General features: G+C 39.7%; 2 protein-coding genes and 1 long non-coding RNA gene across 5 annotated transcripts; 1 reads left to right on the top strand and 2 right to left on the bottom strand.

The window, feature by feature from the left end:
- Nucleotides 1–16728: 16728 nt before the first annotated feature.
- On the top strand, nucleotides 16729–18803 carry LOC119787998 (tripartite motif-containing protein 16-like). Its single transcript, XM_038292106.1, has one exon. It carries the CDS (start codon nucleotides 17232–17234, stop codon nucleotides 18399–18401), a length of 1170 nt encoding a protein of 389 aa, XP_038148034.1. The 5' UTR covers nucleotides 16729–17231; the 3' UTR covers nucleotides 18402–18803.
- Nucleotides 18804–24711: 5908 nt separating this feature from the next.
- On the bottom strand, nucleotides 24712–29926 carry LOC119787999 (gastrula zinc finger protein XlCGF8.2DB-like). Its single transcript, XM_038292107.1, has 2 exons — nucleotides 29643–29926; nucleotides 24712–26118 (listed from the first exon to the last, which is right to left on the bottom strand). The coding sequence occupies exons 1-2, from the start codon at nucleotides 29788–29790 to the stop codon at nucleotides 25136–25138; spliced, it is 1131 nt and encodes a 376-aa protein (XP_038148035.1). The 5' UTR covers nucleotides 29791–29926; the 3' UTR covers nucleotides 24712–25135.
- A 26451-nt stretch (nucleotides 29927–56377) lies between these two features.
- On the bottom strand, nucleotides 56378–58579 carry LOC119788003. 3 transcript variants are annotated; one of them, XR_005281408.1, is made up of 2 exons: nucleotides 58307–58579; nucleotides 56378–57297 (listed from the first exon to the last, which is right to left on the bottom strand). It is a non-coding gene; the product is annotated as an uncharacterized LOC119788003 (long non-coding RNA). The 3 variants fall into 3 exon arrangements; XR_005281406.1 differs by having other exon boundaries at nucleotides 58311–58579; XR_005281407.1 differs by having other exon boundaries at nucleotides 56378–57288; nucleotides 58311–58579.
- Nucleotides 58580–60151: the final 1572 nt, after the last annotated feature.

Genomic DNA, 60151 nt, shown 5'->3' with positions numbered 1-60151 from the left:
GCAGAGACAGCATCTCTTCAACGACTTCATCCCCAGATTCGGATATGCATCCTAACTCCACCCCGATCAAGATCGTGAGTTTGAGAACGAGCTGTTAAAATCCCTCAGAGAGCTTGCTGGAATTGGTCATTCAAGAACTTCCCCCTATCACCCTCAATCCAACCCTGCTGAGAGATTAAATCGCACTTTATTACAGATGCTTCGTAAAGAAGCATATCGGATTGCAAGTGCGAACAGTGAAAAGTCAAGGTCCAAGGGCAAAGAAAACTGTGACAAAACATGTAAAAGACCAACCCTACAGATCGGGGACAGAGTACTGGTGCGAAATCTAAGTGAAAGAGATGGCCCTTGCAAATTATGACCCTATTGAGAACAAACTGTCTACATTGTGAGAGAGCAGCTTGGAGAAAATCCAGTGTACAAGGTGAGCCCAGAGACGGGGAACCGTCCTAGTCGTACTCTGCACAGAAACTTGCTGCTACAAGTGAATGATCTCCCGGTAGATGTTATCCAAAGTCCAGCTGCCAGGCCACGAAGGAGGAATAACAAAACCACAGTAAGACCAAAGGCACCAGGAAAATCCCAAAGTTCTGAAACCAGTGACTAAGAGGAAGATGAAGCTCCCTACTGGCTTCGGTTACCCAGATACCTGCAGGAGAGTGAAGGATCAACCAAAGAGCATAGACTTAAACCAAGCCAGACAGGACAAGTGGAAAGAGTTCACATTCGACCTGATGAGGGACGAGACAGGTTCCCTGAAGAGGAACAAAATAAGCAAGACACAGACACGCAACAAGGTACAGACTTGCAAGTGCCTCAGCTTCACCAAGACGAGCACACCCAATGGCCTGGACCTGAATTGGATCCCGAGAGAGCACCAAGCCCTGAGTCAGACCAGGACCATCACTCAGAGCCACCACCCTGCCTGAGGCAGTCCATCAGGCAGAGATGACCCAACACAGTCTTCACTTACCCATCTCTGGGTCAGCCAGACTACCAGCATCATCCGTCAGTAATCGCTGCCAGTGTACTGGCACTATATCCTTTTTTGCATTACCCTCCCCCTTATTATCAAACCCCTTATCTCCCCCTTCTCACCTCTAGCCAGTGTTAATTTTGTTGACGAAGACTGACGAAAAATACTCGTCAACGAACCTTTTTCACTGACTTAAACTAAATATAAACTATTAGGGAGGGACGAATGGTGATCCTATCAGAATTACTTTTTTTGTGGGACAAGTTGGGAAGAAATCAAATCAAAGGTTAGTTGCCAACCGCCATAGAAAGAAATGCAGGTGGCGGTAATGCACCATAAAGCTGTGCGAAGAAGGAGAAGAAGACGAGAGTGCGTATGGTTGAAGCATAGAAGCAGCATTTTCGTAGCAGTAGTAGCCTTTCAAAAATCAAATGAATAATAGACATGTTACAACAGTTAGGGCGAAAAAGAAGAGTTGATATCTGGGCACACTTCACATATGACACTAAGGACAACAAGACAGCCTGCAAACCGTGTGGAGCCAAAATATCTGGAAAAATCACCACCAACTTGAAACGGCATTTGCAGACGACTCATCCAGAGATACATGCGAAGGTAAACATACACTGCATACAAGGTTATTTTTTATTTGATTAACCGCCATGTTTGCGCTGAACTTTCAGGGAGCAAAGCCACAGTTAATCTTTTTGAAATTCAAAATAAAATACATGTTTTGTATCTGTAACTGTTTAATCTGTGTATAAATCTAGATAGATACTTTATTGATCCCCAAGGGGAAATTCAAGTCTAATTCAAATCTAGACTGAGACTAAACTAATACTAAAAGAATTAAGACTAGACTAAGACTAAAAGATTTCAGATGACTAAAATATGACTAAAACTAAATGGTGTGTAAAGACTAAGACTAAGACTAAATGAGAATTTGCTGTCAAAATTAACACTGCCTCTAGCCCTTACCTACCGGTCTCATGTGCTGTTTATAACTACTGAATGGACCAGAGACTTAAAAAAAAGAGACAGTTGTAAAGAGACTTTATTAATGTTAAAGGGATTCAGAAATACTTGAGTCAAGTGTCAGGAGCCACTTCTTCTGTTGGGGAGCGTGTGGTGCACCCAAATATGTGCAACCACATTTGGAATTATTACTATATGGATCATCCTATAGATGTTTAGTATGATAAAAAAAACATACAGCAGTAGTCGATTGAAACTTTATCTCACATTTAGGAGATGTTTTCCTGGGTGAATATTGGTGGGTAAAGGAGAGAAAAGGGTAGGCGGAACCTTTGATGCTACGGTCGTTCATTCCGGTTGCTAATTATGGAGGCCCCCCTGTGTCCCCCTTATATCTAACCTGGATGAAGACTTGAGTGTTCCTGTATTACTTGCTCTAAGACTCAACCTCTATTTTAACATAAACATATGGTTCAGTCCCAGTGTTCCCAGTTAGCTGCTTTCTGATCTGTCCTGTAGAGCAGGAAGCTGATTCTATTCTCAGTAAATCTGACTGTTTTTATTCAGTCTTCTGTAGTGATGAGATAAACAGGAGACACTGTGGATGCAGAGCAGGACTGAAGTGGAAAGAGAGAAGGAGGAAGTTCAACCATCTCCTCCATCAATCATACTGGGGAACATGAGATCTCTGATAAACTAAATGGTTGAACTTGAGGAGCTGATAAAGACTCAGCCACAGTATCAGGAATGCAGCCAGTGAACATTTGGTGCTGAAAATACATGTTAGGTTATAAAATGCTGTAGTGAAGAACCCAAATGCAGAAGCTGGAAGGAGGGAGGCAGGAAATAGGATAATAGAAACTACAGAAGCTGGGAAGACGATGGAAAATAGAAAAACATAGAAACAGGATTTAATGGAGTTAGGATCTGACTGAGAACACAGAGAACGATCTAAGCTGCAGATCTAATGCAGCCCAAGAACACAGAGACTCCTGATAGTACAGATGGTGACATTACCATAATGAAGAGGAAACAGGAAGGAGGGAACCAAGAAACGGGAACACAGCAGGAGCAATCTAGAAATATTATCAAGACAGGGGGGTCTTCCTGTTATCCTGCCACTGTCAGCCAGGTGATCATCACATCCTGACCTTTACTGCAGTCTGATCCTGTTTTTAGAGAAACATTCAGTGACGGCATGAGGAGGAACCGTTTCTGCAGGTTCTGGTCAGACGAAGCAAAACAAGTTTATCTATACGTCACATTTCAGAAGAACAATGATTCAAAGTGCGGTTTATGGTAAGAAAACACAGGGAAAAACACATTGTGGGGAAATTACAAGAGAAGAATAAAAGGATTGATGAAATATGAAAGGAGACTAAAACTAATAATGTTTAGATGGTTCAGTCAAAGGCCGCTCTAAATCTAAAGATTTAAAGCAACTGAGGGTTTCAGCTCTTTTCCAGTTTTCTGGGTGTTTATTCCAGATTAGTGGAAAATAAGAACTAAAAGCTGATTCTCCATGTTTGGTTCTGCAGAGTAGATTAGATCCAGCAGACCTGAGAGCTCTGGCTGTTGATCACCTGACAACCAGTCTGTATTTAGGAGCTAATCCATTCAGGTATTTCTAGACTAACAGAAGAATTTTTAAGTCTATTCTCTGAGATACGAGGAGCCAGAGGAAGGACTTTAGAACTGGGCTGATGTTCTCCACTTTCTTAGTTCTAGTGAGGATGCAGGCAGCAGCATTCTGGATCAGCTGGATATACCAGCTAATAGGCAAGAAAATATCAATCAAGATACTAAAGCCTTGATTAGTCTCTGAGGATGAACATCAGTCAAGCTTCTGAACGTTGATGATAACTTCAGGAAGCAAAGAAGCTAAGAGGCTGTGCAGGGGTTCCTGCTTTCCTTCCCAGCAGGTTAGTTAAATGCTGCATTGTCAGACCTGGAAACCAGCTGGAAACCAGTACAGTTGAAGGTTGGAACGAGCGCAGGCGAGTGGGATAGAACAACTAACTGGGCTGGAGGAGTTAAACATGTGGCTGTCTGCTTTAAGTTGGGAATCTAATAAAAATCTGAATCAAACTTTTGGTAAAATCCTGCCTGAAAATGTAAATCTTTAAATAAATGGTTTGACTTTCTGTGCTGAAGCACAAATGAAAGAGCTTTAGAGATCTGCAGTTTAAGCCCAAGCTTCATGACTGCTACCTTCTGAGTTATAGAGGAGGATGAAGGACCTAAAAGTTGTTCTCAATCAGAGCAGCGTCACTCAGACATAGTTTCACCCAAATCACAGGAAAAAGTAATCATCTAAAAAATTAATAAAGAGGAAAAAAGTGTTTGGTCAGACGTAACGAAGTGATCAGATCATCTGATTTCGTATTTGCTAAATGAATTTGATAAAATTCAATATTTAAATGTTCCTGTTTGAAAGAGTGGAATTTATGCAGCTGACAGATAGATAGACAGATAAGTGTTGCTTATATTCCTGCCTGTTCTGGTCACACAGGATTTCATTGACTAGTTAAAGCCTGAGAAAAGATGGGAAGGTTTTTAACTTACAGATAACAAAAAAATAAGTTACAGACAGTGGAAGAAAACACAATAATTTTTAAATAACCATGAGGCTAAATGAGTCTGGCCTTTTTTCAAAATGACAAACTACAACTCCTCTCACCCAGACGCTCTGTAGCCTTGTAGGTGTGGGAAGGCTGAGTGAAAACTTTTAGAAGTAATTTATTGAAGATTAGCTCCCATGGGAAAATATCTTGAAGGAATTTTATAGAAAAAAGATTTTTCTGAACCAAACTACTTATAAATGAGAAAGCAAGAAAAACATTTGTCATTCTAGGTCAAGCCTGGCTTTATCTCTAATCCTGATATTATATAACCTCTGATATTATTAAGACTGATTTAGTTTTGGGTTTTGAAAATGATTTCTAAATGAATAATTTCTTTACAGAGTTGTTGTTGTTTTTTGTTTAGCACATAGAAGTGGCTTATCTCTCTGTCTGTATAATAAAGGCTACATCCTGTGTTTTCTTACATGTATAACAGCTGCAGAGACATGAATAACAATAACATGAGGTTAATGATCCAGTATTAAACTACTGTCAGAGTGAGGCCAACACGGGCCTGGTATCTGATGGCCTTTATAACAGTCTGTTAAGTCAGTCTGTTGGGTGAATTAACAGAGATAATCCTAGAGAAGTTTCCTGTGCAGCTTTGTTCTAACTGGTAGGTCTAATGAAGGGATCTGCTCCTTGCTCTGCCATCGCACACAGAGAAAAGCTTAAAACATGACTGAAACAGTTTTATAGAAAGTCTACCACACCCTGAGAGTCTATAGGACCTCTCAGGGTGTGGTGTGATCTGAGCACGCCTTGGTCAAAGTTTAAATATGCTGAACTTTGACAGCAGAGCAGAATTGTTATCACGCAGAGTCATGTAATTTAATATTATAGCTTTTGAAGACAGCGAGGTGGAGCAGCATATACTCCTTAGAAGTAAACAAATACAGAGATGCGTTTGGAGCGCTGAGTGCTGCTAAGCTTCCTGTTAAGGAATAAATATTGGAGGATTTATTTAAAAGTTAATCTTTTGAACAGATTTACAGCCAGTTCATTTTTAAGCATCTATGGACTCAATCAATAATTATCAACAGAGTTCCACTTTAATACTCAAGTTCTAAAATCACAATTATTCATACACATTTAAAAACATAGGTGGGCCAGGAGCTGAGGCCAACAGTGGAGCATTGGAAATAACTGGAGGGAAATAAAACAAGACACAACACCATAAAACAAAAAAATGCACCTCAAACCAAGAAGAACCAACCACCAAGGGATCGACCACCACAGACATGACAATCAGCTCCTAGAAACACAATACATGTTAAAAACATGGAGTGAACAATGCAAAAAAACAGAAAATAAAAATATAAATTTGGCCATTTTAATATGGTCTTGTTTAGCTCCAAATAATTAGCCTCTGTGAAACACAGCACAGAGCAAGGCAGATGTTTGCCCACAACAGCTAAAGTGGCCGATAACAGCAGCAATGCAAACAAGCAGGACAGAACAGTAGAATCACTGCAAGCACACTGAAACAAAGCAAAGCAGCTATTAAGTGTAAAAACCTTAGAGCTAATAATGCACAACAAACACTACTCACCACTTTGAGCTGGACTACAGCTCTTTGGAGGGAGAGCCTCTGGATGTTGCCCAAGTTGTCTATTACAATGCAGGAAGCTATGTTAGCACTAGGCTAAGCTAATTAGGCTCCAAGGGCCACATTACCGTCACCATCATGGGTCATGCCGATCTGTGATGCAGTATGCAACTATTAATGCTAGAAAAATAAAATGACTGTATTAATGAAAAAAAACTGGATGTGGAGAGTTAGGGACAACCAATGCCTGAAGTCAGAGGGTTGGCATGTCAGCAGGATCAAGGCTTTATATAGAAAGCCAGCTGATGTAGGGAACCAATCAAAGCAAGTCCTCAATTGGAGTCCGCCAACCACTCTATACTGCCACATTCTGATAGACAAAAATAATCCATGCATGGTAAGTCTTTGGATCCTAGGGAAGAATGTTACAATATTCCCCCCTCTCCGTGCAGCCTGGAACGTGGTTCTGGCTGATTTTCAACGGAGAAACTGCCTGCTTTGTAATTCTTGTAGAAGTAAACCCAACTGTAGTCTAAACAGCTAAACTGGTGTCTTACATCTATCTCTATTCATGTTATTGGGCCAGTGAACCAGTGGGCTGGTCTGTATGTGAAGTTCGGGGCGTGACAAAAGTACAGGCCAGAAACAAATAAGGCAACATCCCCCATTGACGTCAACTCTGTGCTTTGTTTGAATTCATTTCTTGGTGGAAGTTTAGAATTGTGAGATATGCAGGGAAAGGAGGTGTTGATGGGATTTGAACTTCTCTGTACGTCCATTTCCCCTACTGAACTATCATTATTCATCAATGACAAGGTAAACTCGGTTTTGCATTCTATCACCCTGGGACTATTCCAGGATCCAAAGTTTAGTTCTGTTTCCAGTCAAAGCTTCATTTAGGGGTTTTACCTCCAATGTGCTTCCAGTGCCATATCAAGGCTGCTGCTGGAGCTGGTTCTGTTCTGGTTCTGTTCTGATTTTTTCCATCTCTTCTAGGAAATGTTTGATCATGGCTCTTAATCTCAGCATCAGTAGAGGTTTGAACATTTCCATCTAATCTTTTCTGTCCTGTTTATTGTTTGTTTCTCTAAAGCAGTTCTTCTTTCTCTGATCTGAACAGTTTTGTTCATTAGTCCCTGATAAACAGGCTGCCTCCTCAGGTTCTGTGGGCTGTGAAGTTCAGGATTTCTGGAAATGATTAGTGATGAAAAATTATTATGTGAGTGGAGGTGCTGTTTGAACTGCCCAGCTGGCTGTCCAGTACCTCACTGTTGGTATCTGCTATGTTTAAATCAACCATATCAGTTTCCAATATAACTTCTGATTAGACTTTTCCTAAAAGAAAAATCATTCCAGTTGATCTGTGGCTGAACTGCAGATGATGGAAATATTTAAGAAACAAGACAGGATTTACTGCTAGTTTTCTAAGTCTTATTTTGAAAATAAATGTCATTTTATTAAAGTAATTTTTGTCTGTTTCATCCAATTTTTATTTTATAATTAGTGATGAAAAAATCTAAGAAGTGTCTTTGTAATGAAGTGTAATTTATTCTTTAATAAAAAAAAATGTTTTATTTCATATACAGTGGAATCCGCTTATAGTGGTCACGTTGGTCCAGAGCCAATAACTAAAACCAAATTTACTGTTATTTCACTTATTTTTTTATGTAGAATATAATCTAAATGCCATTTGTATGTTTTTTTAATGAGAAAAATGAAATGAAATGGATAGCTTCAACATTTACTGAATTTTATTACAGTACCATCAAAGTTAAATTACAGTATATTGCGGTGTGAGCAGACATAACCCTTGTAGCCTACGTAACTTAGTATGTGCTTTGCGTCGGCTCTGCTGTGACGCAGTTGCATTTTTTTAACAAGTCTTAAAATAAAGTTTGAAACTAATGCTTAATCACAGCACAGTACAGCGCAGTGTGCTGACATAACTGATAGCCTGCAGTAGGCTTATGTATCTTATTCTGTGCGTTGGCTCTGTTGACGCAAAGCTCAGCAGAGCATTGCAAGACCAGGCATGATCAATCCACTTCACCAGGGCACCTTCAACCGCAGGTGCTTTTCCGTCGTTTTTTCGGTATCCGTCATTAGCATTCATTAATGTCTCTCGTTTCTTAATTAGATTAAACAAGGTAGTCTGAGGAATGCCAAGCTTCGCCGCAGCATCTCTTTGTCACATTTTTGGCAAGTTATCATATGCCTCAAGGAGACTACGTTTTTCATTTATAGAAAATTATTTCCTTTTCCGGTCATGACTCGCAAGCTAGTTCTAGCTGCACTGTCGTCAACTCTTTACGTTAGCTAGCTAAGCAGAAGCAGACGCCCAGAAAGGAATCATGGGAGTAAAGAAATAAAATAACTAGTCTAGATGCAATTTTAAAATTATTTTTGCACATGTTTACATTCATAAAATTGCCAAAAATGTCATGATCTGGCCTGTTTGCTCTCCCTTAATTAGTAATTCCTCTCACCTGCCGTTTTCCCTCCCTGCCTCAATCATAATTTATCCCTCTCACCTGTTTCCTCTTGGTTATATTCAGTTCAGCCTGAGCATTCAGTGCCAGATCATTGCTTGTCTTTCTGTTAGCCTGTCTGTTAATTTTTGTTCCTGGGTTCGTGTCCTGGATCCTAGCAGCCAGTAGAAAGAGGGTTTTTGTGTTTATCTCCTGATCGTCCACTGTTCCTCCCCCACGGAGTCCTCTGGGTTTTGGCTCATTATGTGGGGAGGTTCAGTTTTTATGGATCCTGCCACCTGTTCCTTTTCCTGCCCGATCTGGATCCTTCTGTCATGAGGCAGTGTTGGTTTGAGGACCCAAAAGCAGAGGCAAGTTGGCAGAGGTGAATTTTGGTGGGTTTAATGAGGTTTACAGGAACTGAGGCAGGAATCAAAAATCCAACAGAAATAACAGACGAACCAGAACCAGGGAGACATCAGGGGAAAACCAAACTCTAGGAGCCAGGGAGAGACGAGGTACGCAGACAGGAGTTAGACGAGGATCCAGCAAACAGGAACTGAAGAGGGAGGGCTTTTGAAGGGGACAGAGACAAAGAGAGGGCCAACGAGGGGATTGAAAACAGGTGAGGGCAGAGGAGAAAACAGAGCAAGGGGAAGAGGACACAAGAGGGCAGCAGAGGTAAACAGATGGAAAACCAAGACTGTGACAGTACCCCCCTACTTAAGGGCTGATCCCAGACGCCCTAAAATGTCCAAAAACAAAAACAACCCACCCAGGGTGGGCGAGAGCAACAAAAAAAGTCTCTGGAGACAGACGAGGAAGAGTCTCTGGAGGCCGGCCGCGGGGCCGGAGAAGAGGCAGACGCTCTGTAGTCCGGCCACGGGGCCGGATGTGAGGCAGACGCTCTGGAGGCCGGCCGTGGGTCAGGCGACGAAGAGGGCCTCTGGAGGACGACGTCTCCGTTGCTGCAGGAACCTTGGAGGAGGACGACGTCTCCGTTGCTGCAGGAACCTCGGAGGAGGACAACGTCTCCGTTGCTGCAGTAACCTCGGAGGAGGACGACGTCTCCGTTGCTGCAGGGACCTCGGAGGAGGACGACGTCTCCGTTGCTGCAGGGACCTCGGAGGAGGACGCCGCCTCCGCTTCAGCAGCTCTGCAACAGGCTCAGAGGGGGCCGTCGACTGCGGCTCAGAAACAGGCTCGGAAGGGGCCGTCCACTGCGGCTCAGGAACAGGCTCGGAAGGGGCCATCCACTGCGGCTCAGGAACAGGCTCGGAAGGGACAGGCTCGGAAGGGGCCGCCCACTGCGGCTCAGCAACAGCCTCGGAGGGGGCCGCCCACTGCGGCTCAGGAACAGGCTCGGAAGGGACCGCCCACTGAGGGCTCTTGGAGGCTTGGAGCACCCGCAGAGGGCTCTTGGAGGCTTGGAGCGCCCGCAGAGGGCACTTGGAGGCTTGGAGCGCCCGCAGAGGGCTCTTGGAGCTAGGTAAACTTGAACGCTAACAGGCTCTGAACCTGGAACTGGCTGGCGGGGAGCTGATGGAGGCAGAAATGGGAAAAGATCTTCCCACTCCCCATAAAAAAAGCTCCAGAGGTCTGACTCTGGTATATGGGGAGCTCTGAGGAGTTCACTTGCCTGGATCTCTGCTGGGTCCATGTATGGCAGGATCCTTCTGTCAGGATTTGGTGTTGGTTTTGGAGGACCCAAATGCAGAGGCAAGTAGGCAGAGGTGAATTTAGGTGGGTTTAATGAGGTTTACAGGAACTGAGGCAGGAATCAAAAATCCAACAGAAATAACAGACGAACCAGAACCAGGGAGACATCAGGGGAAAACCAAACTCTAGGAGCCAGGGAGAGACGAGGTACGCAGACAGAAGATAGACGAGGATCCAGCAAACAGGAACTGAAGAGGGAGGGCTTTTAAAGGGGACAGAGACAAAGAGAGGGCTAACGAGGGGATTGAGTAAGGGCAGAGGAGAAAACAGAGCAAGGGGAAGAGGACACAAGAGGGCAGCAGAGGACAACAAATGGAAAACCAAGACTGTGACAAAAAATGAAAACTATAAGCAGATTTCTTGATTATTATAAACTAATTATTCTATATATCTATATAGAATTTCTATAGAAATGATTCTGTCCCAAGCTTTCCGATGTAAGCGGTTGATTACTATATCCGTGGCCACTATAAGCGGATTCCAGTGTATATGAAAAGTTTCATCGCAAAATGTGATATGCGCCAAATTAGATTTTTTTTAACTACCCGTACAAATTCACTGCTGATGGAGAGGGCAATGTGGGTGCTGAATCATTTTTCAGCAAAAAAAGTTAAATCGCACAGACACAGAGGCTCTAAAACATGCTTTCTTTACAAAACGATATACAAGCCTGAATATTTCCATACAAACAGCAATGCATCCTCTCAGCCAATCAGCTGGTCCGCTGCAGAAAGAAAGATGGCGATGCCCTCGCTTGCCGCATTGCTACCAAAACATTGCACAACACTGGCTCAAAAACAAGAAAATTAACACTATTGACGGCCTTGAGGAACCAATACTACTCACCCCTTGTCGACGGAAGCGGGGGCAATTTAGGGAGTACCATGAACGCGATAAAAAGCGTAAAATCAGGGCCCCTGGGGCTGAAGAGGTGGGAAGAGAACCCAAAACATTTCCTCAGTAAAAGTAGCACTATATTTTTCATACCAAAGTACAATAAGAAAGTAATGATCCAAGAAATAAATAAGGTAGAGTAAAATAGTACTTGGTTAAGTGGCTCCTCAAGTTCAGAATAATTGTTTGCTCTAAACATCTGATTTAATACATAGAATGATGGAATCAGACAGAGATTTATGAGCAAATTCTAATATTTATAATTAAAATAAAAAAGAAAATCCAAATATATAACTTTTCAGCATGAACTTACAAACCAATCTTTACAACAGGCAATGGATATATGGGATTAAACGATAAAGAACTCTGGTCAAACTAAAATATCGACTCTTTACTATATTTTCACCTGATCTCCAATAGATCAAGTTCCTCATGCTGGTTGGAGGAGCCAGAGCATTTACTGAGTAGGAGCAGCGATGCTCTCATTAAAATATTACTGAAGTAATATTATAAAGTAAAAATACTCCTAAAAGTAAATCATTTTCTAAAAGTTACTGCAGTAAATGTAACTGAGTAAATGTAACTACTATCCACCTCTGGCAGGTGTTTTAAGGTCAAATCAGCTCATTAACATAATTTTTTTCTTCCTGTCTGACATGAAATCTAGGCCTGGCTTAAAGACATTTATATTGACTTTGTTTTATCATCAATAAATCAAGAATAGTAACATCTGAAATGTTGCATAAACTTTAAAAGAAATATATTTTTGTGTTTCGTTCTGCCCTGTGGTGAAAGAGTTCTGGGTGTTCCACCATCAGAGACCAGAGAGCATAAAACTTTCTTTGATGGTCTGACTGGCAGCAGCAAGCTGCTGCAGGTTAATCATTGAAAATGTTGAAGTTATATAGAGTTATAGCAGCTGATCTTTGCCCTGTGAGCTAGAACATTAAATCTACTTTAAGAGTAACAGCAGCTTTCAAACTCAGAGGACCAACAGTGGAGAAGAAGTCTAGTAGTTTCCCCCCTCTACACAGACCTTGTCCAGCAAACAACAAGCTGCAGAGTGAAGAAGTTTGTTGAAAAGAAACTTAGTGAGACCATCTTTGTTCCATTAAATATCTGAGCTCAAATTTATAGATAATTAAATTTATTAGAAGCAAGTCTGATCCCATTAGACTGTAAAACAGCAGGCTGTGAGTGAATACTGAGGAGCTGCAGGTTGTTCCTACCATGAAATAAATCCCACTCTACACTTCCATCCCACCTGCTGCTTTTTTCTGCTGCAACAGACCAACTCTGACTGTAATGTTCTGTTTATCTCTGGGAAAACTCTCAGACTGGGGTTCTGACATCAGATCCTGGTTCTGGACCGGACTCTGATACTCGACTCCACCACCCTAGATTCACACTTAAACTGAGTGCATCAGAGCAGATTTCGCTGAAGTGAATTTTCCACAATTCATTGCTGCATGCTTTAATTAAAAATTCTCAAATGTGGTGACATTCCAGCTTAATAAATATAAAATTTGTTGTAAATCATCCACAAATTACATAAAGATGGTTTTTTTCTCTCAGTTGACATCAAATCAATATTTTCTTCCCAAGCTCCTGTTATATTGATTATCCAGGAGGTAATCTGTAACAAAAAGTCAGTTATCATTAAAAATTAGTAAGGGAATTAGTAAGGGAATTATCTACCCAATCTTAATATGCATAACCTTAGATATAATATAATAAAATACCTCAGCCCTTAAATTCAATAAATTAAGATCACTCTTTTAATTTATTCACAAATTCTAAATTTCCAATTCACCTTTATAAACTTCCAAAAGGAAATAAAAAATATTTATGACATATTTGATGTTAAATGTTTAGAAATGACCACATTTAGTAACTTTGACCCTCAATAATAATAAATCAATTTTATTGTCATTACACTGTCACGAGTACAGAGCAACACAATTACTTCCCTGCCTTGTGGAGCAGTGGGCTGCCATTGTGGGGTTAAGGGTCTGGCTCAGGGAGCAAGAGTGGCAGTCTGTGAGAGTGGGGGATTGAACTCACAACCTCAGGATTTAAAGCCCTATGCCCTAACCACTAATCCACCACTCTCCCACTCACGTATTACTCACTTTATTAATCAAATGGCCCATTTGATTTCTCTTTGGGATTAATGAAGTCTTTTTCTTGGTTAACTCAGTTTGAAATACCACACCAAATAAATTCATGTTGGTAGGCTAATACATTTCAAACATATTTAATTTCATGTTGGTAATACATTTTAAAAATATTCAATTTATTGAAGTAGATAGATCTTTTTTAAATTAAAGAGGAAAGATTTGCCTTTATTTTAATTTTCTTTCTTCAAGCAGTTTTATCAGTTAGACTTATCCTCTCATAGCAGTTCTTGTACGTTATAACATGCATTTTTGTATCCTCCAATTTTAGATATATGTTGTACACCATTGATATTTTTTGTTCAAATTTTTCTTGATTTTTGTGCTTTCAGTTGTGCTTATCAAAATAATTCATATTAATTGTATATGTGTATATACTGTACTAGGGCTACAATCATGTATGTCTCCAATGAAAGGGTCTGATAAGATCTATAAAAATGCAACCATATCATCTACCTGGCATCCAATTACCTCCATTTTATCATAAGCCTTACTTCTCCAATGCTCTCGTAGATTATACAGGAGCTTTGCAAGGATTGCTTTCATGTTCACCGGCGTGTCGAGCTCCTGCACATACTCCAGCTCATTTATTATGTTACAACAGGTACGCAAAAATAAGGAAAATCTTTATAACGCCCTTGTGTCCACAGCAAAGCATCTCGTTCTGCTCCAGCTCGCTCCGATGTGCTCACAAAATAAATAACAAAATAAACAAATAATTAAATAGGAAAAGCGGAGCAACATTAATGGAGCGAGGTGTTATGTTCACAGCTGGGAAACAGTGCGATAATTTAACAGCCAGTTAAATAAGACAATACACATGTATCGGTCACATTATTAATAGCTTTCCTCCTCCAGGAATCACAGCCTGATGTTCCTTCCTCCTCTGGGTGGAAACAAAAACTGATGAAGCTGAAAGCTGATTGGCTGCAGCCTTCCTGTTCTGACATGACCTGTAGATTAGAGTTGTTTCAAAAACCAGGTTTACTGAAAATTCTTAAGTTTTCGAAACCTGAAAACATGGAAACTGAGTTTTCTGTTTCACAATGAGAAACTCAGTGTCCTCTGTCTCCATTCTCTTTTTCCTGATTCAGTCAGATTTGTGTGTGTATATATATATATATATATATATATATATATATGTCCGTTAGACAGATTAGGTTTAAAAACAAACATGTCTGTTTGACGAGGATCTTTTAAGAAGAAAAATGATCTGCACTTTTTCACAGAGAATTAGTATAGTATAGTAAGAGGATTCTACAACTCAGTTGACAGGATATGATAGATTCATTTCTGTGGGGGAAAGTAATTACTTTAGGGTTAGGATTAGAATTCACTCAATGATAACAACCTAATGAGCCTACTGGCAAAATCTGAAGCCATTCTATAGGCCTGATAGCCGCTAATAATCATTTATTGGTATGATAACATCCGTAGTGAGGCTGCAAACAGCCACTTTACTGTGTAAACGAAGACTGAATCAACATGAGGAGAAACTAATGATATGATGCAAAAGTTCAATGTATTTGAACAACATTTTTAGACTTAAATTTCACCTGCTACCAGAAGATTTCAGTTAAATAAATACATTGATCTACTACCATTCAAGAAATAATGACCTTTTCAAACAAAAAGCCATCCTCCACATCTAGAATAGAATTCTGGATTTCTATAAATAAATTTCAGATCTACATATACATAATATTACTGGTCAGCATTTGTGTTACTTTAACTATGAAAAATTTTTTATATATCATAATTACATTTTCCGTCAAGTTGATAAATGTCAGAACAGCCACTTAGAATGTGTAAACATTTCTTGATATATAGAGCTTAATTTTTACTAGTATAATTCAGTCATTTTGACTTCCTAAAATTCAGTTTCTGCCTCAAAATTGTCATTTAGAAAATATATCATTACAGTTAGGTCTAGGAGTGTGATTTTGATCAGGTGCTCCACTGAAATTGGCTTTTCAAACTTGTTGTGCACACACATAACTCTGAGTGGACCTATTTTAAAGCCGTCTCCACTTCCCCGGGTCCAGAGATTCGAGTGGAGGTTAACTTCAGATGGAGTGAAATAAATGACAGGGAAAGCCCAGCTTTTATTCACCTTTGCGAAGGGAGAGGAATTGCAGCCAGTATCTGCAAGCAACACTCTGTCCTTCTCCCAGCACAGGCTCGTTTTATTATTCTTTATTAGGGAAATCTTACAATTCTACACAAACAGTCCCACAAGCAGATACACAGTATTCATACTCCCTATGATTTCTGTGTCGATATATGGAGTTGTTTCCTGTTTTTCTGCTTATACAAAATCATCTCTTTCTGTCTGTGTGCAAGAGCAAGGTCACTCAACCTTCCTATCTGCACATTTCATCCTCCCTCTGCAAGCTTGGCCTAGCATCTAGGAATAGTACATTTGCTGCCCATCTTTAGATTATACATAGCATATAATCTTCACCTAGTTAAAATTCATTTAACTAATTGATAACAGCTCTTGTGAAACCGAACATTCAGAATTCCCGACTTGGGGCTAGATCAATTTAGAGTTGCAGATTTGAATCTGAATTTGTTAAACCTGCTTTGTGAAACAGATACCTGATCATCATTTGTATTATATTCACTATGAATAAATTCTTCATAGTGAATATAATACAAAGTAGGACACTCATTTCTTGGTGTGTTACTATGTGAATGAAAAAATTATCCTATCATAAATACATATTCAATCAAGGTGATAAATGTCAAAACAGGCTCATTTAATGTGTAAATATTTCTAGATATATGAAACCTAATTCTTACCAGTGTAATTTAGTATTTTTTTTTTCTGAAATTCAGTTTCTGCTGCAAAAATGTAATCTAGAAAATCTATTATTAAGGTTCTGACTAGGAATGTGATTTTGACCAGGAAGAACCTTATTTTAGTGATCTACAAATGGAACAACAGAGAGGAGAGTGCTTTTAAAAACAGCCTGCTAGAGACGCTTCATATAAACCTATGCATTAACTCAAGCAAGAATCTTCTCCTTCGCCATATTCCTCTTCTTTGCAGCTCTAGCACTGTTTCTTTATCATTAATATCACTGGTTCCATTTGGGTGAACTAGGCACTTCCTTTTGCCTGTTGTCATGGTGACACGTCAAATCTGTGCTCCACTGCTCCTGGCTTTTGATAGTTATTAATCCTGTGCTCAATTCTGAGTAGACCTACTTAGAGTTGATCAAACTAACCCACAGCAGCTTAGGCTAGATTAATTCAGAGTTGAAGATTTGAGTCTGAGTTTGTAACTCTGCTTTATTAAATGGAACCCAGGGCTCAAACCCTTTTCTGTTTTCAGGAAGTGAAAAGCACACAGTCACTGTGAGGGCAGAAATGGAGCAGAATGAGCTGGATGCAAAAACCTTCTCCTGTTCAATCTGTCTGGATCTCCTGAAAGATCCAGTGACTATTCCCTGTAGACACAGCTACTGTATGAACTGTATTAATAGCCACTGGGATGAGGAGGATCAGAGAGGAATCCACAGCTGCCCTCAGTGCAGGAAAAACTTTATACCGAGGCCTGACCTGCAGAAGAGCACAATGTTAGCAGCTTTAATGGAGTAGCTGAAGAAGACTGGACTCCAAGCTGCTCCTGCAGACCAATGCTATGCTGGAGCTGAGGATGTGGCCTGTGATGTCTGCACTGGAAGGAAACTGAAAGCCATCAAGTCCTGTTTAGTCTGTCTGACCTCTAATTGTGAAAAACACCTTCAGCCTCATAAGAATTCCGCTCCATTCAGGAAACACACGCTGGTGGAGCCCTCCAAGAACCTCCAGGAGAACATCTGCTCTTTTCATGATGGGGTGATGAAGATGTTCTGCCGTACTGATCAGAAGTCTATCTGTTACCTCTGCTCTGTGGAGGAACATAAAGGACACGACACAGTCTCAGCTTCAGCAGAAAGGACTGAGAGGCAGAGCAAGCTGCAGGAAAGACGAGGAATAATCCAGCAGAGAGTCCAGGACAGAGAGAAAGATGTGAAGCTGCTTCAGCAGGAGGTGGAGGACATCAATCACTCTGCTGAAAAAACACTGGAGGACAGTGAGAAGATCTTCACTGAGCTTATCGGCCTCTTCCAGAAAAGAAGCTCTGATGTGAAGCAGCAGATCAGATCCCAGCAGGAAGCTGAAGTCAGTCGAGTCAAAGAGCTTCAGCAGAAGCTGGAGCAGGAGATCAGGGAGCTAAAAAGGAAAGATGCTGAGCTAGAGCAGCTTTCAGACATAGAGGATCACAAGCAGTTTCTTCACAGCTACCCCTCATTGTCAGACCTCAGGGAGTCTACACCCTCAGCCGGCATCGACATCCGTCCTCTGAGACGCTGGGAGGATGTGACAGCAGCTGTGTCAGAGCTCAGAGTCAAACTACAGGACATCCTGAGAGACACATGGACAAAGATCTCACTGACCCTGGCTGAGGCAGAACCAGAGAGCAGAGCTGGTTTCTTGGGATATTCATGTCAGATCGCATTGGATCCAAACACAGCACACAGTCGACTGATACTATCAGAGGGAAACAGGAAGGTGACACTGATGGATCAACCCCAGTCTTATTCTAGTCTTCCAGACAGATTCACTGATTGGCCTCAGGTTCTGAGTAGAGAGAGTCTGACTGGACGTCGTTACTGGGAGGTGGAGTGGAGGGGGTGGGTTCGTGTAGCAGTAGCATACAAGAATATCAACAGAACAGGAAGAGGGGATGAATGTGGATTTGGACATAATGAAAAATCTTGGGCATTAAATTGCTTCCAAGGTGGTTATGAATTTGGTCACAACAACATCTGGACCTCCATCTCAGGTCCTGGTTCTTCGAGAGTAGGAGTGGACCTGGATCACAGAGCAGGTGTTCTGTCCTTCTACAGCATCTCTGAAACCAGAACTCTCCTCCACAGAGTCCAGACCACATTCACTCAGCCGCTACATGCTGGAGTTTGGGTTTGTATCACTGGATCATCTGCAGAGTTCTGTAAACCTAAATAGATCCAGTTTGTTGGTTCTGATTGTTGATCAGGGTTCCTGGTTCCGGTGCCTGTGCTTTGCTGCTCTCTTCTTCTTTCTTTCTCTGTTTAAATGTAATTTTCTGTGTCTGTGTTCCAGGAGCCATGAAGGATTTTGCTGCTGATTTTTCTTTCATTCTTCTGACACAGAAATATTTCTCCAAATGAAAATCTAAACTTCTCTGGGCTCTGATTGTTCTACTGTAATATCTGTATTGATGGATCTGGATGTTCTGGGGTCTCTTCCTCTGTTCAAATACTTATTTGCAGTTTTATCACAAATAATTTGTTAAAAAAATCATATATTGTGATTTCTGTATTTTTACTATGTATCTCTCACATCGGACATGCATCTACGATGATAATTTCAGACCTCTCCATGATTTGGGAAGAAGAAAATAGCAGGTTGTTTAAATACTTATTATCCTCACTGTAGGTGTGCATAATCTTTCCCCACTGCTCAAAGTTTTAAGTGTCTGTTCCTGATCTTCCTTCAGATATTATTCTGAATATATTTGTCAAAGTTTAACGTTCTCAATCTTAAACATCTGTGTTTGATATTTCTGTAATCAATGTTGAAACTGTGTTTCAGAGGATTGTTAGTCCTCTGCTTTATGTCTGAAAAGTGGGCTGCATGGTAACACAGTTTGTAGCACTGTTGCTTTGCAGCAAAAAGGTTCTGGGTTTGATTCCCAGTCCAGGGTCTTTCTGCATGGAGTTTGCATGTTCTTCTGGTGCAGGGTATGTTCTCTCACAATCCAAAAACATGGCTTGTCCTTAGGTGTGTGTTTATGGTTGTGTGTCTCTGTGTTGCCCTGTGACAGACTGGCATGTGTCCAGAAGATAGATGAATGTTTTTAGGCACTGCTACATTTAGAACGTAAAATCTATGGCTAAAAAAAAAAAAAAATAAATAAATAAACCACTTGATATATATTAAAAGCACAGAGTATTGTTTTATTTAGTTCAAGAGAACTGGCAATGGTTACCTAATTTTTGTGAGTGGTGTGCAAATACTATCCATCCATCCATTTTCAGACACGCTTAATCCCAAATGGGGTCATGAGGGGGGCTGGTGCCTATCTCCAGCTGTCTACGGGCGAGAGGCGGGTTCCACCCTGGACAGGTCACCAGTCCATCGCAGGTGCAAATACTAAAGTGATCTAAAATTTCCTCACAGCTTTCATGCATAAAGATTCAACTTGGATAAAATTAAGTAAATATTAATATCTTCACAACTGTTATGTTTTATGTAAAGTCAAATTCACTTTATACTGGTGTGACACGATCTTGCAGCATTAAATTAGACTTAAATAATTTGTGTTCAAAATGTTACGTACAATATAATTTTGAAGTAAATCTTATGAGTTGTTCTTTTTTCAGTGTATGAATAATTTTATCTCCTGATCATTTGCTATCAACCTTCCTTTGCAGCAATAACGCGCTGCTCAGTCACCTGTAACTGCCTGTCTGCCATCTGCCTCAAGCTTTGGTTTCATCTGAGCCCCAGAAATCTTCCTCATCTCTGAGAATTGTTCAGCTCCTTTTACAATCATCTCAATCTGTTCAGCCTCATGTTTAACCTGCTCTGTACAGTTGATGACAAACACAATAAACACAACCATTTTTTCAAACTCTGTAGGGTTCCAGATCCTACTAATCTGCTCTGATCTTTGTCTCAATGCTTCACTGCTACCAACAGTCTTCTTCTGTTCTTCCTGAACTTTCTTTAATGCCTCAGCTTCACTTTTTGAACGTCCACTGCTCTCTTCCTGAACTCACAGCCTCCACATGTTGCTCTGTGTTTCCCTCCACAGCTCCAACATTTATCCTGAACATTTTCTCCACATTTTAAACATGTCTAGTTGCCCTTCCACCCTGCAGCAAAGTGACCGTCCCTCTTACAGTGGAGGAGGAACATCAGGTCTGACTGGATAACATAGAAAACAGAGACCCACATCAAGGAAGAACTGCTGCGAATGCCCATAGCCTGCCTAGTAATATGTTAGCTAGTTGAAACACCCAGTACCCGGTAACCTTGGCAACAATGCTGTCAGAGAGAGACTGTAGTCGACACTCCTCAGAGATTTATTACAGCCAACCAACAACTGATTGACATCAGAGACTCCCTGAAGAAACCTACTGAAAATAAAAAGTCTGTCGGCTCCATTTGGTTCTAAAAAGGTTCTGTCTGCTGCTGCATTGAGCTTAATTATTGCTTCATGCTGATTGTTTGAATGTTTTAAATCATTATTAGGAAAAACTGATGCCATGTTTCTATAAGGGGCATCACCAAGCAAATATGTGAAGGAGGCGACACTGAATGTTAGAAGCCATTCAGGCATTTGTCCCAAAAATTAACCAAAAGAATTTATAATGGTTCCAACTATTAAAGACTATCTCTCCAACACCCCCCCCCCCCCTTTACCAATACCCATCTTGAACAAGCAGTTCTCCTCTGAACCAGAAGGTGGCAGCACTGATACCATAATGTGGAGTTTCCTACTTTGACATTTTAAAGTTAGTTTATAAGCAAAAACTGAGAAACACCTAAATTCATTATTTAGAATATATTTCTATTAGGTGTCAAATCCATAATTCAGGCTCTTTTAAGAGTCAGTTTTTATGTTTGATGTTGTAGAGTTTGTCTCTGCAGTCATCTTCCAAGTAATTAAAGATAAAGAACAACAGTTTATCCATTTATTGTTTTTTATGTAGAACCATAGATTAATTTAAACAGCACTGATGTATTAATATGTACGTAGCTTTATTAGTAAGAGCCTCATGAAAATCTGTTGGTTTAATAGGTGCTAGTTTCACTGCCTATTAGTTTTCACCTGCCGCCCCAATTAAACTTTTAGGTTACCTCCACTGGTTAAATGTGGAACTGGACCAGAGACCCACGGGTCCTTAGTGTCCCTCTGTAACATCTAAACCAGCTTTCTGGTTCAGACCACCCCTTTCTTCCACTGACTCATCCAGGAGTGTCAAGGCTGCCATCTTTGCACCTTTAGACGTGTGTGTGATTATCTACACCTTGTCCACCTGATTATTCTTTAGCTCTGACTTGTTCAGAATGAATCGCTGATTTTCCTCCTTTTAGTCAGTCAGACTGAAAGTGTCCCTTTGAGAAGATGCATAGATTTGATTCTCCTCAGCAAAAAGACAGACCATCATCTCCAGACCTAAACAGAGGACCATTTAGTTTCCATCCACCTGAGGCTGTTTCCATCATTTCTAGCTGTGTTACTGTGTGAATGAGGATCAATGGGATTCAGTTCCATCGTTCAGGTTTAAACCATTAAGGTTGAAACTGGAGAAAAAAAATCAGCTGAGGTTCAGGGTAGAATCTGGAGGTTCCAGGAGGTTCTTCATCAAACAGGAAGCTCCAGGTTATACAACTAGAACCACCACAACATCCTGACCCAATCTGTGGCCTGCCTCCTCTGAGCGCAGACTGCCCCCTGCTGGTGTTCTGATGGATGAGGAAGATGTTTTGATGAAAAATGTTTTATTAATAAACATCAACCCTTTGATTTGATCAGGATATCTATCCTGGTTCTGATCCCGTTACTGATGGGAGGAGATGCTGTCTCAGTCAGCATTTAATGATGATGTTCCTCCAAACTGTCCAGGTATCTTGGCTCCGCCCACTAACTGCTGTCTGCATCTTGTTCTGGTTCTTTCTGATTAGACCCATTGGACCATCTTCTAGATATCTCTGCTGATTCAGTTTGGGTTTTTATTAATTTCATTCTTAAAGTACTTTAAACTAAACAAAATACTATTTATAAGTAAATTAAAACTGAATTAGTTCTGTTTTTTAATATAATTATAAATTGATTTCAGAAGAACATAGAAAAGGGGACATGGGAGTTAAAGCAAAGTTTCATTGGAACAAGATCGAATTATATGAAATCTAATTATTTTATGTAAAAATGCTCATGTTTTATGGCAGAGGAGGTCAAACATAAAATGTCTTGCATTATTTCATTTAGATAAAGAGCCAAGCCTTTATCTCCTAATTGTAGTGTCTTGTGCCTAAAAACACATCATGAGTCTCAGTTAATCTCCCTAATAAAGTTCAAAAACATGAAGTAACATAAACTGCTGCCGTCCCTCTGTAGTCTATTTCAAAACAGCTCCTGCAAACATCAATTGGCTTAAAAATGGGAACTACAGAACTAATTCTTTTAGAATAGGTATATATATCAGGGTGAGCATATTTAGATTTCCTAAAGAGAGGACACTGTGCTCAGCCTCCAGATGGATTCAGACAGGCTTCTAAAAGGTTGATGAACAGCTTTATTATACCTAAATGGTACAAAAATAACCTTTGTAGTAAAACGAAATCTGTAACAACCAGTGAAAAAAAAATCATAGCTCTTTTAAAATACATAAAATTAAATAATGTTCTAAATATGACCTCTTCTCTATTAGAAAGTACAGCTTTACCTAATGTTCCCAGGTCTAACAAAGTACTCAGTGAACTCTGCAGAATAACTCTCACCTCTTTCAGGGTTTTCAGTGTCCATGTGAGCTTTGAGATCTCCAGCACCTTTATTAGACACTGAAACCAATGAGCCAGCTTTGCACACGCTGCACTCAGCGTCCCACTGGACTCCAAATGTTTTCTGGACTTCATCTGTGAGGCTGCACTTTAGTTTCAGCATTTCCTAATGATTTTTAAGAAATAAAAAACTCTGATTTGGTTCACTGCAGGCTGCACTGTGAACATAGCCATAGTTAGATCATTCATTCCTCTGGTTGCTTGGTTGCAGCAACACTGGACACACAGTTATAGCAACTGAGACACTTGTTTTATCAGGAGCCAAACCAACTGGGCCAGAATACATACCTACATTATTTCCTGATCTAAGTTCTCCAACAAGGAAAGGATGATTTATCCAATGGCCAGATTTGAACCCACTCAGGCTCTAAAAAGCTAAAAAGATTCATGCTGACGGAGGAGCAACAAGAAAGACTGGAGAAGACAGAAGGTGAATGCTTTTAAACTATTTATTTTACAGCTTTAGTTTGTCTGAAAATATCAGAGAAAACATGGGAAATGATTGTTATTTATACAAAACAATAAAGAAGCAAATATTTACAATCCATGAGATTTTTATTGTTGCTCATTCATCAATTTAGAAGTGATTACAATAAATAAAAACATCCACAGCAGAATATAATACATTAAACCAGTTGTATAAAATAGGCAATAGTTACTTTCAATCATAGCAGGTAAATAGAACATCTACAGAATCAAGATCAAAACTATTAGAATTAGTTCAAAGGAAAATGATACTTTCAAAAAATCTTTAAAAGGAGAAACTTCACACTTCTAGCAAAGTGTCCGATTTCTTTAATACATTATTAAGACAAAGGTGTTTTATCAAGTTAAAGCAGGTTCAAACTGATCAGTAAAAATAACAGCAACATCATGAATCTAGTTTATCTTTTTAAACAAACATGTTTCATCATTTTAAGACTTCAATTTACCTGAACTACAGACTCCAGCCTCTAAACTGAGTTCTTTGATGTCCCGTAGTTTAACCCCATAATCCTGAGCGCCCCCTTTCAAGGTGGCTGGAGCTACTTTGCAACATTAACTAGCTTGTAGCTGACTAACTCTGAGACTGACACACACTCATATATGTCCCAAATCTTCATGTGAGACTCCTCTATAGATGATCTACTTCATTCTAATATCCACTGACCATAGCTCTAACACTTTGCCCAAAAAGTTGGAGTTTTGGTGGGCCTGGGTTCAACAACACACGTAGCAGCGCTGATTGATGCATTGCTAATGAAAGCCTACAAGACACTGAATTAACTAAACTCTGATCATTTGCAGCTGAACTCTTAAAAAATCCTCCAACAACATCAGCAAAACTGAGCGAAGCACATTAAATCTGTCCTACCTTTGCTTTTATTTTCATCTCAGGATATTTTCATCTGAATGAAAGTCTGTTTCTGGAATATATCAGACCAATAGCTTTCATTCAGCTAAAAGTTTCTAATTCCCAAAAATAAAACTTTTTTTAGCTTTTTCTGAATAAATTCTTTCAGAAAACGTTGTGCCACACCATGCCAAAATGGCACAGTAGGGGTCAGTCTGGATTTGTTTCAATTTAAACATCTAGAACTTCTCAATTGCTTGTTGTATTGGCAGCATACTTGCTTTTTCTCTAACCAAGATTGTATTGTACTTTATTATGTTTATTCCCTTCATTACAGAAAATGGATGAAATTGTGAATCTAAACATCTTTTTTCTGTTAGGGAAACAATCTTTTTTTGGCCATTTAAATCTAATTTACTCAGGCCAAAAATATTAACTATCAAATGTTCACATCCACATATTCACCTAAGACCTGAATATTTACCAAGTTTACATTATAACACCTTATCTGTTCTAGTTTCTATGGAAACAGAGCTGTAAATTAATGGCTTTCTCAAAACTTTGCTTCAAAATGACCATTAACCTGTGAGTTTCTCATGTAAAATGAGGTGAAGGAGTTTCTAGATTTTATCACCAATTAAACATGGAAAAAGCCTCTACTGTTCATTCCTGTGGCGTCTAACTGCTCTGACTTATGTGGAACTAATGTTTTCTTAAAAATAGAAACAATTCATCATGAATGAATAAATCAATGCATACTCAAATGACGTTCTGGTTTAAAACCTTTGTCACAAATAATTGATGGGAACAGCTTCTAACATGTATGAATTCTCATGTGATAATTCAAATGACTCTTGTCAGTAAAATTCTTGTTACAAATGGTGCAGGAAAAAGGCTTCTCACCTGTATGAATTCTGGTGTGTGTATCAAGATGAGATTTCTGACTGAAGCTTTTTCCACAGAACATACATTCAAAAGGCTTCTCACCTGTGTGATTTCTCATGTGTTTAGTCAAATAACTTTTTAGAGTAAAACTTTTTTCACAAATCGTGCAGGAAAAAGGCTTCTCATCTGTGTGAGTTCTGATGTGAGAATTAAGACTAGATATCTGAGTAAAGCTTTTTCCACAGGACAGACATTCATAAGGCTTCTCACCTGTGTGAATTCTCATGTGTTTAGTCAATTGACCCTTTTCAGCAAAATCCTTGTTACAAATGGTACAAGAAAAAGGTTTCTCACCTGTGTGAGTTCTGATGTGTGCATCAAAATTAGATTTCTGAGCAAAGCTTTTTCCACAGGACAGACATTCATAAGGCTTCTCACCTTTATGAATTCTCATGTGTTTTGTCAAATTACTTTTTCCGGTAATATTCTTCTTACAAATAGTACAGGAAAAAGGCTTCTCACCTGTGTGAATTTTCATGTGTCTATCAATTCTATATTTGGTTGTTGACATTTTCCCACAGGACAGACATTCATAAACCTTCTGACCTGTGTGAGACCTCATGTGAACAATACAATTTTCTGTTTTTAGAAACTTTTCTCCACTTGTCAAACATGATAATGGTTTCTCTCCTGTATCTTCAGTCTGCTGCTTCAGAACAAGATGCTCTTCACTCTCACTTATGGGGACCTCCATGGTTTCCTCTTTTGTCCAGGGATGTTCAGGCGATTGCTGCTCCTCTTTCATTTGCAGAGCTTCTGGTTCCTCTTGGTCCAAACTGGAATTCCTCTCCTGTGCACAGAGCTGCTGGTCAGAGAAATCCTCCTCTTTTCCAACAGAATCCTGCAGGCAGTCTGAAAGACAAACACAGCAGAAAGACTTTCTATTGTGGGTTAAAGAAAGGACAATTCACTTTAATCATCTTTGTGTTGATCTAACTACATACAAATAGACTGGAATTACATCTCCCAGCATGCACTGCAGCTCTGACACCACAATCACAGGTTATAACAAACTGGTTAATGCTCTGCCACCTGGCAAGGTGAAGACCTCCCCTTTTATCATCAAAGCTTTAAACGTTTTTTTTAGATTTTTTTGCTGAACTGTCCAGGTTTTATTGCGTTATTTGCCCAGAAACTGCTGGAAAAAAGGCACCAGCTCCAATGTGACCCTACGGATAAGCACCAAACAAGGGTATGCACACACATTTATCACAGAAGGCCAAAATAAAAGTGAGGTGCTCTCCAGAAAGTCAGAGCTCCATCCCTTTCTGGTCCGATCCAACTCTTTATCTAGCATTCTGCCTTCAGTAACCTCAGTGCAGAGCTAGATTGTAAACCTTCTCTGACTCCAACTCCTTAGACACAATAAGTAGAGACAGATTAAAAAAGATGGTAAAAAGACAATGCACCTCTTCTAAAGACACAATATGGGTAATGCAAAACATCTAAGAAAAACAGGGTGAAGTTTACATAGATGACATTTTCCATCACATTTTTCTGCAAAAGAAATGTTGACTTCAATCACAAAACACAAGTTCAATCTTTTCCCTCCCCAGTTTATTACTACTTCTCTCTGAAGCCTAGAGTAAAAACTAATCCACACTACATTCCTGTGACAAACTTTTTGTTATTCTCATGACAAAGATTCATGCAGCTCAAGCTCCTCCTATTTGAGGACTCAGTCTGTGGTGAAACAACTCTGCAGCCTCACTGTGATACACCTTAAGTCTAAAGCATTTAGATATCATACATGATGATAATAGAATAATGATAAAGCCAATTGTTCCGTTTAAACTATTTGAAATGCAGTGACGTGTATGACCAATTGTACTGAATGTCCCTCCTTTTTGCCAACACGCTCTACAGAACGATACCTACATTGATACGGTGTAGGAACAGAAAAGAATGTGTCAATCTGGCTTATGCCAAGTTAAATATGTGGCCAAGAAGCAAAAAAAAAGAAAGGAAAAAAAGCCATTCCAGGACTTATTATTGAAGTTTCACATGGGAGAAAAAAGTTTCACAAAACCAAAAGGGAGTTTTAAAAATTCTGCTTTTATCCTGGAATAATATAAACCAGGTCTGAAGCGTCTGTTTGCATAGTTTTTAAAGAAGAGCAGATTAACAACACTTAAGATTGTAAGAAAAGAAGTGGAATAGCCCTTTAGCCTTTTGCTGAGCCGCTGTTATGAGAAGAAGGGCATTACTGCTGAGAATAGCCTCACCTGTGGCGCTCTAAGCTCTTGCACATTGATGATTAAGTGTCATGAATTGACCACTGTTAGTGAAGGAGGCCGTGGAGACTTTTTTTAATGAAAATGAAAGATAGAGAATATGATGCTGACAAAGGATAACGCAATAATGCTTTTAATGCTAGAACTCCCAAAGCTGTCATTTTGAGGGTTCTGAGATTTTAAAGGGAAAGAACTTTATTTACATTAATCATATGTTGATCACGTTAAAGGAATAGTACACCCAAAACATGATTAGCCTTCATTTTCTACTCACCCCCATGCTGAACAACACTCTGGAGTACTTTTTTGATATCTCAAATGCATCTGGAGATCTGGGAGGCTTCTTGCTGTCTGCTGACATTCAGAAAGGTCCATAAAAGTCCACAGAAAACGTGTCAATATTCCTCCATACTGCTCGTCCAATGTATTCCAAGTGTCCTGAGTGGGTAGCGTCCATAATTTACTCGAAACGAAGTCATTTAGAATGTTTTTAGAGCATAAACAGTAGTGTATAGGATTTCCTAAAAGCGCGTTCACGAGTCTACGGAAACCGCGGCAGACCAAACCAGATGAAAGTGCGCATTCAGCTCGGCAAAGAACTCATGCTCTTCCTCAACACTGAAGTCCTCAGACATTTTTCTTTCGTTGTTTCTTTCTTTACACAGGTAAAGAGCACATTTCTTCTTCTACGCTTGCATTATCGGCAGAGCAGACGCTGAATGCGCACTTTCATCCGGTTTGGTCTGCCGCGGTTTCCGTAGACTCGTGAACGCGCTTTTAGGAAATCCTATACACTACTGTTTATGCTCTAAAAACATTCTAAATGACTTTGTTTCGAGTAAATTATGGACGCTACCCACTCAGGACACTTGGAATACATTGGACGAGCAGTATGGAGGAATATTGACACGTTTTTTGTGGACTTTTATGGACCTTTCTGCCTCGGGCGCCATAGACCTCCATTATTTGAATGTCAGCAGACAGCAAGAAGCCTCCCAGATCTCCAGATGCATTTGAGATATCAAAAAAGTACTCCAGAGTGTTGTTCAGCATGGGGGTGAGTAGAAAATGAAGGCTAATCATGTTTTGGGTGTACTATTCCTTTAACTGACTTTTCTTGTTTCTATATTTCCTTCATTTTCCCTAAGTTTGTTTTATAGAATAAAAACGTAAAAAATAAATGTGGTTAATTCTACCTTGATCTCCGACAGCCGTCACTTTGACGACTCTATTAGTTGCATTCTTCATTTTTCCCACAGTCGATTGACATTCGGATAGTTGCCTAGCAACCAACATTCTACCTAGAGCTTTAGAAATGCTTCAAAATATTGATGATAGCTATTCGGGTGGACAGGGAGAGACTGATGAGGAGGACTGGGTAGGATGCGTCTCAGATTCTAACAGCGAGTCTGAGGATGATCACCCACCCAGGGGAAAACGCAGACCAATCAGTGACCCATCAGACAATAGTGAAACTTTTGTTCACGGTTTGGATAGCACTCCCCACACCTCAGCTGGTCCACTCAGCGGCCCAAATGCCAAACCAGAGCCTGTGAGCTACTATAATCACATAGAGGTTGGCGTGCAAACCACATGCGTCCCGAAGTTACCAACCCCTCTGCCGCTAAAAAGCAGCTTTTGGGAGGCAAAGAAAACAGCGCCATGTGCTTCAGTGCTGCACAAAAAACTGCTCATATGATGTCGTTCACAAATGTGAAAAGGTGGTCAGAGGTAATCAATTTCTGTAAATAAAATTGTAATTTTAAGCTTCGAACCTGTGTGGTAACATTTATTTTACCGATTTATTTTTAATACAAATTTAGATTCAGAAATAATAATAATTATACTGCCTTAAAAAAAAAAAAAAAATATATATATATATATATATATATATATATATATATATATATATATATATATATATATATATATATATATATATATATATATATATATATATATATATATATATATATATATATATATTAATTAGACGGCCAGTGGGAGTTCTAGTAGGATCAGAATTCTGGGAGTTCTAGTGTTAAGAGGTTTGTAGGTGGCTTTGAATTCTAATGTTTCTATCAAGTCTAGATTTCTTAGAGAACATTTTTCTACAGGACCGACATTCATAAATCTTCTTACCTGTGTGAGTTCTTCTGTGAACCATTAAATGTTCTTTTTTAAGAAAGTTTACTCCAAATGTAAGACATGTGAAAGGTTTCTCTCCTGTATGTTCCATCTCTTGCTTTAGAACAGGCTTCTCTTCCTGCTCACCTATGGGGAGCTCCATGGTTTCCTCTTTTATCCAGGGATGTTCTGGTTCTTTCTGCACTTCTTTTATCTCCAGAGCTTCTGGTTCCTCTTGGTCCAAACTGGAATTCCTCTCCTGTCCACAGAGCTGCTGGTCAGAGAAATCCTCCTCTTTTCCAACAGAATCCTGCAGGCGGTCTGAAAGACAAACAGCAGAAAGACTTTTTATTGATAGTTAAAAAAAGGACACCTCACATAAAAGCACCAAACTCTGTCCTTGAGTTTGAGGACTGGGCGGATCCTGTCAAACAACCTGAAGATATGAAGTTCATTCTGGCCTAAATTTGTTTCCCCACAAAGATTTATTAAAGAAAGTAAAGCATTTCCATCCAACACCACAGTGACTGTCTGGCAAATGAGGAAGTAATGAGACACCCTACCCTCAGCAGCACTTCCTGTACACCTCTGCCTGGAAGAGACATACCCCAGCTGAATGTCAGAGGCTGAGCTGATTTTAAATGAGTTTCTCAACAAATTTCTCTGTTCTATCATATTAAAAAGAAGCATTATGGTAAGAAAGAGAAAAACAGGCCTAAATGATAAAGCCTTATTGAGCAGCTTCCTCATGTTTTGCTAGAAATGTCGCCATCAGCAGGGCAACAGGGCTACACTTTTTCCCCTGTAAAAATAGTTTGATACATAAAATGAAATGAGAACAGTTATAAAAATATCACAGTGCCAGAAGAATTGAGCTGTTGATAAGTAGACTGTACTGGAGGCAGGAAAGGCCTGGATGATGAGGTCATCACCTTCAGTCCCTTACATACACTATATTGCCAAAAGTATTTGCTCACCTGCCTTGACTCACATATGAGCTTAAGTGACATCCCGTTCCTAATCCATAGGGTTCAATATGACGTCGGTCCACCCTTTGCAGCTAGAACAGCTTCAACTCTTCTGGGAAGGCTGTCCACAAGGTTTAGGAGTGTGTTTATGGGAATTTTTGACCATTCTTCCAGAAGCGCATTTGTGAGGTCGCACACTGATGTTGGACGAGAAGGCCTGGCTCTCAGTCTCCGCTCTAATTCATCCCAAAGGTGTTCTATCGGGTTGAGGTCAGGACTCTGTGCAGGCCAGTCAAGTTCATCCACACCAGACTCTGTCATCCATGTCTTTATGGACCTTGCTTTGTGCACTGGTGCACAGTCATGTTGGAAGAGGAAGGGGCCAGCTCCAAACTGTTCCCACAAAGTTGGGAGCATGGAATTGTCCAAAATGTCTTGGTATGCTGAAGCATTCAGAGTTCCTTTCACTGGAACTAAGGGGCCAAGCCCAGCTCCTGAAAAACAACCTCACACCATAATCCCCCCTCCACCAAACTTTACACTTGGCACAATGCAGTCAGACAAGTACCGTTCTCCTGGCAACCGCCAAACCCAGACCCGTCCATCAGATTGCCAGATGGAGAAGCGCGATTCGTCACTCCAGAGAACGCGTCTCCACTGCTCTAGAGTCCAGTGGCGGCGTGCTTTACACCACCGCATCCGACGCTTTGCATTGCACTTGGTGATGTATGGCTTGGATGCAGCTGCTCGACCATGGAAACCCATTCCATGAAGCTCTCTGCGCACTGTTCTTGAGCTAATCTGAAGGCCACATGAAGTTTGGAGGTCTGTAGTGATTGACTCTGCAGAAAGTTGGCGACCTCTTCGCACTATGCGCGTCAGCATCCGCTGACCCCGCTCCGTCAGTTTACGTGGCCTACCACTTCGTGGCTGAGTTGCTGTCGTTCCCAAACACTTCCATTTTCTTATAATACAGCTGACAGTTGACTGTGGAATATTTAGGAGCGAGGAAATTTCACGACTGGATTTGTTGCACAGGTGGCATCCTATCACAGTTCCACGCTGGAATTCACTGAGCTCCTGAGAGCGACCCATTCTTTCACAAATGTTTGTAAAAACAGTCTGCATGCCTAGGTGCTTGAATTTATACACCTGTGGCCATGGAAGTGATTGGAACACCTGATTCCAATAATTTGGATGGGTGAGCAAATACTTTTGGCAATATAGTGTAGAAATGCAGGATCCCAATCTGGACAAGTTCAAAGAGGGAAGTTTTTGCCCACCTTGGGACTCTTGTCTGGGTTTCCCATCACAGAACAGCAAAGTAACTTAGCCATATCACTTAAGAGGAGGATACTTACTTTCACTGCCCAACAAAAAGACATTTTACCAAACCAAATGAAGATGATCCGCAGAAACAAAGAAAAAGAAATTTGACCAAACCAAATGAAGAAACTCAGCATAAAGGAGGGATCAGATGGTTAAACCATATTAATATTAATTTTTAAGTTCATATTTTGCTTGAGTTGCTCTGCTATCTTTGCTCTGTCATAGAGTTTACTAATAAAAGATCATTGCACATTAGCATATGTGTGGAAAGAACATTTTCTGAGTCATCAATTTCCTAATGGTTTCCTGAAGAGAGGAACAACAATGCATGTGGGTTCTATAAAATAAAACAGAAGGCTATTAGGGATTGTCTGAAGCTAAAACTTATTAATCACCCATGGGGCTAATATGGACACAAAAACACTGATGAGCAGTATTACAAGAGCCATTAGAATAAGGGTAGGATCCTTTGTGAATTTTCACCAGTCCATTATCTGAGGCCATGAGAGCTGTGGAGCTGGTTGACAGTTACCTTTTCTATCTCTGCTTCTATCTTCTGTCTCCTTGAACCCCAGTCACCCTCTGCAGATGGCCGCTCACACCCAGCCTGGTTCCCTGGAGGTTTCTTCTTGTTAAAAGGAGTTTTCCTCTCCACTGTCACTACAATTACACTTAGTGTGAGGGATTGCCTTCCAGTCAATGACTGGTTTTCCTCAGGGCCCTTGCTGATATAGCCACCCTATGCCTGATGTCCTGGAATCTCCTAAAACGCTGGCATACGCTGAACTTTCTATGTATTTTTTAAATTTTGGGCGTATACATAGCATATTCATAACAAGTCCAGAACTTATGCCCAACAACAGCCTAACTTATGCATAACGCAGGGCAGGGTAATGAAATGAAATGTCACAAGCTGGTGTCTGGAGGGGAGCAGCGATGCGCCTGGAAGCACCCAGCATGCAGAAAAAGATTTCCGAATCACCGTATTAATCTAGCTGCTGTTTACCGCCCAGCAAAAAAAAAAGAATTAATGAGAGAGAAAGAAAGACAGACAGACAGAAAGAAAGTTTGCAGTTGCAGCAGATTCAGCATCATGTCTGCTAGGAAGTTAGTTGGTTGTGTGTTTCAACGCGGGGAGGATCCATCACACTCACCTTCAACCCCCTTTATACCAAAACGCTGCCAATACTCCATTATACGCTAGCTGTACTTTGGAAACACGTTCAGCGTTCATCTGGAACACGTCAGATACGTTGATATGCCTTGGAGATAAGCTCTTGATCAGTTCCACATAAGTTATGCACAAGTTACTCACAGGTTCTGGATAAGCTGGACACAATGACTTATGAGTTACTCTCACTTAATGTCTGTCAATGGTCAGATAACTGACCTGGAACTTATGCCCCACGTATGGCATACGCTGGCATACATAGGTCAGCGTATCTCCACGTGAGCCGGCGTGTTCCAGAGTTTTTTTAGCGTGCTCATAACTAGGGCTGGGCGATAATTCAATAACGATATATATCGATCGATAGACGTGTGGCGCAATAGAAAAAAACAGAGTCGATAAAAGTTCGAAAAGAAACGCAGTTTTCCTTCCTTCTCATTGTAGCCTATCATGTACGTTTATGCTAGTCACTACTTCCTCCCAACCAATCACAATCGCGGACCCAGGCATGGCGTCACCAAGCGCCGCCCTCTCAAACCACAACACAGAGCACATGAAGATGTCGCAGCAAGGAGAGGCGGAGGAAATTGTTCCAAAGAAAGGTTTTTGTAGTTCGCCAGATTGGAAGTATTTCGGTCATGGCAAGTCGGACAAAAAACAAACCACGGTCATCTGTAAAATGTGTCGGGAACCAGTGAAAATGAAGTCTGATAACACAACCAACTTTTTTTTATCATCTCAGCCGCTCACACCCGCAGGAGTACGAGCTGTGTAGGCCCCGCCGTGGGTCTCCTCCGAGGAATCTTCTGGAATTTCGGGGGGGGGAATATATATATATATATTCAGTTCGAGGCACGTAGTTCTAACAGTTGAGAGAAAAATGCTGAGGGGCCAGCAACTTCAAATTAATAACTCAGGTTAAAGCAGGAAACTAAGCTGAACCATAACGAGGTGCCAGCAGCACCTCTAGAAGAATAGAGGTGAGAAAAAATACCCCATAGAAATGCTAGGCTAAAGGGTGAGTAGATTTTTGTTTGGGTTTTTGTTCTTGTTGAGTGGAGTTTACATGGTAGCCTAGTCCTAAAATCTTTTAATTACCACAAGCTGGTGGTGTACTATTCCCACCCAAATAGGGTATTTTGTTTATTTATTTGTTATATTTATTTTGGTCACTTTTCTGGTCACTTTAGTTTATTCTTTGTCAGTATTTAATAACATAACCCAGGTCTCTTAAGTTATTTTTCTTTAAAACAATTCTGTTATGGTTAAAAAAGTTGGTTAAATAAATATTTAAATGGAAGTCTGTGTTTGTGTTCTTTATTAAAGATAAATCATTTAGCAATATCATAAAATGTCCAGGCAGAGCTGCACATAAAATATGGTTTCAAATCTTTTCAATAATTATCGATATCGATCAATATGCATTTTTTTTTATCGATAAGCTTTTTTTCTATATCGCCCAGCCCTACTCATAACTACTATAAAATAAACCCATAACTTATCCAATGTATGCCTGTTTTTTTGCCAGATTGTCTATACGTCAGGCAAACGCTGTCTAAATCATCATGGTGTGACAGGGGCGTTGGATAGAAAACTTTTAATCAATTTGACTGGATGATCTGGTTGAAATGTCTGTAAAATTCTTTAAGATGACGTGCTGTGACGTGCAATTGAATTGAATAGGAGGAGAGTTTCACAGCTGGGACCTTTTCACCTTAACAATCCATAAACTGGCCTCTCTGTCGCTTCCCTGTCGTCATGCAGGACAGGTTGCCTGAAGCAGCAGCAGACACAGATAACCTAACAACCTAAAGGAATGTACAGCCCTTGCTCCATCATTGGCTGCTGCTTTCTTTATTTCTCTTCCTTTCTTCTTAGACTGGAGCAGAAAGGATTGTTTTTCTTCTTTTATTTGAAAAAGAGAAAATTCATAGCGCCCCCAAATGTTTTCTGTGTTCCAACAGAAAACGCCCAGCCCTAGTATGTATTTAGATATATACAAAATCACAGTCATAGTAGGGCTGGGCGATATAGAAAAAAAGCTTATCGATAAAAAAAAATGCATATTGATCGATATCGATAATTATTGAAAAGATTTGAAACCATATTTTATGTGCAGCTCTGCCTGGACTTTTTATGATATTGCTAAATGATTTAATTTTAATAAAGAACACAAACACAGACTTCCATTTAAATATTTATTTAACCAACTTTTTTAACCATAACAGAATTGTTTTAAAGAAAAATAACTTAAAAGACCTGAGTTATGTTATTAAATACTGCTTACAACATTTTGAGAGCCAAAATTTTATTCAACTATTGTCACCCATTCCAGGACGGCAATACAAAGTTCTACTGGATTCACTTTGTTTTAGTCTTTTTCCTGCTTCACAAAGGTAGGCAGCAGCTGACAAAGCCATGATGGCAATCATTTTACATCCAGTAGTCTGCAGTTCCTCATATATACACAGATCGATTCCAAACAGATGGTATCGGCCGATACTGCACAGCCAGGTATTGGGGCCAAAAAGTGGCATCGGTACAACACTAGCAGAAAGCAGAGAAAAAGACTTGTGATTTTACAGTTGTAACTACGCTACCATGGCTCCCTCCTGCACAAACCTACAGCGTGCACTGGTGTGGTTCAGAGCAGAATGTGAAGCGGCCGGGATGAGAATCAGCTCTTCCAAGTCTAAGGCCAGGGTTCTCTACCGTAAAAAGATGGCTGGCCCCCTTCAGGTTGGAGGAGAGTTAGAAAATCAGTGTTGGATATTTATAATCCATCTTCTTCAAAAGTTACGCCTTTAATTTATCCATTTCAAATCTCAAATTATTTTAAATTATCTTTTATATGGAAATATCAGCATCATAGCTCGATACTTTCCAGGACATGTGATGAATTGATTCAAAATCAGTGTTGGATCATAGATCTCCTTTGGCTTCAAGAGTTACACTTTTTTATTTATGCATTTCAAGTCTCTTAATAGTTTTGAAATAATATCTATGTGTAAATATTGGCCATTGTGCTCAATAGTTTCCAGGTTTTGTGGTGGATTAACACATCTATAAGAGACCACGGTACTGCTCTGGTTTCATGAGAAACACTTTTTAGTTTTGCATATGAAGTCTCTAAATATTTATCATTTTTTGTGTATAGGACAAATACCAATGAAAAGATCTAGGCCTACACTTTTATTTTGAAAACCGGAAGTCGTACCTGATGTAGCCCATTTATACCGCAGTGTCTTTACTGTAAAGTCTATAATACGGGTGCACTTTAAATGTGGAGCAGCTTTCTCTGATCGCAGTGCACCAGGAGTGAACAAGAGGTTTAACCGGAACAAATGTCTGCTAAATATCCATATTCACCGCGTTTTTTTTTCTCACAACAACGTGATCTCACTCTCAACCGGGAGTTAGCTTTAGCTTAGCATCTTGAAGCTAGACTCCTCTAATCAGTTTTCCAATCAGATGAGGCTAAAATCCACAGTGTGCATCATCAGGGAATCGTTTCTATCAGGTGTTTCCTACCTATCCGCTGTGAGATCATCTGGGGGATCCTGGTGAAATCCAGCAGTAGATGTTGATCCTCCATCTTCTCTTCTTTGAACTTTTTCTCTCCTCCTTTAAACTCCGTGAATGTTTCTTCAGCAGGAGTTAACTGCTCGCTGATAAACTCTCCTTGAAGCTGGACTGAAGACATTCTCCCTGCAAACCCACCCAGATTATCAGCCTCTCTACAATGACTCCACACAGAAGCTAGGCTAATGCTGCTAGTGACGTCACTTCCTCTTCTTCTTTCTGGTTTTTACTGGCGGGTGACATCTAACGTTATCGCCATCTACTGTGCTGGAGTGTGGACCAGAGTAGCTCCCTTTAATCTAAATTCTTAGAAATAATCAGGTTTCCTTCAAACTGCTTTATTTATTTTATGATTAACTAATATTTTATTCAGTTTTAATGTGTCTATATCATGTTTCCTAATTTTTTGTTTTAGCTTCTCTCTACTTACTGTATACTTTCCACAATGAATTATTCCATGTTCTACTGTTTCCATATCCCTACCACACTCACAACCACCGGCTGGATGTTTACCTATCAAGTGTAATTTGATTTAATCCACTATGTCCAAGCTGCAATCCTGTCATTACTACTTGTTCTTTCTGATTTTTTCTTATTGTCTCCATATTTCCTACTTTCTTTTGTACATGAAATAAATGACAACCTTTAGTTCCTTCTTCCAACAATTGTTGCCATTCAGAATTAATTTAGCTCTTAATGATTGATTTTATTTCAGATTTACAATATTCTATTTCCATGATTCTACTTAGTTTTTAAAGACATCTTAGCTAAATGATCTGCCATATCATTCCCTTCTATATCTTTATGAGCAGGTATCCACATAAACCTAATCTCTATTTGAATTTGGGTCATTCTAAATATATCTTGATAAATTTCATATACTAACTCCATATGGCTTTCAGATGAAACATTTAAAAGAAACATTTAAAATAGACATTAATGATGATAATGAATCTGAACATATCAGAACTTTTTCAATGTTACTTTGCTCTACCCACTGTGAGGCCAGAAGTATGGCTAACATTTCCACTGTATACACAGCTAAATGATCAGATGTTCTTTGTTTTCTAAATACACCAAATTCAGGAATAGCATAAGCAAATCCTCTTTTATTTGAAACTGAATCTTTTGAACCATTTGTATCAATAATTGTGAAGGATTTATAGCTACTCTTAATTCTGTTATTTCCTAAATTTACCCAGTTATTATCTTTATTAATCTGCATTTCTTTATAAACCTCTAGATCTACATTTGCTTGTGGAAACAACCAAAATGGTGTAATTGGATAAGGCACTGCAGCACAGTATCTCTTTCCCTGTGATCCTATTTCCCTGATGAATTTATCTGCTGCAGGCAAAACAGTCTATTTTAGCTTTTCCACTCTCCCAGCAAGGTTTTAGAATTCTTACTGCTGGATTATTCTCCTCCTTATGTCCCTGCAAACTCACCCAATAATTCAATATTAGTTGCTTTTGTCTTAAATATAAAGGAATCTCCCCCATTTCCAGCTGCACTGCCAAAGATGGAGATGTCTTCATGGCTCCACAACATAATCTCAAAGCTTGATTCTGAATTATCTCTAATTTACTAATCACTGTTTTTACAGCCTGCCTATAAACTACACATCCGTAATCCAACACTGATCCAATCAAGGCAACATAAATCTTTTTTAAATTAATTTTATTTGTGCCCCAATCTAATTCTGATAAACACTTAATTATATTTATAACTTTTTTACATTTCCCTTCAATATATTTAACCTGATCCCCCCATAAAGGCTTGGAATCAACCATGATTCCTAAAAAACATAATTTACTTACTGTTTTTATTTTTTTCTCCATACATTTTTAAATAAATTTCCTCAATTTTCTTCCTACTGAATACAACAGTCTTTGTTTTACCCACTGAGAATTTAAGCCCAATTTTCAACAGCATTAATAGCATTTTGTATTTTCTCATACACTAATCTTACATTTTTCCCTATTTTAGACAAAGGCTCCATCATCAGCAAATAAAGACTGCATAACATCCTGATCTACTTCTGTAAAAACATCATTAATCATGACTGAGAATAATAAAGGACTGATAATAATTCCCTGTGGAGTTCCATTATTAATTTTATATTTATCAGACCTCGTTACTCCCATCTGTACCTGTATAACTCTATTAAACAAAAGATCTTTAATCCAATTATAAGCCCTTCCTGTAATCCCTATTTTATATAATTTTATAAGCTATCCATCCTTCCATTCCATGTCATATGCTTTCTCAATATCAAAACATATTGCTACCACTACTTCCCTATTAATTTGAGCTGTTCTAATATCTGATTCCAAACACACAACTGGATCCATTGAACTCCTTCCTTTTCCGAATCCACTTTGACACGAAGACAAAAGTCCTTTACTTTCTACATAATATGTAATTCTTTCCGTTACCATTCTTTCCATAATCTATCCTAAACATGAAGTAAGTTCTATTGGTCTATAACTTGTAGGGTTTATTGGATCCTTTCCCGGTTTAATAATTGGCACAATGATTGATTTCTTCCAATTAGAAGCTAATCTTCCTTTTTCCAGATCTTATTATATAAACCTAAAAGTTTTTCTTCAGCTTGATTTCCTAAGTATTCTTCTAAAAGCTCCATTTCTTTTCCTTATTTCTTCCCTGCACTCTTGTGTCCACCAAGGTACCTTCCTTTTTATTCTTACCTTTACTTATTGGAATTGTTGTTTTTGCTGCTTTCAATATAACTTCCCTAATCCTTCCCTCTATACTTTCTATATCTTGATTTAAATTGACTTCATCCAAGTATTTCTCACATATATATTTAAATATATTCAATTTTTTCTTACCAAATATCCATCTTTCTTGCCTTCCTATCACAGTCTTTTCTTTAGAAATAAGGATTTTACAAAAATCGGATAATGATCACTGCCTACTGTTGTTTCTTGCTCTATTTCCCACTCACATAATCCATCTAAATCTCTAGACACTAGAGCTAAATCTATGGCTGAGCATTTTCCTGTATGCACATCTATTCTTGTTCCCCTCCCATCATTCATACACACTAATTGATTATCTTCCAACAGCTGTTCTATTATATCTCCATTTGAATCAGTTCCCTGCTCTCCCCATAAATCGCTATGGGCATTAAAATCTGCACACCAAATAACTTTATTTCTATTTTTCCCTGAATTTCTTTTAATTTATCTACCTCTAATCTTTTACATAAATTGTATTAATTTATTATAATAAATGGAACTGCATTTATCTAAATCTCTACAACTACAAATTCATTGTCTTTTCCTCTCTTAACCACTCTAAACTGCAGCCCTTCCCTAATAAAAATGGCACATCCCCACCATTACCTTCACTACCATCAAACCTAATTGCAAAATAATTTAAGATTTTAAATTCTAATTGGGGTTTTAACCAAATTTCTTGTATAGATATAATCTCTGGAGCTTCTTCTAATTTTTCAATAAAGTGCTTTAATTCCTGTCCATTTGATATTAAACTTCTTGCATTCCATTGTAGAAGCCAGACCACAGTGTAACTATCCTATCCATGCTGCCTCCTGACTGGCCTGAGCACTGAGGTTTATTCACTAATGTTAAGATGATTTGCTGCTGCTTTCACAATTACTTCAATTCTTTCTGTTTTTAAATTAATTTCCATTGTTGCATTTATAACTCCTGCGATGAAAGTCACTAACTTTTTTAAATCAACATATACTTTATTTTCTTTTGTTTGGTTTAAATTGGTATTCAGCCTGTTTTCCACCACTACATCTGTTCTTTGTTTTACCATTTTAACAGCCTCTGCAGAGGATAGTTTGTTGCATATTCTGACTTGTTGAACCTGTACCTCCCTCTTCATCACTTCACAGCCCCCGTACGCCACACTGTGGCTGCCTCCACAATTACAACATGTTGGTTGCCTGCTCTTATTGCACTGTTCATATCCATGGTCCTCTCCTCATCGTGCACATCTTCTCTTTCCTTTACATGTCTGCGCTGTATGGCCAAATCTTTGACATTTAAAACATCTCATTGGTGGTGGGACATACTCTCTTACATTGTAGGTCAAATATCCCAAATAGACTCTCTCTGGAAGTCTTTCTTCATCAAACTCTATCCAGTGGCGCCTCCAGAAATTTTTCATAGGGGTGGCCAGATGGGGCCACTTAAATTCTTGGGGTGGCACACTGAAGCTAATGGCCATATTTTCAGGGTTTTAAGACTTAAATAAACACCTATTGATATATTTTGGGTTATCGTGTGATTTTTAATGTTACTAATGATCTAATGTGCATAGATATAGACCAGGGGTCTGCAACCTGTGGCAAGTGGTTCTTTGGACCTTCCACAGTGGCTCTTAATAACTTTGGCTACACATTATATTTTTATTGTGGTAATTAAATGTAATAATGATAATAAATACAGGTTTTAGCAGTTTTTTTCTTGGAGTAATTGCTATTAATTTTCACAACAGAATGATGGTGAAAGTGCCAGTAATATTTAATTTTAAATCAATATTTTTCCATTATGTTGGAAACTATGATTTATTTTACATCCTTATCCACAAATGTCAGCATCCCATCCATCATCTTTTTTTAAACCTCAAAATAGACATAAAAGGGCGTTTCTTTAACAATGACAACATATTTCCTACAGCAGATCTTTATCTAAAATATAACTTGTCCTTTTTCAAAAGGCCAGGCAACATTTGGGGCTCTGAACAAGTTTAATTCAAGTGGACTGAAGGCAAAATGGCTCTTTAGACTGTAAAGGTTGCGGCCCCTGATATAGACCAATAACAGTACAGTTAACATTTTGAGTTGAACAATAATTGCTTTGTATTATCTAATCACATTAGGAATAAGGTGTAATTTTATTCATTTATTGAAAACTAAATTATACTGGGGAAAAGCAGATTCTGGCAGATAAAAATAAGAAATTATATCTTTATTTATGTAACAGGAATTTCCCAACAGGGAACAACGGTCATATGACGATTACAAGGATACAAAAAAAAGATTACAAGAAACACTTATATGTTAACTTATTCTTAATATATAAAAATATATATTATATAAATATACATTATATAAAAATAATAATTACTTTTACAAAAAGAACTTCCAAGCAACAGTCTCCAACTCTGATTACCATACTTCAGAACAGCTTTATTCGCCTGTTGCTATGCTTTTTGGCAAACAGATCCACAAAGTCATCAAAGTTAATGGCCCTAGCCCTTTTTGATTCTACACTTAACACACCCAAACTGCTTAAACGCTCATCAGTCATGGTGCTTCTCAAGGCAGTTTTGATTAACTTTAACACTGAAAAACTACGCTCACAGGCTGCAGTGCTCACAGGTAACGCAAGTGCAATTTTGCACAGTTTAAACATTTGGTGGAATACCTTTCTATATAGCTCCAGAAAGACAGTGAGCTCTGTTAATGTCTTTGGTATTTCCTCACCACTACTTTGCTTCCTTTCAAGAATCTGCTTAAGCTTGGGGATCTTATTTTGCATATCCTCAGTACTGCAGTTGTATTGTGAGGCAAATGGAAACACATCCTTCTCACAAAATGTGGAACTGCACGGGTTCAAGGCCTGTATCCCTTTCATTATGACACAATTTTCTTTACAAAATCTTCTCTTCAACTCAGAGAGCAGAACATCAATAACTGGAATGAATACACCTGTCCGAAAGGACTCTTTCTCTGTACTGACTTGTCTTTGAACTATTGGAGTGAACAAGTAATGGACTTCAAGCAAAGAGCTTGGTCTAACCTGACGGCCTGGAGGTGTGGCACTGATGTTGCATTGCTCTGTAAGAGCTAGAGTGTTGTCCCAGATATCATTAAAGAGAGAGCCCTCTCTGTAACTCTCCAATGTGTCAACAAGAGAGCCAACAAGTGTTACAGCTGTACCCAAATCAAGTTGAGGGGACTGTAAAATATCTGACAGATACTTGATCTCTCCAAGCACTCTGGTAAATGTTACAAGCAAGCCAACAAACATGAGATCTATTTGGGCTAATAAACCTCTTGCCTCTATAGCTCTGTCACCATTTTGCTCTTCTGATATTTCTTTTAGTAGACGTATGATGGCTGGCATTCTGTCTTTCACTGTCTTGCAGACATTATAGCTACATGCCCATCATGTCTCTATCAGTCTTTGTAACTCTCTTGGGGCCCCCAGAAACATCTCTCTCTGTACCTCAAGCCATTTTTGGTGCACATATGACCCTGACACAAAGCTATAAAGTTTCTGCAAAATAGAAAAGAAACAATTAGCTTCAGGGATGCATTTCACACTGTCAACCAATACTAAATTCAAACAATGTGCATTGCAATGCACATAAAAGGCTAATGGGGCCTCTAATTTCATGCATGCCTGCACACCTGTGTTTTTTCCGCTCATGACTGAGGCACCGTCATATGCTTGCCCTACAAGGTGGTTATGGTAGTCAAGACCATGCTTCTGCAAAAGTTGAACTATTTTCTGTGAAAGTGATGCAGCATTGAGGCGCTGTGCTGCCTCAAAGGCAAGGAAGCTCTCACATACTGACCCATTGTAATAGTATCTTATTACAAAGGACATCTGTTCTTTTTTGCTGAGGTCTTTAGTCTCATCAACCAAGATGCTGAAAGCCTCACTTTGAGCAACTTCACTCGTTATTGAAGAGCGGACCATTTCAGCTAGACAATCAATTATTTCATTTTGCGTGTCATGCCCAAGATATGTTGCATTTCTTTGACTTGTCTTTTTTTTTTGACTGTGGGATTGTATTTGGCTATCAGTTTCATAATAGAGAGAACATTTCCTTTATTCTCACCATCTGATTCTTTATGTGCTCTCTGTGCTATGTTCTGTGTAGCTGTGAGGAGCAAGGTTTCTCCAATAATTTGAATGTACTCTGTATTTTCCTTCACCAATTTATTGTATTCTGCATTTAAGGAAGCGGAGAGAGAGGATGTGCTTGCTGTGGATTTTTCATACTCTGCCCATGCTAACATGGCATTAGTATGGGCTTCAGATTTGGCATGGCCTAAAAGACCCCCATCTTTAAAGGTTGCCTCTTTCCAATTTTTAAAGCCATCTTCAGATGTAAATACAGAATCACCTGAGGAGGACAGACTGAAGTGACGACAGGCATAACAGTAGGCAGAGTCTTTACTCTGAGAATATTCGAGCCATATATATCTGCTGTACAACTCTTTAGAAAAACATCTTTTCCTGTCCCCATGACGGGTTCTAGGGAAGATGTTTAGTTGTGGCTGCTTGGGCTGTTCTGCTCTTGACTGGGAGATATCTGCAATGAAACAGGAGCAAAAGTCCGTTATTCTGAAATCAAAATGATGACACTAATAATAAATGATAATAATACCAGAATCTCCACCGTAATGAATAATTATAGCTGTATTAATGGCCTACAGGCATTTTGATTCAGAAAAATGAAAACTAACCCATCAACATTTTTTTTTTTATTAATCAAAATTAATAAAAAAAACTTTAAGTGAGTCCTTATTGATTTGTGATTTAATGGAAACACAAACAAAACATACATTTCTTTCGAGGATATTACTATCTGGACAATTCACTAATTTGATTTATTTCATTTTTATGGCCACATGGTCATAACTTCACCTGTCGGTCCAGGAACACCTGCTTTTGCTGAGTCCTGCCATGTTTCACTGATCAGTGGTGCTGACTGTTCCTACTCTGCTGCCTGATGCTTTTCCTCATCACTGTCTACTATCTCTGACTCTGTTTCCTCGTCATGCTGCTCTATCTGTTGCTTCCCTCCATCCACCTCCTCTTTCTCCTCCTTCTCACTCGCTCTCTGTTGATCCCCTGTCATCTCTTTATCTCTTTCCACTGTTATTTTCTTCTTAAAACAAGAAGATATATCTCTGGACTTTCTCTTCATTGTCTGGAAATTGACAAACCATACATAAGCACAAGCTAACAACGTTAGCTATGTAACTCTGTCAAAAAGACACTCAAAGTCGCTGTAACAGGAGCTGATACAGTTAATTTATGCCCCTCTGCTTTTACAAACGAACGATTTGACTTATTTACTTACCGTTAGTCTTGTTCGCTTTCTCTATGAGTTCTTTTAATCACTGTTGAAGGCGGGCACGCGCTAAACTGTAGCTGTCGGAGAACGCAACTGCTGCTCGATGGGACGGATTGGGGACGGGAGGGGGAGGGGAGCGGCTGGTGAGCTACGGTGCGTGAGAAGGTCAACAAGAGCGGCAGTGTTGCTGGCTCTGCATAATGGTATAAACCCCTAAACTGACGCTGCTACTGGGGTGGCCAGTGGGGTGGCCACGACATCGCCAGGGGTGGCCGTGGCGCCCCCTGACTCTATCAAAACACTTTCACTGTCCATTTTCTCTCCATTTTTAAAGGTCTGAAGCTTCTTACATACTTAATTCTTCCTCCTCTGAGATTTGATTTTATTTCCTCATTTGAGACCTCAATGGTGATCCCCCAGATCACTCCCTTCCTCCATTTGCTTCCTTCTTGTACCAGACTCACGCTTGTCACTTTATACTTTCCAACTTCTTTCATCCTATATTCTCTGTCTTTTTGCTCTTCTGTATTATAACTTATCATTAAGTTTCCATCTATTCAAACTTTTGCTTTGGTGATGTCCCCACTTGATTCTTCAGGATGGTGGATAGTTTCACTGGACTGATCGTTTGCAACACCTTTTCCTCGTTAACTCTAACAATTACTTTGAATTCCCTTTTTTTCCTCCATTTCTTCTTCAGCTTCACCCCTGTTTTTCCCCAGTCTTCCCCTCTTTCCTTTATCTGCTTTCACTGAAGCATTTCCTCTTTTTGGACTCATAGTTTCACTACTCGATGTTTCACTGCTTCCCTCACTCTCATTATCTATATTATTTCCCCGCTCTGGTCCATTCACAGCACAGCTGTGTCTGCCTGCCTTAAATGCGTCTGTGCTGATGTGGTGTTTTTATACAGGGCAGCATTATTGATGTTAATTACCTGGGTGTGTGGTTGTTTGACTCTGCAAGTGGGCTAATACATGTATTTTTTAATCAGATTAAATTGTATGTTTTTGTTTTTTATATTGTTTTTATTTGGTAGGGCTTCACTGGATCTACTTGATCAAGTTTGACTTTAGAGTGCTGGTTTATGCAGCGCAGGTATGCAGTGTTTTTAATGTGTTTTAGATTGACTTGATTAAAGTGATTCATTAAGCATTTAGTAGTTTTAGTTTTTCTATTTTTACAGTTTTATCACTGCTTCCTGCTCTCCTTTTAGTTAGATTTTCTTTTTTGTTACTCCGTCCAGTTTGGATTGTTCGTCTCCTCTTAGTCCTTGTGAGGGCGGACTAACAACCTTCCATTTATTTTATTTGTTCTGTTCTGTTGTCCTTGGATCGCTTCATGAATATTTACATCCCTGTTAATCTTAGGTATCTGAGACCTGATCCGTGAAGGTGTGATCATGAGTTTGGATGCATGTGATCATTTTGCAGTGAATTGAGTGCATTTTAGTTTGCAGTGAGCATTGAAGTGGTTTATGTGGGTTTGTCTGCCTGAAGTGTTGTTTAAATTCAGGCTGAAGAGTATTGGATTGACAACAAATGGGTAAGTTAACGGAAAACCCTCTTCACCATGAAACAATACATATTGTGATAAATAACTTTATTCTGCTTGTTGCTTATTGTCCTTCGGGTTTCACTGAACCATAACATTCAGGTTACATTTTATTGCCATTATCCTGCTGCATTCAGCTTAGACTCACTATGTGTTTTCATATTTTTTATTCACATATTATGCCAAAATTACAAAGAAAATGAAATATCTACTGTGCATTTTAGGTTATGTTGTAAGGCCTTGCTGGATTTATGATTAGATCAAAATGTCAGTCATCAGTTGGACATGGTGTTAAGTAGTAGTCCGTAGTCTCCTCATTGATACATCACTGAGCGCTCCACAGGTGTTGCAGCTCTACTCTAATCCATTTTTTTTAAATTGTTACAGCTCCACATTTTAACTCATTCACAACATACCTCTATGAGATTTTTTTCAATCATTGTGGCATTTAACTTTTTTGACTAAATTCAAGTTGAGCTGCATTCTCCAGTGTTTTGCACAATAGTGCTTGTTTTTGTTTACATGTGATTGCATTTATTTTGCACCCCTTCCAAAATGATAGGTATTCACATGTTTATTCCTCTGTGTTCCATGTTCAGTTTTATTACTACTGCATATCCGTGTAATACTTGAAGACTCATTAGTAAAACAGAAAAATATTTCAGTTGTTCATTTATTAATGTATGGGAAGCAAGGTTCAATGCTTTCCAGGTAAAACAAATAAACAAAATGGCCATAACACTTTTCCAACAGTACTGGGGCACATATAGGTCAGAGCACAGCACAGTGTCACATAAGAACTGGAAAACATGGAAGACCTGTGTAATATTTGACCATCACATCATTTTTAGAAGTTGCTCTTCCATCTTCTTCCCAAACAGCTCTTCATTCAGGTTTCTCTTCTCCTCCAGCAGGCGGTCTTTGAGGACACAATCCTCACTCTTTCTGTTTTTTCTCATTTTGACCCACCTCCAACTTCTGTTCGTCTTCATCCACTTCCTCACTCAGTTCTGTTTCAGTGTTGTCAGTCACAGGGTCTGTTTCAATAATCAGGTTGAACAAACTCAGTCTCGAATCCTCAACCCTGAATTGATGCAACCTAAGGTTGGAAACTCTTGAGTTTTCAGAGTTGAGCATGTGGTAAAATGTATCAAAAGACATCAGTGAAGCCCCCATTCGACAAGTCACCATGACAACAGGCAACAGGAAGTGGCAATTTCACCGCAGTGGAACTAGAGATTTTGATGAAGAAAAGGAAAAAACTAATTGGAGAAAAAAAAAAGAGCAACAGTGCTACAACTGCAAAGGAGAAGAAGATGGCAAAGAAGAAGATTGCTGCGTAAGTTTATATGAAGTTTAATATGGCAGGCCATTTTGACATTCATTAGAAGCCCTCTCCTCTGTTGTTCCATTTCTAGATCCCTAAAATACGATTCTCTCTGGTAAAATCTAATTCCCAGTCGGAACTGTAGTAATGGAGGTACTAAATTACATTTTTGCAGCAGAAAGGGAATTTCAGGAAGTAAAATAACAAAGTTAACATTTCTAGGTATATAAAACTCAATGCTTACTAGTATAATTTGGTTTTTCCTGAATCTACATTACCACATTAGAAATAACCTGACAGCACAGTATGGCTGACAGTCCAGTGTACTGCGTAACGTTACAGTATTTACTCCACATCTGCTTCAGTTCTGTCAGCTCGATTAGGCCACAGGACCTCATCGACACAAGCTGCACTTTCTCTGGCCAGGCAACAGAAACAAAGACCTTGTGTGTCTGATCCAGCCTGCATGCATCAACAGACACCATCAGCACAGCCAAGTCCATGGACTGCAGAATATATATAGAGAAAATGGCAGCTGCTAGACCTTCCTACTGGACAGAATTCCTCCATAGGATTAAGGAAGGGAGAACATGGCGGCAGGAAATTAACAATAAACGGAGGGTTGCTAACTGATCCCTTTACTGCTGATAACATCCCTGAACACTTTCCTCAAACCTTTATTGAATTTAATTTTTTTATTGTCTTAAGTAATATTTCTATTTTTAATAAATTTCTTATTGATTTTCCTTTTTACCTAAGTAACACTACTTTTGCTTTATGTTGAGTTTATATTTTAGGTAATCCTTTTTATTATCCCTGTGACAGACTAGTGACCTGTCCAGGGTGAACCTGCCTTTGGCCCATAGACTGCTGGAGATAGGCACCAGCCCCACCGGGACCCTGACAGAATAAGCAGGAAAACATGGATGGATTATTTATTATTATCTAACCATCATTACTGTTAGCAGAGGCAGAGAGGGAAGCTATTTTACAGAACTTGTTCTCCAAATTTAACTAAAAGTGTTTTACACAGTGTTGCGATTGAAGTTAATAAAATAAACAATGTTATTTAACAATAAAAAAAGAAAATATTGGACAATTAAGTAATAAAACCATCACTATTTTAGAATAAATGAAAATAAACAGCACAGGATAACAATTAAATCAGGTTAAATAACAATAAGGAGTAAATAAAAACAAATGTAAAGAAATATTTTCTAAAAGCCAAGTTAAAATGTAAGCAGTGAGTGTTTATATATTTAGGGATCTATCTTCTTTAATCACTGAAGGTAAATAGAGTCAGAGGTTTAGGCTGCAGCAGAATAAGGCTGAGTCTCCCAGATCTCTATAGCTGTTTGTAGTATGAACAGCAAATATAACCACAACATGGGAATATAGTTACAAGGGGAGTTTATAATGTTCTAATGACTCTGATGTTATTTAGAAGGAGAAAAATCAAAGAAAGGAGCACAATGTCAAAACATCTTTGCTTCATCTCTTGAGTTTAGGGGCGTTTTCATGCCAAAAAGTTTCATTCATCAAAGTTAGATCATCAACAACAAACTTTGCTGAGCAGATATCTGGAGCAGATTCCAGTTAAAGGTTTCTAACATCAGGAGCAGCACTGAGGGGAACCAAAACTCTGCTCCCTTCACTGCATGAAAAGTGGGATTTTCGTCAATATGTAGATATTGACGATTGTCGTGGAACTTCAGGTTAGCGGCAGTTTACGGCAATTTGCAGGCTACGCCGAAAACTCCCGTAAATTGTCAGAAATTGACGTGGAATTTCTTAGGTAGTGTTCCCCCCATGCCTCCCCCCCATGGAATTCTAGGGGAGGCTTTAACATGTAAATGAAAATGCTGTGAGCTATACAAATGCAAATCAGGGTTGCAGGGGGGGTTTTACTCCAAGTGACATTTTTCTAAAAGGTAAGAAAATCTCTGATACAAAGAGATCAGGCTCAGTATAGCCTCTTACATTTTAGCTTGAATTGATTTATTTAATTAAAGTATAGACACCAAAACAGATATTTAGCTGACAGAGCAATACATTTAGAGCAGTAATTATAAAAAAAAAAAATTGTATTTAAGATAAAAAATAAAATGTTGTCTGTCAATATGCTCAATTCACAATTACTTAAGTGGAAAAGTTTCAAGAAATGAGTCTGAGATGATTCACTTCATAACATGGCGCATTATCCTGTTGGAAGTAGCCATCAGCAGATTGGTACACTGTGGTCATAAGGTCCGGCCAGGTCAAGATCCGCAATTGCAATCGCACCAAACAGGAAAAAGAACATCGACAAATTCCGGTTCGTCAAATTAAAATATAGCAGCAACAGATCGGTGACTAGAAATTATAGCACAATTCTTATATATTAAAATAAAAAACTAACACCGTTTATTTAAATGATTGGATCCAAACTATTGGTTATTCACCAACGAGGAAGCAGATTTCTCATCTTCATCAAAATATTTATTTTATACCGAGGGACTTAAACTTTAATCAAATCCATTCAAAAGAAACTTCTTATTACAGGAATGAAAAGAGATGCTGAGTTTGGGAGTAGAGAACAAGTTCATTCAAAAAAAGCAGTTTTGAATTATCCTTATCCCCGTTACAAAAATCTACAAAAATATATATATATATTTGGGCAGAAACTGAACATATGCTGGATGATGGTGGGATTTTTTTAATATGTCATATTAAATTAAGCGCTCACAGGGTTCATACAGGAATGAGTGACTCTAATTTAATGCTATTTTAATGCAATTAGAAATGATTTTAATGCCATCAACAAGAACCATGTACACAAGTTATTAGTGTCCATGAAATATGAAGGAGCTGTAAGCAGAGTTCCATGACTCCTGTATGTATGTAAACACACACACACATATATACGTATATATATATCCTCTAGCTTTTTCTCCGCCTGGAGCGATATAATATATCTGACGAAATTGTTTTTATAAGCATTTTTATTAAAGAATTATAAATACTTCGATAAACATATTTAAATAATTTTAGTGCCAATTAAGGCCTTGATTAAAAAAAAATGTTTGAATTTTTAATAATTTTTATTGATCCGCGGAAACCCTGGTTCATCTCGTGCATGCTCTCTACGATCTCCAAGAAACTCAGAGCGGAGCGGTCTGGAGCCACAGCGGAGGATGTATGCTTTGCTTTGTGCAGGCGGTCTGGAGCGGAGTATGTGGGATTTCGGGGTAAAACTCCTCTTGGACGCGATGGCGACTCTGCATCGAACAAGACGAACTCAAAGAAGAGATGCTAGCGGTAAATATATGTTTGATTACTGCCTGCTAAGCTAAAAGCAGCCTAGCCTTAGCTACGGCTAATAGCAGCCTAGCCTAAAGCTACGGCTAATAACAGCCTAGCCTAAAGCTACGGCTAACAGCAGCCTAGCCTAAAGCTACGGCTAATAACAGCCTAGCCTAAAGCTACGGCTAATAGTAGCCTTGCAAGAACAAGCTTTATTAAAGTGTATTTTTTGTTATTCACAGGAAGCAGTACGCCGTTTTCACAACTCGGAGGCTAATTGCAGGCGCTATGAACCGGAGCAAGGGTAAGATTTAAAGAATATGCTTTCATTCTGCGGTAAAAGGAAATGGATACGGATAGATACCGATCATAGCTGTACATTTTGTTTTCACAGACCTCCTATTTGCTCGGAGCCATATCAGCAAGTCCAGATTTGCTCGATGTTGATAAAGACGACATTGTGTGTAAGTTACTTGTTTTAATGTTTTCTCCTTCCTTGTTACTGTGACTTGCGTTTGATTTTTTATTCATACCACTCTCATTTAATTGTTTTCCAGCTGCCTGTAAGACGTATTTTGAGACGGTACGCAGGAGCTTCAGATATACGCAGCCTGAGAACACGTTGCGTGCGGAGGCTACCAAGCAATCTGCTCGGAGTCGGGCTAGAAGAAAGAGGGTAAGACTTTATTTGGTGACTATTTTTCAGGTGCATTGATAGATGTGTTGTGTCCATACGCAGTGCGCTGATTCATTGTTTTGTTTTTCAGCTGCTGAAAGCGAGGCAGAGTGTGCTAGCAGATGAGGAAGTGGAACTCTGGAAGTCCGCCACCGTCGACCTCATGTCCGACGAAGAAGATGGCGTCGTTGGCGGTGTCTCTAGATGGATTGTACGGTCGCCGCCATTTCGTAGGCCGGATCTCACTGAACTCTGTGTTAAGCTGCAGTCCCGGTTAGAAGCGATGCCGAAGTACAGGGCCACGCACAGTAGGCGTCTGCACATCGGACCTGCCTCGGAGGGAATGCTGCCAGTTACCTCCAACCCCGAGGAAGCAAACGGACCGTTCACGGACTTGTAATTTTTAGATACGCATGTTTTTGGATACGCGTTGTATATAGTTGTGTGTGTTTTAATAAAGCTCTTTCTTTGCATAAACAGCTTCCTGGCAAATGTTCATTTCCTGTATAAATTCATTCATGTCCTTGATGGTAGCATAATAATTGTGTAGTAGTGTAGGATAACATAAATACACACCATATGAATGAATAAATATATGAATGAATAAATATATATTCATAAATATATATATGTAAATTTATATGTAAATATATATATATATATGCCAACCAATCACGAGCGACTTTACTTGTTTGAAAAGAAGTGGTTCCGTCCAATACTGAGTGGGTTATTCAAGCCAGACCTGGCCAGCCGCGCGGGTTTGCTGCATTCATATGCTAATTAGGGCCATTAGTACAGCTGATCGCTCTCCACATACGTCAGAGTCCGTTCCCGACAATTTGTGGCATGACAAACGGGGACAAGCGCGGGTTGCAAATTGTCGGAAACTGACGAAAATCAGGGAGATCTGCGGGAGTTTACGGGGACGAAAATCTCACTTTTCATGCAGTGCTTTCTCCACCTTCTGCTCACATGTTGAACTGGAACTGCAGCTGGTGTTTACATCAGGACTGAGCATTAAACAGGTTCATCTCACTGTTTCATTAATTAGCTTTTAGATTTATAGCAACACTTCCTCATCCCTACAATCTATCTCTAGACAGTCTCACATTGATTCATAAATTACTTTCTGAAGCAAAATTAGTCAAATTCCAGGATTTTACACTAAATAACAGGCTGCAGCAACACAAAGCACACGTTTATAAATATAAAAAACAGTTTGAGTGAAACTACTTTGATTCTTAGTCTGCAGAGGGGCCCAGATCCTGGATTAAGAACAAGTCAACAAAACAACCAACCTGTCAGTAACTCCACCTGGAGCTCCTGGATGATTCACCTGTGAATAAAAGCTTTCATTATTTCTTTGGTATCTGTAGATATGTGGCTTTGAAAAGTCTCCAACTCCTTCCAACTTCTCCACCAGCTGCTCCCTGACCTGTCTGATGTGTTCCTTAGTCTCCATGATGCTGTTTGTTCTCTGAGGCCAGGAACAGAACAGCTGCCTTTATCAGGCCTTTACTATTAGGCACTTGCAGTGGTGGCAGCATCATGCTGGGGGATGCTTTTCTTCAGCAGGTACCAGGAAGCTGGTCAGAGTTGATGGAAAGATGGATGGAGCTTCATCCAGCAGGTCAACCACCCTGTCATCCAGCCAGAGATCCAGTGGATGGATTAGATAAGTGGTGTCCAAGTCCAGTCCTGGAGAGCTGCTGTTCTCCAGCTTTTAAACACATCCTTCTCCAAGGTTCCAGTTGCTGTGTTAGTTTAGGTCCGTCTGTTCACTAATGCCCAGTTTGGTTCCTAACACAGTTTTTCAGGGGGTTGTACTGTAGATTCTCCAGCTGTGCTGTCGTCACCCATCAACATCGCTGCTCTGCTCTCCATGACAGTTGGGATGTTTGCTTCAATCAGGACTAAACTAACAGGCTGGTTTAAAGAGAAAACTGCTGGTATTCAAGAACAAACAATCTATTGGTATTAAATCTGGGCTGGATTCAATGTTTAAACTGTCAGATATTTATGTGAGGCAGACAGACATTGTTTCTCTCACCCCCTTGTAACACAAAGAGCAGAAGATGGAGGAGCTTTGGAAATATTTAAGATCCAGACTTGTGCCAGAAGAAGACATGGAGTAGATGGAAAGAGGCAAGGTCTGTAATTAGTGCAGATGTGCTCAGAAAAATTGTGGAACCTGAAAAGAGAGAGTTTCCAAGGACAGAACAAAGAAAGACCGAATAGGAAGATCTGTCCAACATCTTAGGGGTGAACACATTTAGAAGGTAATGTTTCTAAAAAGAAACCTGAATTTAAACCTGGAAAGACTCACAGAGAAGACGAGCACCAATCAGAGAGCTTTACTGAAATGAGAAATCTAGCCTTTGGTGCTCAGGCCTCGGTGGAAGACGTCAGCATAGAGCATGATGATGCTCTGATTGAGGAGATGAATTAGGATGGGTACGTCCCCCCCCCCCCCCCCCCCCCCCCCCCCCCCCCAGGTGCCTGATACTGGTGGAGGAAAGAATGCCGAAGGAAGAAGGACGCCAGATGGAAACGAGGATGATGATGGTGGAGGAGGGTTGAAGCTTGATGGACCAGAAAAGCCATTGGTGGATCAGTTCTTTTTAAAGCAGAGTCCTGGATGCTGATTGGCCATGGTGGAGGCGTGCACAGGGCTGATAGGTCTGCAGCAGCGGAGCAGCAGATTGGATGAGAGGTGAGAGGGTTTGAAGTGGAGGAGGAAGAGGATTCCTGGCTTTTATCAGCAATAGCTCAGGAAGCTGGAAAACCAGTGAACAGCGGTGGTTTGTTAGAGCGCTGAATAAATCCAGAGATCAACAGGGAGAAGATAGTGTTTCAGTTTGACAGATGCGTGAGCTGGACGACCAAAGACATTTCTCAGATTTCAGGATGTCAGCCACTGAGGACCTTTCACTGCCTCCTGTCATGGATGTGTCTGAAAGAGGGAAGACTAGCCATGAGGTTCACAGACAACAAACTCTAACAGAGAGAATTCAAGTGTTTTCCGAAGGAAAGATCATGAATGATAATGTGACCTTTAATGTTATTCTTCCCGGTTGGAAACTGAAAAAAGGCTGTAGAGGATGGTGGTGTTCTAAGAGATGTGCTGTCAGAGTTTGGGATGACCTTTTTGAGCAGTGCATAATGGGAAATGACTTTAAAGGTCCAAACCCGTGACACGACTTTGGAAAAGATGAAAGGGAAAGTGTTTGTTTTTCACACTCAGATTGAACAAGTGTCTAACAGTGAATGAGGCTGCATTTCAGAGTCTGAAAATCTTGACAAAGATATTAGAATTGCTTGATTTGCATATTTGTCGTAGGCCTCAGACAGCAAGAAACACGGCAGACCTTAACAGAGCTGCTCACCAAAAACTTCCCCAAGAGTCAGCCTTTGTTATAGAGGAGTGGAGTAATGTGTTTGCACTAAATCAGCCAGAGCTGACAGGAACTTCAGCTGCCTTTGGTGCACTGCAACCAACACAACCTAAAATAATCCATTCAGTCACTTTCCATAGTGACCCAAATGCCCTTAAAAACTAATCAGGAAGTAGCTAACTGCAGATCTTAGAGTGATTCTGTCCATCTTTCCAGTTTTCTCAAGTTTTCTCCTGGATCACATCTGTTTCCAGGGAAAAACATCACTGTGTCCTTCACACAGGTTCAGGGCTTCCAAAGAAGACCTATTGTCCACACATGTGGGGGTTTCTTAGAGCTGACAGTCGCTAATGAAACATTTCTGACATGAAATGAACAAAGTTTTAGAGCAACATCTGGATTATGGATATTGCTTAGTTTGATCCCAAAGTAAACAACATTATTCTGTTTGTATAGATTTAAACACTAAAGTATTAAACCCAGCTACTGCTGCAGGTTTGAACATTTTTCTAATGAATGTTTCTATAGCTGATGTTTTATGATGTTGTGGCTTTAACCAGTTTATAGCTATCAAGTCTGATGGAAGCAGCTGATAAACCTCAATCTAAATAATTCTTCACATCAACAAACACCAATGTCTGAACTTACTGCTGGAGTTTTTTCCAACAATGCAGCAAAAAATGCAGAGTTGTTCTCCTTTTAAAGATGTTTTTCCAACTATACCAAAGATTTTCTTTTTTTTTCAAGTAAAGACAAGTACATGGATTCAGAAAGTGTTTTCCATTCAGCTTTTTAATCAATGTGTTTTCTAAATTAGACATGCATTTTTCAGGCTGTTGAGGAACAAAACACTTGGTAGCAAACAGCTGAACATTGTTACAGGTTACAATAAAATGAGCTTTAATGGTTCAAGAAGTATTTTTATGAGGTTTTGTTTCTTATTTGCAGTTTTTTTAGATCAATTTAATAGGATCCATCCATCCTGGACAGGTCGTCTATCAAAGGGCAACACAGAGACACACAACCATGCACACACACGCTCACACCTAAGGGCAACTTAGAAACAGCAAACAGCCTAACAGTCATTAGTTGGACTGTGGGAGGAAGCTGGAGTACCCTGAGAGAACCACGCAGGCACATTCACACTTCAACACTTTAACATGGAATAATGAGCAATTTCTGAGCTTCACACCAGACTGGAAACTAGACGATTGTCCAGATGATCACTGATCCAGACCAGCTGCTACCCTCCAGGACCAGGATAGTAACTAGTAGAGGAAAATATTGGATGAAATATTCTATCTTTGCTGTCTTTAAACTGGTTCAGAATAATTAACAGTGGAAAACAACATGAAATATCAGAACATTTTGAATTAGACACTACAATGGTTATTGAGTCATTAAAACATTGGAAGTGAGAAAACAAACATTTCCAAGCTCAGCTCTAACATCTTTGCTTCCAAACGGTCTCCTAAACAGAATCCCTGTCCAAGGACCAATGGGTGCCCCCCCTACAACTCCTCAGAACAACCAGGACCCCCAACAGCTCACTAGCTTAGGGTTGGTGAGGAAGAGTTAAGGCCAAATGATGGGATTCAGCCTTGGACTCTATTTTCAGTCCAAGCAGCTCCTCCTTAATGACAGCAGCCCTCCTCCACCCTGCTGGGGCCGGACTGGAAGGGCTTCCTGAGTCCATCTGAGGTCCTGGATCGCTCCACACCTGCTTTAGCTAACCTGCTAACAATGAGCCACAGTGGTGGTTCATCAGCAGGAACAACAAAGATTTTCAGCAGGATCTAAAGGTTTCAGCAGGTGAACATGGAGACAGAATGAATGGAGAGAAATAGAGGAAACACCCAAAGAAAAAAGATCTCAGCATCTGAAACTGCTGCAGCTCTCAGAGAATCAGAAAGACAGAGCAGCTTTTCAGATCTGATCCAGGAAGTTCAGTGGGAATATTAAACCAAAGAGAGAGAACTTTCTGAGGTTTACAACAGCATCCGCTAAATTTAACATTAAAGTTCATTAAAAGTTTGATAAAACTGTTCAGGATTCTTTTTTAAATTAATCTTTTCACATGTTATAGATCAAAATATCAACATGATATTATGGAGACGATGAAAACAAAGAGAAAAAAGGAGTGAAAACAAACAAATCTCTAAACTCAGAGTTCATCATCAGGATCCAGTCAGAGTCTCTTTAAACTCAAACTGCTGCAGCTTCAACCTCTGAGGATCATCAGGACACAGATCAGCTTCTCTCCTCCACTAAGATCACCAATCCCTCCACCACCTGCAGAGAGAAGAAGGATGAAGAGAGGAGATCAGTGAGTGTTTCCAGCCTCTCTCTCTCCATCAGCTGTCAGTCAGTGATGCAGCACATCCAGGATAAAGAGCAGCAGGGACTTCAGTCCTGTTCAGAGCAGCTGTGGAGCAGAGCCAGCTTCCTTTCAGCTCTCATCTTAACGTGTTGGAGTGAACACACTGAGCTCCAAGCTCACACAGCTCAACACATTTTTAGCATCCAGTCTGGTTCCTCTGCAGGTTTCCCTCCAGTCCACAGTGGAAACCACCTGCTGAGAGTCCTGAAGGCTTCATTGCTGCACAAACACTGTAGTGATGGATTTACTGCTGCTACATGTTAGCTGCTGCTCCATTTAGACACAGAAACTCTGGCTGCTGATCAACATCTCATCTGTTTCTGAAATATCAGCTGACTAAGAAACATGGAGGCTGTCCCTGAACACATCTGGATGAGACTAATGACAGAAGGACACATGTCCAGATGTGCTGAGTGGACTTCAGCAGAGCTTCTGCTCTGTAGAAAGACCACATGGTGACTAAATGGAATGATGGTTTGTGAAATCAGAGCCACTGATTTCCAGGCTGCATTCAGACTGATCTCAGAGCTGTGGCTAAGATGGAACTGATCAGTTGTTTCCTGTTGAAATGAGAGAACAAAGAGTCTGAGATCAGATCTGATGCTCCCACAGTTTGATGGATGAGGACCACTGTCTCTAGACATGTTGGAAGGCTGGCAGCTGGAATCCAGCTTCATTTCCTGGAGACATGAACACAACAACAACAGTCGTCTTCACATCAACACAAACACAGGAACACAACCAGCTTCTGGCTCCTCTGATTGGCTGATTGGTGTCTCTGTGTCCAATCAAGAAGCCTGTCACCATTCTCCTCCCACTGAGAAGCTGCAGCTTTACTGGAAACACTGGATCTTTGCTTTGATACTAACTGGGTTTAGAACAATCCTGCTGACAGCAGCTGGACTCACTCCAACCATCTACTTACAGAGTCTGCAGTTTGTAGTCTGGACTCTCTACAAGATCCTGCAGCTGCTGAACATCTGACCCCTTCTGGTTATTTTTCCTCAGGTCCAGTTCTGTCAGATGGGAGGGGTTTGACTTCAGAGCTGAGACCAGAGAAGCACAGCTGATCTTGGACAAACCGCAGTCAATCAACCTGGATAAAGAATAGAAAGATGTGAGCTGATCCAACAGGATGCAGGTTAGAACAGTCCAACAGAAGCAGTTAAAGAGCTCTCATTAATATTAATGCCAACATGCTAATCTGCTCCAATAAAGACCTGCTGACTTCAGCTCTTTGTCTCTGTCAGCTCCACCAGCAGCTCCATCAATAGAAACTCAGCTTCTGCTGCCAAATTCTTCACAGTTTCACAGAAAAAAACAAACAAGTTCTGGAGAACTTTGGAGGAAAGATGAACAAATAGAGATGAATGTAGATAAATTCAACAAGATGATCAATTATTCCACAGTAGGGCTGCACAACACTGGATAAACTGACATTAGGATTTTTTCTAACTCTGCATCACATAAAGTGTGAAATGAACAAAGTGAAGCTAGCATCCTGTTGATGATGAACCTGCACTGATCGTACCTCTTTTCATCTTCCATGTTTTGGTCTGTATTTCAGAGTTCTTCTTTTTCTTTTCTATTGCTGTTATTGGAGCTCAGTAGCGGCCCATGCCTAGGTGGATCTCTGCACACAGTGTGTGTCAGCTACCCTTTGTTCAGCCCTAGGCCTTGTGAGCTGGGTTGTGTGTTGGTGTTTCTGCCCTGTTTGCTCCATCTCTTTGCAGGTTATGGTGATGGAGATCCTGAACAGAGGATAGAAATCCCTGCCTCTTTCTCTCTCTCGCCACGCCCCCCTGATGGACGCGCTACTGCTGGACATCATCATCTTCATCATCGTCATCATCACCTTCATCGTCGTCAGTATCAACTTCATCGTCATCATCACCTTCATTGTCGTCACTATCATCATCATCATCGTCATCACCTTCATCACCACATTCATCTTCATCATCACCTTCATCATCATCACCATCATCATGTATTGACTTCCATTGATCTTCAGTCATTTTAACCCTTTCTATGCCCTGACTCTGACATTAAACCTGAAACTAACTGTTAGCCAAACAGCTCTACAGGAGCAGAATAATGTCCTCACTTTACAACAAGCGGTCCTCATTTTGATGGTGAAATCAGAAACATGGTGGTCACTCTGATGATCACACAGACACATCCAATCATTTGCTCTACCCCACTAATACAGACACTTCCATCCATTCTAGTTTTTGTTAACCTGTGTTTGATCCTAAATCAATGTTTCTCTCTGCACCTTGTGGCATGGTCTCCAGTTTTTAGGACCCTGAGCCATAACACCCTGAAATAAATGACAGGAAGTCCAGTTCATTTCCATCCTCCATGACTCTGCCAACTTCAGCTTTGCTTTCTATGTTAGGATATGAACTGAAGGCTCCAAGTCCAACTCAGGAAAAGATTTATTAGAATAGAAGATATCAACTTTGTTTTTCAGCTGATTCTATCAAATTCTTTACAGAAATATTACCTGAACTACTTTAAAGACATCCTGTAGAATAACTAACCTGATGAAGGTTAGAAAGAGATCTAGAACCTTCTACCAGTACTAACCCAGTTCTCTCTGAACTAGAACTTCTTCTGAACTCGGTTTAAGCAGGTTCAGATTAACTGATTCATGTTCATATTTCTCTACCTAAATATTCTGAACTCAGTTCACAGCTCCTACTGGAACTAGTTCTCCTTTATTTATCTTCATGTGCTGAAATAAAGTCCAAACATAAACAGGTA

The sequence above is a fragment of the Cyprinodon tularosa genome, unplaced genomic scaffold, assembly GCF_016077235.1.
Source record: "Cyprinodon tularosa strain WSP-4 unplaced genomic scaffold, ASM1607723v1 ctg308, whole genome shotgun sequence".
Classification (NCBI taxonomy): domain Eukaryota; kingdom Metazoa; phylum Chordata; class Actinopteri; order Cyprinodontiformes; family Cyprinodontidae; genus Cyprinodon; species Cyprinodon tularosa.
Note: the sequence above shows the minus strand (reverse complement) of the source record. Positions and strands in the feature narration are given on the sequence as shown.

Coding starts and splice junctions, on each gene's coding strand:
- LOC119787999 (XM_038292107.1), bottom strand. CDS start 29,790: ATGGAGCTCCCCATAGGTGAGCAGGAAGAGAAGCCTGTTCTAAAGCAA. Junction 26,119..29,642: donor TCACAGAAGAACTCACACAG/GTAAGAAGATTT, acceptor TTTGTCTTTCAG/ACTGCCTGCAGGATTCTGTT.
- LOC119787998 (XM_038292106.1), top strand. CDS start 17,232: ATGAAGATGTTCTGCCGTACTGATCAGAAGTCTATCTGTTACCTCTGC.